Below are 72,089 nucleotides of genomic sequence, written 5' to 3' on the forward strand. Positions count from 1 at the left end.
GGAAAGGGCCCCTGCCTTCAGCACGGAGGAGTTGGAGAAACTAGTGGATGGGGACCTCCCCCAGTACACGCTACTCTACTGTCCTCCAGACAAACAGGTAAGTACACTGTGAACATGCTGTATGGGCAATGCCTGTGTGGAGTGATGTGGATGAAAGATGGGGGGGTGAGAATGAGGCGTGCATGAAACGACGGTGAGTGCATGTGCCTCATGGCAAGGGTAGGGATGCGGGCCAATGACTGGCGGTGCGGACGGTAATATATTCTCCTTTTCCCCTGTACTATTCCTGTAGGTCAGCGCCCACCAGAAGAAGGACATTTGGCGTGCCATCACCAAGGAAGTCCGGACCCTGGGGGTCAACCACAGACGGATCACCCACTGCCGGAAAAGATGGGAGGACATTTGCCGCTGGCGCAAGAAGACGGCAGAGGACCAGCTGGGGATGGCCTCCCAACGTGGGAGGGGTGCCCGTCTCACCATGACCCCCCTGATGTTCAGGATCCTGGCGGTGGCATTCCCGGATTTGGATGGGCACTTGAGGGCATCACAGAAGCCACAAGGGGGTGAGTACACTCTCATTCTGCTGATTCAGTGCGCATTGGAGGTGTCTGGGTGGGGGAGGTGGGCTGTGGGTTCTCCTAGGTCAGGGCGAGTTTAGTAGGCAAAGCCCCTTCTTAAGTCCTCTACCAGTGTGTCTGTGAGCCCTCCTCCCACACTACACAAACGAAGCCACACACCCACCTAACAGCCATCCACCTCACTACAGCCTCCAGCCCATGCACCTTCACCCAAAGTCAGCAAACGTACACCTCCTACAACCACTACCTCTTCCTCCACTCCCAAACCCCCTCCATCTACCCATCCCAGTGTTCCCAAAAAACTTTTCCTGTCCAACCTTGACCTCTTCCCCTCACCTCCCCCACCCTTTCAGTCTCCTAGGGCCCGCCTCTCCAGGTCCCAACCCAGCACCTCAGCGACAACATCTGCGGAACCAGTGGTGCCAGTAGTAACCGGCTTCTGGAGTGCGCCGGGCAGCCAGTGTGGCAAGGAGTCAGACCAAGGACAGTCCCCCACCTGTAAAACACAAAAAGTTGGCCAGTGCCTGGCGGGAGAGAGGAAAGAAATCAGCCACTAAAGCCGCTCTCAGGGGTACAGTTGGGAGTGTGGAGACAGCTGTGCCACCATCCAAGGTGGGGAAGGGGCACAGTAAAATGGGCAAGTCTGGGAAAATCTGCACGGCGGACAAGATCGCCACCAGCACCGCTGTCCAGGACACCGCCGCCACCAGCACCGCTGCCCAGGACACTGCCGCCACCAGCACCGCTGCCCAGGAAACCGTCGCCACCAGCACTGCAGGCCAGTGAGCGCCAAAGATTCCGATGCTACTGAGGCCGCCACGAGCTGGATGAAGCACCCAGGGCACAAGGCCCCCCTCCGAACCAGTGGAGATTAACACCCACTACCTCAGTCCTTGGCAGGATGAGCACTCTGGGCACAAAGCCCCCTCCAGAACCAGTGGAGAAAGACATCCACTACCTCACTCCTTGGCAGGATGAAGCACTATGGGCACAAAGCCCCCTCCAGAACCAGTGGAGAAAGACATCCACTACCTCAGTCCTTGGCAGGGTGAAGAACTCTGGGCACAAAGCCCCCTCCAGAAACCAGTGGAGAATGTTATCCACTTGAGAGACTGTGGCTTTGCACTCCCCAGGATTTAACAGTGGGCAACCCACTCACTGTAGAGACTTGAGAGACTTTGGCTTTGCACTCCCCAGTATTTAACAATGGGCAACCCACCCACTGTAGAGACTTGAGAGACTGTGGCTTTACATTCCCCAGGATTGAACAGTGGGCAACCCACCCATTGTAGAGACTTGAGAGACTGTGGCTTTGCACTCTCCAGGATTGAACAGTGGGCATGGAGCCCCCTCGTGGATCTGGTGTTGTGCACTCATCCGGCTGAGGTGCCCCCCCATCCTTCCCCCTGAGGTGCCTGTTTTTTTTTCTATCTGATGCCCCAGCAGTGTTCTCTCTGTCTTGTTCGGGTATTGAGTGTGGGCCTCGCCCATGCCTTTTGGGCTCTGTGGTCCACGGAATATGATAGTGGAATACCTTGGACTTAAATTTTTGGTGTAAATATTTGTTTATAGTCTGAATATCTTTATATATGTATATATTTTTGATTACTGTCTTTGGATATATTACAATCATTTGACTCATTTCCTTTTGTCCTTGCATTCTTCCAGGGGGGTTTCGGGGTTGTAAATGTGATGTATCTACATGTATTTGTGTATGTGTTGTCATGGGTGAGGGTGGGGGTGGGAGTGTTTGGTGTTGCGTGTGTGTGTCACTGTTTTTTCCCTTCCCCCTCCCCTGTGTCGTAGGTTCAGTACTCACCGTGGTCTTCGCCACCGGCGTTCGTGCTCCTGGTAGAGGAGCAGGAAGATAAAGGCTGGAAGAATCTGAAGTTCCATGGCATCCTGGTTCCTCGTGGGATGTGTAGAGGTGAGCGTTTCCCCTTCCAAGTCCTTTTTCCGCTGTGTTTTTGTTTGCGGTGAATCCGCCCCGGAAAAGGTGGCGGATTGGCCTGTTGTAATTCCATGGGCGGTACATTGTCCTCCGCCTGTTGGTGGTTACCACTGTGGTTTGTTTGTACCACCTTGGCGGTCGGTGTGTTAAAGTGGCTCTCTATGTTGGCGGATTCCGCCACGGTCGTAATTTCCATTTTTTTTTCAGCCACCCTGTTTGCGGATTTACCGCCGCTTTAACACCGACCGCCAGGGTTGTAATGACCCCCTATATTCGCAAGGCTGCACATTAATTATTCACTGCTCCTTCCTGGGAGGGCCCCATAATGCCCTTCATGGGCTATTTATTTTTTAATATTTCAGTTGTCTTGATTCTACAAAGAGGGGTAGGGGCAGTACTAATTCCAAATTTAAATGTTGTGGGGCTACAGGGAGCACAGAAGCCACCCACAATCATATTAAAAAACACAGTAAGTTCTGCTGGACCACTGAATGAATGACCCAAGGAGAGGTTACTATTTTAGGCAAATCACTCTGAGTTGGAGCTGCAGGCGTTACAGCTTCATTGCAGCAACCTCTTCTGGTTAGTCTTATGGTTGCATTTTGTCAGCTGAAAGCGTTAAAAAAAGATTTAAGCATATTTTTTTATGGTTCTTTTAAATATAAAAAATGATTCCAAATGTTTTTGTATCATTTTTTGTTTTGTATCAATATGTGTGTTTTATAAGGAATACATTATGTTATGGTTATTGATAAAATATTGTAGTGCCTTTCTGAGAAAGCCAATAGGTTTGCTTTATATATGGTGGTGTGCTGGCTGATCTCCTGATAAATCCAAATAGGCCTCCCTTTTACATTTGTTGTTCTGACCTGTTTATAAAGCCAGTGGGACTGCCTTATTTAAAATGACACCACTTTACAAAGATGCCAAAACTAACAGTGGTGAAATCAGTAGTCAATGTATTCCCTAGAAATGCCCAACTCATTCCAAAGTTAGAGAAAAAACAAGAATGGTCTTGACTCCCACAAGCCTCAGACCCTAGTTGGTCCTTGTGTTCAAAAAGCTCTGCAAGAGCAAGATCATATCTATATATGCTTTTGGAATGTTCACAGCTTTGAAAAAATGCCTTACAACAATGATAGAATGATATTTCAATGATTTCTGACATTATCCTTTAACAAGAAACATGGAATCTAAACCCAATGTCTATATTAGGTTACATGGAACACCAGCTCCCGTTGTAATGACCTTAAGATATGGACATCCAAACTGGGGACTTTCCACATACATCTCAACAAAATATAACTGGTCTTAGGGAAAGATTGACTTAGAAATTGAGTTGCTACATGCGACCAAAATTGAAATAATAGCCCAAGTAAAACCTCTAAAGGCACTATCCCTCCTGAATGTCAGCATTCACACATATAAAGCCAAGAAGGCCAAAGGTTTCACAACTCTTTGTAGAACTAATATAATCATTACAAAAACTGCATCACAATTCACACCAAATACTTTACTCAATATTTACATCCAATGAACATACCATTTAAAATTCTGAGTAACCAAGACATTGCCGTAAACTTACGTCAAAAACTGGAAGCTCAGTGCTTAATCATTTTGAATGGCACCTCAAAAGAAGACCCAGCGGCAGAAATAACTTTTCTTAGTGGCAGGATTCAATCGACCATCAATTACATGCTAATAAATGGCAAAACATCCTCTTGGGTAAACTCTTTCCAAATAATTCATTGTCCAGGAACACAACCAAGTCAAACTGAGTCTGTCAAATCCCCTACTCATATTGCCTACCAGCTACACCATAAAAAGACTCAACTGGTGTGTATCGGACATGGAACAAATAATGGCAGTGGTTTGCAACAACATAGAAAAATCAAAAGTGACACACACAGGAGTTGGATACGTTGAAAAGTCTTAGGTAGGGTCAATAAGGACTTTTCTTTTAAAGTTGCCAACCAAACCAGTTGCCTACACAAAATGTGAGGAGTGTCAGGCCAATTGGGGATTAGAAAAACAGAGTTGTTACACTAGAGAACTGCAGGAAGGTAAAATACAAATACCAAAAGAAGAACTGCAACAAATGCCAAAAAAGGAAAAGGTTCTAAAAAAAACTCACTCTGACATTTGAGGCAAATATATCATAAAGCGTGTTGGAATGCAAAGAAACAGCATCTAGAAGAAGTATGAAAGCTACCAAACAGCAAAGTTCTAGGGTGTGATAAACAGACATGTCTTAGGACAGGCATGTCACCAGAATAAAGGGATAGAGGAGGAGACTTACGAGGCCCACATCAATGCAAGGTATTCCATACCAACTAGTAGACCGATAAGTGAGAAGAGCCAAAATAACCAAAGGATGGCAACATCACAGTCGAAGGCAGATGGGGGGACATAGGAAGCAAAACAGTGCACCACAATTCACAGCAATAATGCTGGCAATTCAGAAAAAAAGCTTAACTGTCCTGGATTTAGACCATGAGGAGTTCCTAACTGACGTTAACCGCCTGGAGAGAATATTAAAGTCACTGAAGACAGAAGGGACAGCAGGCCCAAATAATCTACCAAATGCACTTTTCAAGTATTATGTCAACTTTTAAGCCAGTTATATAATGCCCCTTTTTAAATAAATCTATAGCATGAGTATTTCCCATCCCATTTACAAGAATGGCTTTACTCATCACCACTCAATTGCAAGCTAATAGTACTAATAGACGTTGAAGCCTAACAATATGCTTCCTGCATACTTCAAGATGTCAAAGCCTGGGATCATGAAATGTTCTTATACCACAAACAGGCTTCAGGACAGGTAAGGGGACAACTACAATTCAGTACGAACCATTTTAGCAGAAAAAACAATACAGCAAAAAACATGCTCATTTCCATGTTTCATCAATCTAAATTCTGCTTTTGGCAGAGCCCCACGTGGCTGCCTCTGGGTGAAACTCACAGAACGAGGTATTCAAGGAAACTTTTTAAATGCAATTATATCACCGTACAGCGATACATGGGCTCAGGTCAAAGTTGGAAACAGCAGCATTCACATCTAAAATCCTGGCAAATAATGACTTGAAACCTATTTCTGGCCGAGTTGGATAGCTGCCAACACAAGCGGGCAGTATTCTCCTGAAATTAGTAACAGAGAAACGTGTGCTTGCAATACGCTGACGATATGGTCATCTTGAGTCAAACACCAACAGGGCTCCAAGGGTAAATCAATGCATTAGAAGGATACATTGAGTAAAACAAAAATTACCTGCTTTGTTGGCTCAAATTCTAAGTCACATACTTGACACAATAAGGGAAAACATGTAGAGGTTGTATCCTCATATAAGAACCTGAGCATACACATAAACACGGATGCACATGGAACGACATCTCACCTATAAGCAACGTCTCGCCTCTCTGCAGGAGAAAGCACATTTGCATTCAAACTGTTGCAAAAGAAACTCAGTTGCCCTTTGCATGAACATCTGTTAGCAATCATGGAAGCCCAAATGGTTCCCACAGTAGCATATGGCCTGGAAATCCTGAACGGAAAGGGATTGGGCACACTGAATTTATTGCAAATGAACGTCTATAAAGCTGTCCTTAGTCTGCCAGTCAAAATCAACCTCTCCCACTCAGGTTCGATTGGAATTCAGCTTTAAAAAAATCAGGAACTGCAAAGCAAAAATGCTTTTGTGGAGTTATGTTCGACCTTCTGGGTTTCAGTAAGTGGCTAACTGAATAGTGAGAAAATTAAATAGTTTTGGGGAGACTACTTAGTATTGGCAATAGGAGATCTTGGTATTAAAGAAGCATAGGCAAATCCCATGGAAGGAGCAGCTTTCTTTCGAATAGGTAATTTCTCAGCAAAGTTCTTCTCTCTATTGCAGGTCAAGAAAACATTTGCAAAGAGAAGTCATGCTTGGACAGTTGTTAACACATATCATAGCTTGAAGCCCCAATCGTACTAGACAACTCACTTTTCACCAGTTCTCATATGCTTGTGTATGTTATATCAATCTGGTCAATTTGAAACGAGACCTAACATCGACTTGGAACAATTCCTCATCGCACCCAAGCTGTCATCTATGTGGATATAAAATAGAAACAATTACCCACATTATTTGCACTTGTCCAGCAATCGTGGGACAAAGAAGAAAGCTACTCAAACCTCTTTTTCTGCAGCTCGGTATCTGCTCTTGCAAGCAAGGTGTCATTGGCTGGTTGAGTGGATCCTAAATAGCTCTAGATTGTCAGGGAACAACATTTTCAACCTTTGTAAAGAATCAGCTTGGCAACATCTAGGATTAAAGTGGCTATGCACGACTGGCTCAAGAGAAAATAGGTTATTGTAAGCCTGCAATGCACTTGCAATTTATTAGAGCATTGGAATATTGGAAGCTCCATTGAAGACAATAGATTGCCCCTGGATTCTAACAGCCGGTAAAAACCCAAAACATCAGCATTCTAATGACTGTCATTCACAGCTGTTGCTGTCAACAAAGGCCTTGCGGAGCCCGAGGGACTTTCCAAACTCCTCACGGTCTGCGAGGCCTTTGTTTTGATTAATTAGAACTTTCTGCCCTCATTGTGGGGAATGTTCTAATAGCCTTGTAGCTGTCGTAGCTGGGCTATACTGGCAGTTAAAATCTTGCTCCCTTGTTAAAGGCCCTTGCAGTCAGCTTTAACTCTGGCACAGGCCTTTTACGGCAGGTATAGCCTGCTACAGCGGTATGTAAAGCTGTGCTAAAAACTCAAAAATAACAAGGATGTGATGGCTCCATCGTGTACTAATCTGAAACAATGGTGAGGCAGAGACTTAACTGCTGTTTAAAAGTAAAAGGATAATATTTACTGGTACAATGCGCTTCATACAGTACTCTGGAGCAGGCCAATAAGCAAAAAGATACTGTCATACCAGAGTCAGCATAGACAAAGCACTTTAAGTAAAATCTGATTTTTATGCTTGCTTTTATTGCACATTTTCGGCTAAGGCCCACAGACAACAGACTCATTTTACTTATCTACATATTTTATAAAAGAGTATTATCAGAATGTTTTCATATTATTATGGTATGAGCCAATTGCACTTTTGGTACTTTTCATGTAATGGTCTTATGAACTATACAATAAAAAATGTACTTACTTACTCACCTTACATTGTTACATTAAGTTAAAAAACTCAGAAGTTAACTAAAATGGTAAAACTTGCACTATAGCTAAGCATGGTAATATCTAAAGTTACATGTAAAAAAACCTTAGAAATTCCCTAAAAACAAAGGTTAAGTTGATTTTTATAATTAGGTGAATATGTCACTTAAAAAATGCAATTTTAAACTAAAAAACACTGCAATTTAGCAGCTATAATTAACTGAATTTGCATGTGCTGTTGCTATGCTCTACTTACTGCTTCACATATTATATCACTTTGTGACATGTCCTATGAGATCATTGAAAACATCTCTAATGACATCTAAGATGACATAATTGATGACAACACTGCCCATGGTGTGGGTGGGAGCTAAATAAAGATACATTTATGCATAACCCTCGAGGGAAAATTTAATATAGAATTCATTTGTAATTAATATTGGAAGAAACAAAGCAATATTATTAAAATAATCATTTCGGCATTAAATAATCACATAAGTGTTTTTCGTGCCTTTAATGAAGGACTGCGTAAGAACAGTTTAAAAAAACAGAACAAATATTTAAACATTTAGCTAAACATTACATTTCAGAATGAGTTTCATTGCTTTGCTGCACCTCCAAATTCCATTGTGTAAAAATATTGGATTTCGGAGCTTTACAACCTCATTACAATGCTGGTGTTCCTAGGACCCCCAGCCTCAAGGTGGCAGTCTGACTACTGTGACTTTAGTCATCTCACCGCCAGGTTACAACTTAGGCAGGAGGACCCGCCTAAAGACTGCCGTCTGTGCCAGGATCTCAGATCCTGATGGGGTGACGGCAGTCTTGGTTGTAGTCAACCTGGCTGATTACAACCTTGTTCTCCACCAGACTTTTCATGGTGGGGACTCCGCCATGAAAAGGCTGACGGAGAACAAGTGCTGGAGACCACATGCAGGGGCCCCCCTGCCCTGCCCCTGGCATGGGCCGTGCAGGGTCTACCCTGCCCAGCACCATCAGTATGTACTCTGTCTGCTTTGCAGACAGTGCACCTTCCAAGGGTGCTGGTCAGCCCCTTCTGTTAGGAGGTAGCACATGGCTCCTTTAAGGGAAGAAGTGCTATCTCATAGCACTGTTCCTGCTGGTCTAACCAGCAGGAACGCTGTACTGCAATGGTCCTGCTGGTCAGACCGGCAGGTATATTGCATAAGGGAGAGGGAATGCCACCACCATGGCAGTGGCATCCTTCCCAAACGTTTGGCAGTCCTGTGGTGGGACCACCAAACTCCTAATGAGGCTCTTAGTCTTTTAGCCTTCACCTCTGGGCAGCAGCATAAAAGATTCAATAATGATTGATATAGTTGCATTGTCCACCGTGCTTCAGCTCACCAGAATATATGTGTCATGTGAATCTGAAATTTTTGATGAAAATAACATACATCTCATTTTGATGATATGGTGTTTGCATGCCTTGTTCAGTGGTTCTTTTATATAGTATTGTTTGGAAAGAGTAGACTACGAGTCGTTGGTTAAAGTGGCAAGTTTGAATTTAATATATTTTTCAAGGTCAGCAATATGGGAGGAGAAGAAAGTATGGTTTTCCATGGCTGCCTTTAAGATGGGTTTTGATAGCTTGTTTTCCCAGATTGTCCTTAAGATCTCTAATGGCAAGATCTAAATACTTGTCACAGAGGTTTCAGAGGACTCGCTGCCTTACTGAATGAGTTGTAAAAAGATTTTCAGAAAACCTGGTTTTGTGTGTTTATTACGGTAACATAACTTGATGGCTAAATCTTGACTGAGTAGCCCATATTCCAGACATATAGGTAGGTGGAAGATTTTCTTGCAGGCAGTCCATTGTAGCTGATTTAAAACAGGTCCTAAAGTCAAGGGGAATGTGCGTTGGGCATAAGATAATGATTGCAGGAATTTTGCTATGGTGACCTTTAAAATAGCATCAGCATAGTGACTGTGCATGTTTATTCTCTGTAATAAGATGATAGGGAAGCTTTCTTCTTGATTTTAAATAGGTGGGTAACAGGTAGCATCTTGAGCAACAACAGTCACTTAGCCAGACATCTAGATAATTACATGGTGATGAAGTGTAACTCAAAGAGGAAGATTTAAGATTCTCAATATTTTTGGCTTGTTTTTTAGCTTCTGAATACCATATGCTTGGTTTTGAACTTGTTTGCCTCAATGATTTGTCTGAAATTCAATTAAGGCTCTCAGAATAAGGTCAGGAATCACATTGCCATCTTTGTATTGAAAAATTTGTATTTTTCCAAGGCTGATTCTAGCTCTCAAAAGGGTGGTATCAATGTAGGTCATATGGAGACTGAGTAATGAGGCAGGAACTCACCCTATTTAAGAATTTTATACTTATTGGCTGTGAGAACCACTATTAACCCTGACCACCAATTGATACTATAAAGTGATGATTGCTTCCAGCAAGGTTAGTACTGTGACCCAAATGGAAAGTTCTTTTCCGCCAGAATGATCTAGTCTACCTCGTCAAATATGGCAGTGCTGTTGATGAAACAGGTAAACAGAGGAGCACCATGTGGATGTATATTGTGATATGCTGTGGTTATGAGGGCTACTAAATAATCTTTTGTGCTACCATTGTGCATGAATCTGGTTTGGAAAAAAGAGAATATTTGCTTTGCTGTCCATTGTTGCAGTCCTCCTAAAAAGAACCTTGCTTAGACCTTGTCCTCAACATCTGTTAGACCTAGCATAGCATCTTTGGCGTTGCTTTCCCTAACTTTTTTGCCTTCTGACCTCCTGTCGGCTGACCTTGTTTTATGTTGGCATTATGACTCTGGGCACTCTACCTCTGCTAACCAGTGCTAAGGTGCATGTGCTCTCTGCTTAAAACATGGTAACAGAAACAATGACTTATGCACAACTGGCAGGCTTAATGTACTTAAAGGTCCCTGGTAAAGTGCACTATATGTATGTGCCTGGGGCCTGTAAATTAAATGCTACTGGTAGGCCTGTAGCACTGATTGTGCCACCCACTTCAGTAGCACTTTGAACATGACTTCAGCCCTGCCATTTCAGAATCTGTGAGTGCAGTTTTAAACTGCCGTGTCGGCCTGGCAAGTTAACCCTGTTTCTAGGCCCAAACCTTTGTTTTTAATACACAGAACCCACCCCTAAGGTAGACCCTGGACAGCCCCAAGGGCAGGGTGCAGTGTTTCTAAAATGTTGGACATGTAGTTTTAGGTTTTACATGTCCAGGTAGTGAAACACTCAAAAATTCATTTTTCACTACTACCAGGCCTATCTCTTCCATAGGTTAACATGGGGCCCCAAGTTTGGTGTCTCGGGAATCACAATTTAAAATCATAACTTATATGGTGAATTGTAATTGTAATTCTGAAAATGCCACTTTTAGGAAGTTGTCATTTTCTTACTTTAACCATCTTGTGCCTTCTGCCTATCTCTGAATACATGTCTGGGAGGGTGACTGCTTGGGTCTTGTGCATTCCATCCAGACAGCCACACACAAAAGGAGCTTAGGTATGACTGATGGACCATTAGCATCCTGATGGCCCATCCTGAATGAGCTGTATCCTGATCCACCACAAAGGGGTACAACACCACTTGCAGCAACTCTGGAGCCGGAAAAGGAAGGGCAGGGACTCTGTGCACTTATAAGGCCTCTTCTTGAAATCTTCCCACTTCAAAGGCACCACTTTGTATAAGAACTAGGCATCTTACCCCACCAAATCAGTACATTTCTGGACCTGAGACATTCTGCCAGGAAGAAGGACTGCTGAGCTGCTGAGCTGCTGAAGTGACTGTCATTCTGCTTGTCTCTGCTGGACATTGCTGGACTGCCCTGCTGCCCTCCCTGCCTGGGAATGAGAAGTCTATCTCCTGCATCACTACATCCCCAGAACCAATGTGACTCCAGGGTCTTGCTGGCTTGCCTCCTGTTCTGGAGTCTCAGGGACATCAAAGACTTCACTTCATCCTGCAACAGCACCTGGATTTTGCTTGCTGCAAGTCTTACCCTGTCAAGTGGTGCCAGTCCAGCCCTGAGCCCTTGGAAGTTGGTAAAAGGGCTGTAACTGTCAGAACCTGAGCATTGCTGATTGCACTAGTCAGAACTGACAGATCTCCCCTTGAGGCTGATGCATTGCTGCTGCAGAGAATGAGGACAATGCATCACTGGATGCATGGCTCAATGACGACGCATCACTTATGAAACCTGAAGGATTGGAGCTGACACATCAGACCCCTGCTCTCTACATCTTGCCCCTCTACAGCCAACAAGTACTGTTTCAGAGGGGCAAGCTTGGTCCCTCTAGCCGTCCCGCACTCCATTGGTGTCAGCCTGAACGTTTCGATTTACCCTAGTCAAGAGTGACCAGATAGTCCCAATTGGACCTTTATACTTTTAAGCACTCTATTTGAAGATATTCTTTAAAAATTAATATCTTAACTTTTGTCATTTTGGTCTTGTTTTCTTCATGAAATTAAGTGTTATTCTTCTAACCAGGTATGGTATCTTTTTGTCTAGTGTTTTCACTGGTTTACTGTTTTAAGTGTTGCAGAAATACTTTACATATTGCTCTTAAGTTAGGCCTGCATACTGTGTGCCAACCTCCCAGACAGTGAGCACAGGTTAATTTATGGTGTGTATCTGACTTACCCTGACTAGCATAGTTGTTCCTAATTGGACAGGGTGCATACCTCTATCAACTAGACACCCAATTTCTATTAACATCCAAAAGTGTGATTGATCAATAATTGGAAGGCTCTGGTCTATCTTCCTTCTAATACAGTGGCTGCAGGATAGATCCTCCCCAAGAGTCTGATGCCTGTCCCCATTAGACGTGTAGGTATATACTGGCTGAAGTCAATTGTCTCAATGGTCTATGTTCAATTTGAATAGTGAGCCTGGAATTCCATTGGGCCCGGGGCGCCTCACTGGATATGCATTTCTTTAATTCCTACTTTGCTCTGATGATTGTCATTATTTTGCTGAGAGAGGTGAAATTATCAGCAGTGATTACAGATGTACTTCTGGTGTATGTTCAGTTGCCTAAATCCACCCCTCCATTAATGATATTATAATTTGAAAAGCTGTGGCATGATAAAGTTGTATTATGTGTTTTACCCATTTTACATCTTCTACAATGGAAAGTTGAGGACAAGGTTGAAGAATGACTAGCATGCAGTTTCCACAGGATTTCATGGAACCTTCATCCTCGGAGCTACATTAACCTTATCAGGTTATACATCTGAGGACAGGTCAATATTAATACCCAACCTCAAAGAGCCCTTCATAGTTACAGCTTCCATCTTTGTAATATTGATGTTTTTTACCTCAAACGTTCACCCCACTGACACTCATTTGGCATCAGCTGTCAAGAGCTAGAGCTCAGTTATAACTCATGTCAAACCTATTGCCTCCCTCCCATAGCTTAACATTCAAATTTATTATACAAGGGCTTGTCCCACTGCATTTTGAAAGATAACCTAAAAAACACCTGCATACCACAGGTATGCATTTTTTCAAGTATTCCCCTTTGAGTGTGGGGAGACCTGGCACATGCTGTATCACTTTTCAAAAAGCACATGTGTTCATGGTGTTTGGTAGATATGTGCATATTTTAGTAATGTAGACAATGTACCATCAGGTAAAGGTACACCCTATTTACAGTGAGCCGCATTGCCATTTTTAGGCCAGAGATAATACATCCCTGTCATTGTCAGGTTGTGGCATTTCCATTATGTGAGTGCTTCATGAAAATAAATTAAACAGCAAGGTCAATTTCACTTAACTTTATTGAGCAAACTTAGTGAAAAGCCATCTTGTAAATGTCATAAAATAATAATAAACAATATCCTACATCATCCTTCTTCACAATTATATGCCTCAATAAAATTATTGAATAATTCTTCCCAAGGAACTAAACTGGACAACCATGTAGGTCTGAACTACCCACTTTAAATCGTTTTGATCAGTGTAAATTCTACAAAATACATTCAGGTTGTCATATCTAGTATATTTGTGGGTGATTGACTGAACATTATTTCTCACCATATGTGGGTTTCTACCTTTCTGTGTATACATAACTGGATTGCATTTTTATATTGAATTGAGACAGGTTTCAGGTCTGTACAGGCCATGGACAGTATATCCTAAAATCCAGATAACAAAATGTGAAATCAGGGAATACTAATTTTAACATTATTTTGAACAGCCCTGCCTGTTTTTTCTACACTTATTGGCAAAATGTGATAGTCAGCCTAGCATTTTAATAAATACATTTATTTCACACTGAATTAATATCTCTCATCAAGCCTTTCGTGGGCTGAGGAAACATTGTCCCTCTACTTCCCCTATTTTTATGTCACCTTGTGTAAAAAGATTCCTGATAAATTGTCTTACTTTTTTCATGTATTACTTTGTCATCTTAAGTTTCCTTGTGATTCCACTCACAAAGATTAAGAGCCTCACAGTCTGGGGGGGGGGGGGCTTCTAATCTATATGGACCTTGGAGATAAATTGACTTTCTGTGACCCCTTTGAAGAGTCAACCCTGAGAGAATAGTAAACATTTGCTCTGCCCACCTTTTTGTCCCAAACCTTTGTTCCCTTAATACCCCCAATTTAGTTCCAACTGGTTGCAGCTCATGTGTAGTTTAAGAGAACATAGTTGCACATACTAGTCTTCCCATGTCACTTAAATTCCCAGAGTGATAGGGAGAGTCACAGTCTAGGGACATAGATTTTTTTAATTATATATGATGGTTGCAAACATTAAGTGCAGTTGTGACTGACATATGAATCCGTCTACGAAGGCAGGAAAAGCTCAGAGTGGGAAAACTCCAGAGTTCACACCTAGGACGCCTTTACTATCAAGTGGACGCTGCTTTGCTTCGGGCCTACTGAAGATTTCTACCTTCAGACTTTGATGCTTTTCCAGAAGTCAGATTTCTCCAGAGGGAAAAGACTGCAGGCTGCAGGTGAAGAGGGTTTGATGTTGCCAGATGCCAGTTGGGGTTGGGCCTACTGAAAAGGATTTAGTGATGCAGGGAAGAATGTAGAAGTAGGTACATTTAAGTCAGGCACACCGGAAATGCACCCTTGGCAGACTGGCTTGGCAGATTGGTCCTGGTCTTCTGTAGACTCTGGATTCAAACTTACACGTCATCAAGGGTGATATTTGGGAAGCTCATGCAAATGGGCTTCCAGAGTCTTTAGGGATGCAAAAAATTTTTTTAGTAGCAGATAACAATTTGTAAAATATTTAGTACAAATCTGACTTTACCAATTACCTGGATCTGTAATAAATAGTTTAAAATGTCAAAGAATTACATTTTTAGCTGGTTCCTAGGTAGAGATAACTATTTATTTTGAATATTACCTTTGAATGCTTTCCTATTGAACCTGATACAGTGAAAATAGCATTTGGGGCCTTGTCACTGTAAGTACATGTTTTACACTGACAATATCATGCACCTTGCTTTACTGGATATTAAGGCTTACTTAGGTTGACTTATTAACATTTACAAGGAAGGTTTAGGCCTGTAAAGAATTGTAATTTTGATAGGTCAAATATGCAGTTTAAACCTGCACAGCTAGGTTACTGGTGGCAGGCCATCAATTATGTTTTGCGCTGTAACTTATGTGGTAGCATACTTTGAGATACATTGTACAATATACTAAGGAGTTTTAGATAAGGTAAGTATGCAGATTAGTAGTACAGCCACATTTAAGGGGACAGAACACACGCACTGTGGCCTGGTTAGCAGAGAACCAGTGTGCCACCAACTCGAAAACCCAGCAGCATTGTTGCATAGGTTCTCATTACCCTAATGAGACTACTGGATTCGAGCGGCAGAATCACTTGTATTGCAGGGAACTGAGTCTGCTCCCGCACCATGTGACACATGTCAGCCTAATCCGGGTTATGTTCTGGCTAACTAGCAGTGCCTCATCTCCACCCAAGAGCAGGGATGATTGGGCAAACGGGCGCATGACATAAATGACTACTCAGGTGAATTGTGGTCACTCAGATCTCATCCATTTCTCTCAGTTACTTTAGACTCACATATGCAAGGATAATCAGAGGTAGAGTATAGTTCAATAAGGTTTTATGGAAGTGACTGCATCTTAGATAATAAAGCATGTATTGCAATGACTAGAACGATGAAGCACAACAAGATTAAAATTGTAACAAGGATAGTAAAACACAAAAATAACGCTACCATGTTGTCACTACGGTTTTTAAGGACAGTTCCTACCTAGGCTATGTTAGAGCACAGCATGTTAAGCTCTAATTCTGCCCTTCAGATTCCTCCTGGTTAGACATCATCCCTCATACCTAAGCAAGAGGCCTGTAGTCTACATAAGCAAGAGGCCTGTAGTCTACATAAGCAACTGCAGAGAAGTACTAACGCACATGGGTTAAAGTGGTGTTTTTGTAATAAAACAGCTGATGTTCCAAGAAAGGATCCCCATGTAAGAGTGTATATGTTTCTGTGAACATTGGAAACAAAGAGTACCACTTTTGCCAACAACCTATCTTACTGCAGCCTTGCAACCTTAAGAAAAGCACAGAGTGAAAGAAATGTCTTGTTTAAGAACGCAGTGCTGACCTACGCGGAGAACAGCTAGATAGAGAAAACAAAACACCGTAAATGTGGCTATTGTGAAAATAATATAACGAAGCTAGAATAAAACATATCTAGGTTAAAGTGCACAGCAGCAGGCCTAGTTTGTTAAAATAACATGTCTAAAACCATAGATAAAATGGCTACACAACAGCATAAGTCCAAAAAATTGGGGATGGTAATTCAAAAAGATGCATTTTCTGAAAATAATGATGAGGGATGACAAAGATAATCAGTATTCCTAAATTTGAGTTACCTATAACTGCTTGTAGATATATTGTATAGTGAGAGAAAGGTGTATATAAGATAAGGGATGAGTGCTGCACGTAGAGGACACGCCCATGCCCCACTTTGATCTGCACTTCCCTCTTGTAAGAAATTGGGTTATTAGTTGAGAGGGCTGAAACCCCACTCAAATAATAAACATGAAAGTCATTAAATAAACCAGTTTTTAACCTTCTGGTAGCTTGTCACAAATGCAGGCTGGTTTAATTCAGAGACAATATGTAAAGTATTTATGCAGCACCCAAACAGTAATAAAGTGAAAACACTAACCAAGAAAACAACCCACACCAATTTATAAAACTAGAGTAAATGACACCAAAACAACAAAAATCAAATCAGTAAAACTTGAGATAGGAGACTTAAAGGTTTTAGGTGACAATTGTGCCAAAAAACACAAAGCACCACTTGCAGTTATGTGGTCGCGGTGGACCAGGACAAAGCTGTAAGTTCAGACTGACTGCAATGGAGCAGGGGTCAGATTGAGGGATCATGTTTGTCCCACTGAGGAGTTCCCTTCTCAAGTCTATACATGAGCTGCTGTTGGTGTTGGCGGGGGTCACAAGGAGGTCTTTTTCAGTGTGAGGAGCAGGTCAGGTATCACAGGGAGTCACTGTTATAACTCAAAGAGCCAGTCATTGCTGGAGATTAGCATTGGCGGTCAACATGGGGTGTTGCTGTCAGCAAGAAGAGCAGGTCCCATTGGAGATTTGTGTTGGCTGTCGTAACAAACAGTAGAAGTCAGTGCACAGTGCAGGTTCCACTGGAGCTTTGCATTGGTGGTCATTTCAGGGGGTCATTTATCCACCCAAAGGGGTCACTTTGTGTTCACAAGGAGCCCAAAACATCTGTATCTTCACCTTTTGTTCTGAGGAGTACATTCTGATGCCAGCCAGGCCTCCAGGACCTGGTACACCACCTCTTGGGGATGAAGACTCACTCCAGCAGAGGCCAGCCATAGGCACACAGACAGGTCTAGTTGGTGCTGGTCAGCTGGGCAGTTGCAGGAAGGCCTCTGAAAGGAAAGCTTGTGTTCCTGTAGCTCAAAGAGGAGGTCAGCTATCTGATCCCTCGAGTCACTTCTGAGGAGCCTGTGTTTAAAGCAAGCAGGTCCAAACTTCCTTCTTCAGACAGTATAGCAGTCCTTCTCTGAATCTTTCACAGGTCAAGATGTGTTCTGATGAGAGTTTCTAAAGGTGCCTATTTTATATCTTGTGACATCCTTTATGTGGGGGAATTCCCTGACCTACCCCCAAAGCTAGTTCTTGTCAGTTCTTTGACTTCCTCTGGTCTGGCTCTAAATTGTCTAGGGTGACAACGGCAAGGGCAGGTTTGGTGTCAGGTTACTTTGAGTGTACTGCAAGCATGGCCCTTTGGAGTGCATTTGGGCAGAGCACCACTCCTACCCAGCCATTGTGTCAGAAAGACCCTCTTTCCTGACACCTAGGCCTCTTTCACTCCAGTACCTGGAAAGAGTATACAACCAAAAAGAGAGGAGGAATTCACAGTCATGTGACCCAGGGCACTGTCAGAAATGCATAGTTGGTTTAGACAAAAAATTGCCAACTTACTAAAAGTGGAATTTTCAAAATTGGATCCTAAACCCTGACTTTCCCATTAAGAGGTATTTTAAATCACATTAAATTACAATTCAGTTATTTAACCATCCGGTCCCAAACTGAAGTTATAATTTCTTAAGTTTAACAGGTAATCCAGTGTTACTCTATGAAAGAGATAACTTTACAATACTGAAAAACGATTTTAGGAGTTTCTCATTGCTAGGACATGTAAAATGTAAGTACCGATGTCCTATGTTTAAATACTATGGGTTCTGCGCTATGAGCCTTGAGGGCCTACATTAAGGAAGACTTATAAGTATTAAAAAAGAACATTTATGCTCAGTGACAGTTTTTTTTGCCAGGTTGAAAATGCAGTTTAAAATTGCACTTCAGGCTGCAGTGAGATACCTGAGACATGTTTTACAGAGTTGCTTTAGTGGGTGGCACAATGTGTGCTGCAGTCATCTTGTAGCATTTAAGTTACTGCCCATGGGTACTTGTAGTACCATTTACTAGGGACTTATAAATACATTGATGGTGCCAATCAGGTGTATGCCAGTGTTACCATGTTTAGAGGAGAGAATATAAGCACTTTACTACTGGTTAGCAGGAGGAAAGTGCACAGAAATCCAACAAAAATGTGTTCAGCAAAAAACAGGGAGCAATGGCAAAGGTTCTTGGGAAATAACACACCAAAGATGTCAGGTCTAACACCTCTACCTCAACTATTCTAGAATGAATAAACATAATTTCCCACCAGTGAAGCCCATTTGAGGTTCAACAGAAGATAGGGTAGGGCTTCAGATATCATAAACATCTTTTTGAGAAGTGAAAAAACTCAGGCTGAATGCCTGTTTGCTACACCTGACAGCCTTATTGTGGTCTTTCCCCAAACTTTTTGCCCGCTTGCCTCACATTTTTGTTGACTCCTTTTTGTTGGCCTTAGGACTCTGAGCACTTCACCACTGCTGACCAGTACTGAAGGGCATGTGCTCTCTCCCACAAACATAGTTTGATTGGTTTACACCCTATTGGCATATCTAACTTACTTAAAAGTCCCTAGTAAATTCCACAACATGTGCCCAGGCCCTGTAAATTAAATGCTTCTTGTGCCACCCACTTAAGTAGCACTTCAAAACATGTCCCAGGCCTGCCATTGAAGCCTGAATGCAGTGTTGCACTGCCATGTTGACTTAACACTTAAACCCCCTGCCAAGCATCCAACTCCCCTTTTATTACATGTAATGTAAGTATGCCTGGGTGGAGTTAGTGGAGTTCCGCTATGTGGCTGAGTGTGTTAGGTTGCGCCATTTGTGCTGATTTTTAGCATTGGGTGTTTGTCCCACACTGTAAAATCAGCACGAATAGTGCCACATGCAGTGCAAGAGGGCTCTGCTTCTTTTCCGCCACTTGAGTAGATTTTCTACTCGAGCAGCAGCTTCCTCAATGCAAATGGAAAGTTTCTCAATGCAAGTGGCAGCGACTATCCTTGACCGCCCGCATTGAGAAATCTCACAGGGAGGTGGTCTGGAGTAAGATTTTCCTCACTCGCGTTCACCAACTTAATGCTGGCGAGCACGAATGAGGAGAAAACTCTGCTATGTGGAGTTTTTTGCAACTCCACGCTATAACCGCAAACTACGAAAGCGAAGCAAAGTCCACCGCCCACCCCTACATATATGTCTCCAATGAGTAAGGTGTAAGGTAGTCCATAGGGCAAGGGGCAGTATAAATAAAAGGCATGATATATACTTTCAAGTTTTACATGTCCTAGTAGTGAAAAACTCTCAAACTTTTTTTTTCACTACTGTGAGGCCGCTCCTTCTCATAGGATAACATCAGGCATTCCTTATAATATTTAATAAGCAGTAATTCCTAATTGGGAAGAGGTAGACCTCTCATGTTGAGTACCTATGGCATTCTAATGATGAATACTATTTCATGGTTAAGTTGGATTTATTGCAACAATTTTGAACATGCCATTTCTCTAAAGTTAGCATTTTCCTGCTCATAGCCATGTGTGCCTGCAGCCTATTTCCAATATATGTCTGGAGTGGGGTGACAGCTGGGCTTGTGGATTTCCTCCAGACAGCCACATACAAAGGTTGCCTATCTGTGACTAATGCACCATCAAATCCTGATCAGCCATCCTGGGCAGGATGAGAGGGAGGAGTTGGCCACAGCCTCACACTTACACCTGAATAGACTTTGTCCTGACCCCAAATAACGGCCTGTTTAACCCCTCGTAGGGGGTTTAGAAACAGGGCAGAAAGGGTGGACCTCTGTGAATTTCAAAGCCCTTCTTTGATGCCCCCCACTTCAAAGTCACCTATGGGTATAACAACTGTACTTCTAACCCAACCAACCCAGTACAATTCTGAACCTGTGGAAACTCTGCCAGGAAGGAGGACTGCTGTGTTGTTACAAGGAGTGCTACTCTGCTGGACTGCTGCTGTGGAAGAGCTGATTTCTTGCTTTGCCAGGGGCTTGCTGGCTTGCCTCCAGTTCTTCTGAAGTCTCAGCGGCAGAAAAGACTTCCAACTCATCACCTACAGCACCTGAACTCTGCCATCTGAGAATCTTGCCCTGCCAACTGGTGCCAATCCAGTCCTGGGCCCTTGTACTAGGTATAATGTGTGGCTACTGCCAAAATCCATGTATCAATGCCATTGCACCACTCAGAACAGACGCATCTCTATATATGCAAACCATCACCACTGCTGTGAAGATTGGGGACATTGCATTGCTGTGGCCCATCACCTACAGTCCTAACACATCTTCAACTTTCCATGGCTCAGAACCAAATCATCGCCTGCATCCCAAGGATCGACGATGACGCATCGCCTCTTTTGCTCCTCACATCTTGTTCTCAAAGTCGACGCAATCTTGAACCTAGCTACTGTTTCAGCAAATCTAGGCTGGGCCATGTGTGCAGCCCGGGCTCTATCGATGTTGACCTGACTTTTCATTTTTCACCTGGTCCAGCGTAACCAGATAGCCCTGGTTGGCTCATTATGCTTCTGAGCACTACAATTAAGTTTATTCTTTAAAAATTCATATCTCAAAATCTACATATGAGTTTTTTGTCATTTTGGTCTTGTTTTAAATTAAGCTGTACTGTTCTAACCAGGTGTGATATCTTCTTGTGTGTTTTTTTTTTTCTACAGTTTGAAGTGTTATACAACTACTTAACACATTGTATAAGTTAAGCCTGACTTCTCTGTGCCAAACTACCAGGGGGTGAGCACAGGATAATTTAGTTTTTTTTTGTGACTTACCCTGACTAGGTTTGTGGTTTCTACTTGAACAGGGTGCATAAGTCTGCCAACCAAAAGCCCAATTTCTAACACTGGAGGCAGTAGTAAGATAGAATTTGCATTTGTGCAGTGTCATACAGTAACTTGGTGTACAGTTTCATTCCATACCTAATACCAGATGGAGCCAAATCTCCCTGATTGAAATTCTTGATTTATTTTCAAACATTTTCTCTCCTTACCTGCCCTTGGATCTGTGATTGCACCTGCAACAATGGAGTTTGAGCTGGCCAACCTTTAGAGCTACACTGGGACACAGCTGAGGAAGTTTAGACAGGATAAGGGGTTGCCTGCCAAGAGGAGCATCAACAAGGCAATGCTTCCAAAGCCTATAAGGGCGTGGACAGAAGTCTTTCAAACCCGATAGACAATGAGGAGGAGGAGCTGGACAATGAAGAGGAATTGGACTAAGACTCACAGGAGGGTCTTGGACTGCTACCTGCAGAGGATGGAAGCAACATGTTTCTGGGATGGTGGGGAAGGGAGCAGTGTGTCATCCAAAAGCCTATCCCCAGAGGAAATGGATGACAGACGAGAGGAGAGAAAACTTAAGGTGAAGCTTGCTAACTTAGAGAAGGAGCAAGTCCTGGATGAGAGGAGACTGGTCATGGAGGAAAAGTGAATGGCCTATAAGCTGAGCCTCAGACAGGTGGACTTCAAAGCCATGCAATTTGAATCCTGTGGTAATGGTGGCAGCATACAGACAGTGTCCAGGTATGTGGTTGGGAATGACATTGATAAATGGTTTTCAGCATCTGACATAGCTCCACTGGTGTGCAAGGTTCCTGAGGAGTACGGAGGGGTAGCTTGTGAAGGTATATGCCCAAGATGGAGTGGGGCACACTCCTAACACTAGAGGTAGAGGACCAGACACACTACAACCCTATGTAGGACATACTGAGCAATAAGTTTGGGTTAATCCCTGAGAGTTATGGACAGAGAATCAGGAGCAGCCACAAACTCCCCACATAGACCTGGGTGGGCCTCATCGATTATTCCAGCAAGGCACTGAAGGGCTGGGTGAGAGGCAGCTATGTAGATGATTTCACTGGGCTATACAAACTCATTCTGAGAAAGCATGTTTTTCAGAGTTGCACCAACACCTAGTTGATCGCAAACTGACTGACCCCAGGAAACTTGCTGAAGAGATGGCCCAGTGATTAAGCACAAAGTGTCCTAGAAGGCATCTGGGGAGGACTCCCTGGGTGGTCAGGGTTGCCACCAGAAGGAGGGCTAGATAAAAAGAAGGAGTTCTTTTGAGGCCCCCAAAATAGTTCTAAAGGGAAATGGTCCCATTCACAATCTGGCCACCAGAGAAAGAGCTTCCCTGACAGAAGTCAGAACAAAACTCCCAAGTGCTATGATTGCTATGAGTGCGGGTATTACAAGGGGGGTGCCATGTGTCCTACTAGGGCACAGCCTCCCACTACAGGAAAGACATCAGGGAGAGCACAGGTTAATTTAGGTTGTGTCGTGGCTTACCCTGACTAGGATTGTGGTTCCTGGTTGGACAGTGTACATACCTCTGTCAACCAGAAACCCCAGTTTCTAACACTCGTCCTTTAAAATAGTGGAATGCGGTGTCCACTGAATGGGTATTGTCTTGCTGCCAACTGCCCATTTTAATAGAACCTGGTATTTTCAATTATTTTCTTTGCACTTTTCCGGAGACTGAAAAGAAAAATGTTATGACATAATTGTACTGCATATTTTACAGGAACTTTTGCTTTTACAGAATATTTGTAAAGATTTTTTTGGATGACCTGCCAGCTTGCAGCATTTCAGCTCCTGAGTTTTTCAAAATGTCTGGCAACACCAGGGCCTATTCAGAAATGTGAACTTATATGTGAGTAAAACTACTTATGGAGAGCCCTGCATGGTAGGAAATAGGAGAAATATATTTACTTGAAACATGATATACTGCCCACATCATAGGATCTGTTTTGTTCCTCTTTAGCTTTCTGATCCTGTAGCCACCACCTTCTGCTGAAGGATGCAGGTCATACTTCTGAAGAGGAAGACAAATGTTACTATTTAGGAGCAGCCCTGGAAGCAATATTTGTGGTAAAACATTACAAACAAACTACACGGGCTGCCTCTATTCACCCTTAGGTAGCCTAACTTCAAGAGATGACAGACAGTTTTCCAGTATTCAGTTGACTTGATCCCTTCTCCCTCTCACTCCTATCAAGGAGGTTGTCCTCTCCACAATGCATCTCCACCTGCTATATGGACTACATCTTTCTGACAATACTAATGTAGTAATAGATAAAATTTAAACCCCCTTCTCTCTCTCTCTCTCTCTCTCTCTCTCGCTCTCTCTCTCTCTCTCATTCTCACTCTCTTTCTCTTTCTTTCTCTCTTTTGTTCACTAAAAACAAACCTGCAAACACTCACCCATATCCGTCCCTCCCTCATAACTGCATTGTTTGGAGATAAATCTCATATATATAAACACCCTCTAAAACAGGCTCAAAAGATTCCTACATGTTGTATTATTAATTTATATACTCTTTTCATACAGCCACTCTTTTGATTAGATCGGTTGTGTCAGCTGAGGCATGACTCAGCGTGTATGCAACAGGGCAACTCACAGGGTAGGTCTTGCAGCAAACCCATCTACACTCAGACACAGGCACCTCCCTATGCTAATCACTGGTTTTTATTAAACTCTAATCCCAAACTTAACAATGTCTTTTGGAAGGTGTTTAATTTAAAGTATTTATACTGTTGCACTGTTAAATACTCGTACTTTTATTTTGAACTTTTTAAGGCCCTGTGTTCTTCCATCCACCACCTGCAACATCAAAGTCTGCTCCTACCAGCACCGGCTCTGAACTTTGTGCCACTATGTCTTGTGGAAGAGTGCACATTCAAAGGATAAATGGGTGATGAGGGTTATGATGTCAAAATGTATAGTTAAAAAGTCTGTATTAAAGATGAAGTTGTGAAATAAGAAATGTGCAGAATTGTTAAACTGTGTTATGAACTCTTTTCTTGAAATCCATCTCTAATATAGGAATTTGCTTTATGCGGAGGATTCACAATCTATAGGTTGCGCGGTGCTCCCCCAAACTGCTTAATGGGTAGGCTCACATTTGCCATGTTCCCCGGTGATCCCTCCAGACTGCTGAGGGATCGGGTGGCGTACGGTTCGTAGATTTCCTCTTGCTCCGTCCAGTGTACTGAGTCATCAGGCAGGGCTCAACCATGAAAACCAGATCTACCCTAGCACACATGCTCACTAGTCAGGACATCTGGATGAGCCACTGTGGCATATTTACAAGAAGTGACACTTTGTGCATTGTGGCAGCGATGCGTCAAAACAACTTGCACAGGGGTACAACAGTTTCCTGCACCGTAGATGTGGTGTATTTGCAACATGGTACACCCTGGCGTACAGTCCCATGATGCCTCTAAAGAAATGACACATCCGTGGGAGGAATGTCATAAGGTAACCTGTCATGTGCTGCAGAAAGCGATGCATGGCTGTTTTGTGGTATGTAAAGCAAGGCAAATCAACCTTTTGTCACTTTTGAGTGCATAATGCATCTGAAATCCTTCAAAAAATGCGCATGTCAAAATAAATGTTTTCCCTATTCACAGAGAGGAAAATATGGAGCAGGCTGCAGCAGCCAGGGTAACAGCCCAAACAACCTCAGCACCTGCTTGGATGTCCAGGCAGAGTCTCAGGAGAAGAGGAAGAGTAATTTTAGTGAGGAGGAGAATCAAATACTCATAACAGAGGTGACTAAGCATGAACATCTACTCTTTGGCACCTCAAAATTGCATTTGGGAACAAAGAGGCTATATGGAAGTCCATAGTAGATAAAATCAATAGTGTGGGGCAAGGCAACAGGACAGTGATAGACTGCAAGAAGTGCTCGGCACGACTACAAGTGCAGGACCAAGTAGAAACTGGCAAGTAACTTGAAGGCTGCCATGCGCACCAGAGGAGGAGGACCTAAGGTCCAGAGACAGCTGACGTCCTTGGAGGAGCAGGTGGCATCAGTCATCCCAGCTGAGTTGGTGGCAGGAGTCAAAGGACATGACAGTGCAGCCTATGAGGACGAACAACTCACACAGGCTAAGTAGCAACAATGGACAATATCACCAAATATGTCAGGTTCAGCAGTGCAGCATGCTATGTTTATACACTGCACTGCACTGCGCTGAGTGTAAGGGAAAGGGATGGAAATGGCCATATGTCCAGTCACACATCATAGAATTGAAAGTTAAGAAAAAGGAGGAGGACCTAAGGTCCAGAGACAGCTGACGTCCTTGGAGGAGCAGGTGGCATCAGTCATCCCAGCTGAGTTGGTGGCAGGAGTCAAAGGACATGACAGTGCAGCCTATGAGGACGAACAACTCACACAGGCTAAGTAGCAACAATGGACAATATCACCAAATATGTCAGGTTCAGCAGTGCAGCATGCTATGTTTATACACTGCACTGCACTGCGCTGAGTGTAAGGGAAAGGGATGGAAATGGCCATATGTCCAGTCACACATCATAGAATTGAAAGTTAAGAAAAACACTCAGATGTTGCACAGCCCAGTCCATATCTGTTGTGTTTTCAGTTCATGTGCGATGTACTGCACCAGTCTATCATCACCAATAGAGTTTGGGAAATTTTGGGCACTGTATAGCAGCAGTGTCCAGTACTTCAATTTCCACAATACCAAGCAAAAGATCTGGACTTGAGCACCACAACATGGCAGAACACAGAAATCATGAACACCCTGACATGAATAATGCATGCCCCCTTGCACCATGAGGCTAGTGAGTTTCTTGTGGACCATTGCAGCCTAATTTGGACTGCAAAGCAATGGAATGGAATCTGGGTGTCAGAGGATCAATTTCTTACCTGAGAGGAGAATCAGGTGTTTGGCATGTGAAGTACTACCACATAGGACCATGTGCAAAGCTATGTCCAGAGGGACATAAGTACAAAAATAGTGGCCCAGGGAAGCACAGCAAGTGACAATGCTATGCTGCTCTGTGTCACAGTGAAAGGGCACAAATTCAATGTATTTTCAAAACATGGTGCATTCCTGTTCCTTACCCCAGCGCTGGCACCATTATGGCTGCCTACCGTCAATGCAGGCACACTTGCAACATGTTTCAGGAGTGCCTGCATTGCATTCAGGATTGTCTTTGCGGAGGAAGACATACCTTCCTGCACAATAACCATCCGTGGCAGCATTTACCTCTTCCCATCTGTGCAGAAGAATGAAGCACATGTGAAATGAGGAAAAAAGAGGGGGAATAAAGTTATTTCTCCTTGTTATGCCTACCCTGTGTAGGTATATATATTTTACACATTTCCAGATTTACCCGTCCTTGAAAATTTGTCAATGAGTCAAAAGCCATGGGGGTTTTATTGAAATAACCTTTGTGTGGCCTCATACTTATGCGTTTGCCATCTGCTCCGCTGCTGTGTCAACACAAGTGTTGCACGGGTGGTGCATGGGACCCATGAATACGCCCCTAGTCCCTAGCATTAAACTACATTGCACACAGCTGCACTAATGTGCGGGGTGTAAGCACACAGGTGTAGCCTGCCATGGTAGCCAATACCCTAAACCCAGGTATATAAGAAATCTCGGGGGGGGTGAAGCAAGTGATCATAAAATAGTGAGCTTTGTGTTTTGTCAAACAATAGATGGTGTAGGGGACAGGTTGTCCCCTGGTAGTGCTGTTTAATATAAGTGTGGCTGAGGACATTGAACTGTCACCATGTATGAATAGGGACACATTGTATAGCAAGGAGGTTAGACGTGGTGTGTGTACTGCAAGGTAGCCTGAGCTATACACACACATTGCTGTGTTTGATAGTGTCACTCGTCTGTTGTAGCTGGGAAGGGATGACATAGAAGAGGGTATAGGTGTACCGCATCATGCATGTGATGTGCACCAGGAGGAAGATTTAGCATGTGTCAGGAGGGAGATGGCAGAATAAAACTTGTACCGGGATACATATGTGAAAGCAGGAGGATGACAAACAGTGAATTCACAAGTGACAGAATGAGTTAGTTTGCCATAACAATGCCATGAATATGTGATGGTTAGAGGCTGAGAAGTATAGGTAAAGTTGTTTGGCAAACAATGGTAGGTACATGTCGTTCATTAGCAAAACTACTAGCATGTGTGTGTCCAGCCTGATATACAGCTCACAAATACATGCAGCCATGTTAGGTATTTAGAAGTGGTGAATGTAAATGTATGCTTAGGTGTCACATGTGAGTCAATGCATGACCAGGCTTCCATCTGTGTGTGACAGTAATTGGAGTCACTGAGCCCAAATGAGTATTGCCAGAGAAGTAATGTACATGTTCAAGTGAGTGGGGCCGAGTCTAACAATATGTGATACTCAGCAGATAACCCACTCTGGCAATGATGAAATGGGGTGACCATCAGTGCTAGCTGTCTACCTACTAGCCACTGTTTAGAAAGATAGTACACCCATGGTAAGTACAGGTACTAACACATTCCCGCACTATAGCAGTTTGCTAGCTGTGTAGAGTAGTGGATGCATGTCCAACATGAACTTTGGCCACATGCATGCACAATGTGCAGGCCAGATAGCACAACAAGGCAGACTGCCATGCTGTAGCGTGCGTTAGGCTGACAGCAGGATCAAATTGAATATATCAACAATCCTTGTTCACTTTCACTGAAGCTGTGGCCTAAGTAGTGGCCACAGGAAATGCAATGTACACTGTTGACTTGGGACGATGTTGGTGCAATGTGCACAGTACTACTGTAAATTCCTGAAAAAATGTTAGGCATAGCCATCATGAAAGAAGTGTGAATCACCAAGCTGGATGTTTACCTTACCCCAACATATCTGCACTGGCAGGGTAGGCCAGCAAGCTGTGTAACTGTGGTGCAATGTGTGGCATGACACAAACAAGCATCCTTGTCATATAGTGGCATGTGAATAATTCACAGATAGTGCCATCGGGAAGGCAACTGCATTGCAACTTCCCCTCAATTCTTATAAGTCACATAGGTACCATGTTAATTTGTAAGTGAATGAGAATAAATACTGGGCCAGATATTTAAAGCCCTTACGTCACAGGAGCGTCACTTTTTGTGACGCTCTAGTAGCACTGTGAAGTGCACTACATTAAGGCCACCTTGTAAATATGGGCCGCTCCAGCGCAGTTTTCTGTGACAGATTGGTGTGCAATGGGTGTTGCTGTGGAAGTTCCACTGCAACACCCATTGTTTTTAATGCTGCAGCAGATTTACAACAAGTCTGAAATCTGTGGCAGCACCAAAAACTAAGGCTACCTCAGGGGTGGCGTTATCATGGCACAACAAGTGCAATGGTACATTTATTTCTCCTCGTTTTTGCTTTTCCCATGTGTGCTGCATTCTGCAGCACATAGAGAAAAAGCAAAAGGTCATGAATGACTGTTTATGTGTAGGAAGGGACATCAACAATCATTCAAAAATGGCAATTTGGTACCTCTATGTGTGCTGCATTCTGCAGCACACATAGAAGTGTCAAATCACCATTGTAGATTGTTTATGTGTAGGAAGGGACACCTTCCTGCACATAAACAATTAATCCCCTCAAGGCAGACAACCTTGTACTATTGTGCAAAAGTGCCTGCGTTGGCCCTATGTTGTGGGTACACAAGCACATCCAAGAGCTTGGTTACAACAAGATGCTGTTGCTTGCAACATTCAGACTTAGTTGGGTATATTCATTGTATCCTTGAATATCAAGTTTGCAATAAACAATGCTTGTTAAATGACTCATTTATTATAACCAATGCCTTTTGATTATGCACATTGTACTCCACCTGTTCCAAATGTAACTGCCAAAACATGTGCTCTTACCAATGTGATCTGCATTGAACACGTGCCACAATCAGGAGGATAATTGCTAATTTCCTTAACAAGCAATCAACTGCCAATAGGCACATGTGCATATTTTATTATTTAAGGATGCTTGTGAGTCTGAGGCCTTCCTTGGCCTTGTACCGATTGCTCTGCTCACCTGTTTACAGTCAAGTCGATTTCCTTGTCCTCCAGCCTGCCTCAAGTCGAGTCCCAGTGAGGGTCAAGTTCCTTGTTCTACAGCCTGCCTCCAGTCGAGTTCCAGTGTTCCTCATTGTCTGACCAGCTTGCAGTCGAGCTCCAGCATTTCTCACCCTCCGGTTGGCTTCCTGCAGGGTCCCAGCTTTTCTCTTCTATCTTTTGTTGATGATCCCGTATTTCCTGTAAAAGAGAGAAAATAAGGAAGGTAAAAAAAACAGTTTGAGTTCTTCTGAAATTTTCAAGGAAGTAAATTAATTCCAAGGTAAAGAAAGATCAATCATTTAAATAAAACAAAACAGAGCTCTGTCTTTTAAATAATTTTTGACATTAAGAACTAGTGTGATTTAGGGGGTCATTCTGACCCCTGCGGTCAGAGACCGCCGGGGCCAGGGTCGGCAGGAGCACCGCCGACAGACCGGCGGTGCCCCGCAGGGCATTCTGACCGCGGCGGTTCGGCCGCGGTCAGATGCGGGAAACCCGCTGCCCTGCAGAATCCTCCATGGCGGCAGAGCGCGCTCCGCCGCCATGGGGATTCTGACACCCCCTACCGCCATCCTGTTCCTGGCGGGTCTCCCGCCAGGAACAGGATGGCGGTAGGGGGTGCCGCGGGGCCCCTGGGGGCCCCTGCAGTGCCCATGCCAATGGCATGGGCACTGAAGGGGCCCCCGTAAGAGGGCCCCACAAAGTATTTCAGTGTCTGCTATGCAGACACTGAAATACGCGACAGGTGCCACTGCACCCGTCGCACCTTCCCACTACGCCGGCTCAATTCTGAGCCGGCGTCCTCGTGGGAAGGTTGATTTGCCCTGGGCTGGCGGGCGGCCTTTTGGCGGCCGCCCGCCAGCCCAGGGCAAATCCCAAAATACCCTCAGCGGTCTTTCGACCGCGGAGCGGTATTTTGGTGGGGGAACTTTGGCGGGCGGCCTCCGCCGCCCGCCGAAGTTAGAATCACCCCCTTAGTTTGGACATTGCTTCAGAGACTCTGAAAATATAGTAAAAAGAAGAAGAGATTTGTTCAGCCTTATAGAAACGTTTGCACAATATATCAACAATAACTGACATTATTCAATGTACAATAGTTTATGGAAGTTCAACTTATTAATGAAGTCATTCTTTTGCAGCCCAGAGTCCTAAAAAAACAAGAACCCAGTATTTTGAGAAATCAGAAGTCCTGACGCCCAACACAACACAAGTCCAGGGTCCATCAGTCTGATTCTGCAGTCCACACAGCAGAAGCTGGTATTTTCTTTCTTTCTCTTCCAAAAACTCCCTTCCCCTTGAGGACTTGCAAGTGGGCTATGTACTCTTCATCGCAGACTTGTCAGTCCTCACTGGGATTGGGGAATTGTCATTGCTCCATCAGAACGCCTGGAATTCAGATGAGTGGCTCACGCAAAACAGAAAGTCAAGCCACAACATTAAAGTTCCCATGGGGAGAAGTCATCATGGATCATGAGTCTGCAAGATCATTTAACCCCTACTGAGCAGCTGGAAGTTCTAATACAAACTTTACAGGAACAAGTCCTGAAATTACGAACTGAGAATAAAGAGCTCAGAGAGACTCTATCACATTCCACATCCTTCATGCAATGGAGGGATCCCTCAGGTCCAAGGCCCATTATTAATCCTCCAAAATCTGATACTCATCCCCCCACTTCCACTCCTGCTAATCTCTCTGACCACAACCTACATGTAACAGTGACCACTCCAACATCTGTCCCATTGATTATCCCCGAAAAATTCACTGGGAATAGTTCTCTCTTTGCTGCTTTCATGAGCCAATGCCAATTGCATTTTTGTACAAATCTTAAATATTTACAACTGATGCGGCGAAGGTGGCTTTTGTAGTTTCCTATCTTGGTGGTGTTGCCACTAATTGGTCTATTCCACTTATTGAAAACAATGATCCCGTCCTATATAATTTTGCCACCTTTAAGGCAGACCTAATGCAATTGCTTGCAAAACATGTTTTTATCCAATCTTGTGATAACAAATTATTAAACTTATGGCAAGGGTCCAAGGACAACCTCACTTACATTACTACTTTTAACTGGTTAATTACTGAGACTAGATATCATGAAGAAAAACGCACCTCACTGTTTTACAGAGACCTGAAAGATGATTTAAATGATAGTTTAACCCAGATCATTGACTTACAGAAGATTGCACTGAATTAATTCATTTGGTAGTGAGACTAGATCATCAGTTAAGAGAAAGAAAATCTGAATGTCCTCGGAGTGAACCCAGGGTAGTTGTTTTAAAAACAGATAAAAAAGAATTTGAAGAAAAAGCACAGGAACCAGAACCCATGCAAATTGGGGGAGTTAGAGGTCCTTCATCTATTGAAGAAAAGGAACAGTGCCGTAAGGCAAGTCTGTGCCTATATTGTGGTAAATCTAGTCACTTCGCACAATACTGCACAGTTAAACCTAAAAAGAAAAAAGCTGTAGCTAGTTTGAGTGTTCCCTAATTGCAGCAGGAAAACTAATGCTCACCGAGAGAACTTAGGTCGTCTCTCTGAGAAGATCCCCTTATCAGATCTCCAAATACTTGACTAATGTCCTAAACCGTGTACCTAGACACCTGATTATTAGAGTAACCCTCATTCTACCCCCTCAAAATAGAGAAAGTCTGTCATTTCACATAGACTCATGTGCTACAGGTAACTTCCTTGATCTGGCCTTAGCAGCCAAGCTGGAAGTGTGACATGTTACCAAGGCAGTACCCAAACCAGTTAGGGCAGTTGATGGCTCAACCTTGCCCTCTGGCCTTATTCGTTTTCACACTTATTCGTTAACCATAGTATGTGACAATGGTCATACATGAGATACAACCCTTGACTTAATTGATACCCCCACCTTTGGCATTATTTTTGGTATTCACTGCTGGAACGCCATAATCCTAAAATTGACTGGGTTTCTCAAACAGTCACCTTGGATTTCCCCTTCTGCATGAACATGCTATCTAGAAGTCCTCTGTCCTGTGACACCCCTACATTCTGCCACAACCAATGACTCTTCTCCCACTATTCTACCAGGAGAATATCAGGATTTCTAAGACGTTTTTGACCCAGTCAAAGCGACTCAGTTGCCACCCCATAGGGTTTATGATTGTCAAATAGGCCTAATTCCTGGAGTACTCCTTCTTTGTAGTAGAATATATCCATTAACAGAAACCAAGAATCAATATCTGCACATGTATGTGGATGAGTTGTTGGATTTGGGGTTTATAAGACATTTTATCTCTCCCATTTCATTGCCTCTTTTCTTGGTGGAAAAAATCTGGAGATTTGCAGGCTTTTCTTGATTACAGAATGGTTAATAAAGCAGCCATAAAAAATTATTACCCCTTGTCTCTGAGACCAGTCCTGTTGGACCAAGTCTGGGGGTCCAGCATTTACACCAAGCTAGACTTGCGCGGTGCATATTACTTGACCTCTGTCAAGGAAGGAGACGAATGGAAGACTGCCTTTTGGACAAAGTTTAGTTTGTTCAAATGCAATGTGATGCCCTTTGGACTTTTCATCACTCCAGTGGCATTCCAATACTTTATCAATGATGTATTACATGAGTTCCTAGATGTCTGTGCTATCATCTGTATAGATGGTGTTAGAAATGGGGTCTCTAGTTGGCAGAGATGTACGCCCACTCGTAGCTTGGCACTGAGCAGTCAGGTTTAACTTAGAAGGCAACGTGTAAGTATTTGTGCAATAAACCATCCAGTAGCACAGTGAAAACACCACAAAAATACACCACACAGGTTTAGAAATATCAAGGATATGTATCTGGTTAAATTAAGGTAAAAATTATAAAGATTCAATAAGCACAAGTTGAGATATCACTTTTGCAATATTAATGTGAGTCTTAAATCTTAGAAATCAGCATTTGTCTCTTGTTTACACAAAGTACCTGGTTTGCCTCAAAATCACCATGAACGGAGACCGCAGAGGAGGAGATGCACAGAAAAATAAGGTGTGCGTCAGATTTTTTGACATGACACAGATGATGCATTGTTTTGTTCCACGCTGCAAGGGGCTTTATGTCGACTTCCGATGCTCACTCTTGGTTCCTCAATGCGATGGGAAGATCTTTGGATGGTAAGGCATGGTGCTGGGAAAATTCTGGGTGTGCAGGAAGAAGTCACAGACGTTGCGCTGATCTGGTAGGCAATGCGTAAAACAAATTGTTACACAGCAGGCGCTGCGTTGATTCTTCACTCAGGAAGTCTGACTGCATTGTTCTAGCTCGGCTGTGAGTCGGACTGGTAGGGCTGTGCGTCAAACTTCTGGTTGCAAAGCAAGCGCTGTGTCGTTCTTCGCTCGGGACGTTGGGCTGCATCGCTTTGCTTTGGCTGTGCATCGATTTACAGTCGCAGGGCAGGCTGTGAGTAGTTTCCAGCAGGATGCGAGCCGATTTTAGGTGCACAGAAGTTTCCTTGAAGAGATTAAGGGGGTCATTCTGACCCTGGTGGTCATTGACCGCCAGGGCCAACGACCACGGAAGCACCGCCAACAGGCTGGCGGTGCTTCCTGGCCAATTCTGACCGCGGCGGTAAAGCCGCGGTCAGAAAAGGGAGACCGGCGGTTTCCCGCCGGTTTTCCCCTGGCCAAAGGAATCCTCCATGGCGGCGCTGCAAGCAGCGCCGCCATGGGGATTCCGACCCCTTTCCCGCCAGCCTGTCTGGCGGGAACGGGTGTCGTGGGGCCCCTGGGGGCCCCTGCACTGCCCATGCCACTGGCATGGGCAGTGCAGGGGCCCCCTAACAGGGCCCCAGCAACATTTTCATGTCTTCTTGGCAGACACTGAAAATCGCGACGGTGCCACTGCACCCGTCGCACCTCAGCAAATCCGCCGGCTCCATTCGGAGCCGGCTTCATCTTTGCTGGGGCTTTCCCGCTGGGCCGGCGGGCGATCTTTTGCAGATCGCCCGCCGGCCCAGCGGGAAAGTCGGAATGCCCCCCGCGGTCGTCTGACCGCGGGGCGGTGTTTGGGCGGTTTCCGCCCACCGGGCGGCACCCGCCGCCCGCCGGGGTCGGAATGACCCCCTAAGTCTTTTTGGTGCTGAGACTTCAGAAAACAGGAAGAATGCTCAATCCAAGCCATTGGAGAGCATTTCTTAGCAAATTCAGAGGCCAGCAAGGCAGCAGGGCAACAGTCCTTCACAGCAAAGCAGTCCAGATGATTCCTTAGGGCAGCCAGGCAGTTCCTCTTGACAGGTTGAAGGTTCAGGTCCAGAAGTGTCTGATTTGGTGGGGTTAGAGACCTAGGGGCATATTTATACTCCGTTTGCGCCGAATTTGCGTCTTTTTTTCGACGCAAATTAGACGCAAAACTAACTCCATATTTATACTTTGGCGTTAGACGCGTCTAGCGCCAAAGTTCATGGAGTTAGCGTCATTTTTTTGCGTGAACACCTTCCTTGCGTTAATGATATGCAAGGTAGGCGTTCCCGTCTTGAAAAATGACTCCGATGCATATGCGTTGGATTTATACTCCCGGGCAAAAATGACGCCCGGGAGTGGGCGGGTCAAAAAAACCTGCATTAGCGCCGGATTTTAGTGCCTGGGTCAGGGCAGGCGTTAAGGGACCTGTGGGCTCAGAATGAGCCCAGAGGTGCCCTCCCCTGCCCCCAGGGACACCCCCTGCCACCCTTGCCCACCCCAGGAGGACACCCAAGGATGGAGGGACCCACCCCAGGGACATTAAGGTAAGTCCAGGTAGGTATTTTTTGTTAAAAAAAATTGTGGCATAGGGGGGCCTGATTTGTGCCCGCCTACATGCCACTATGCCCAATGACCATGCCCAGGGGACAGAAGTCCCCTGGGCATGGCCATTGGGCAAGGGGGCATGACTCCTGTCTTTGGTAAGACAGGAGTCATTTCAATGGGGGATGGGCGTCGTAAAAAAATGGCGCAAATCGGGTTGTGGCGATTTTTTTGCCTCAGCCTGACTTGCACCATTTGTGGACGCCCATACGCCATTTTCCCCCTACGCCGGCGCTGCCTGGTGTACGTCGTTTTTTTTAACGCACACCAGACAGCGCCGGCGGCTAACGCCGGCTAATGTCATTCAATAAATACGGCGCCTGCATGGCGCTTCAGAATGGCGTTAGCCGGCGCTAATTTTTTGGACGCAAAACTGCGTTGGCGCAATTTTGCGTCAAAAAGTATAAATATGGGCCCTAGTTTATATAACCAAAAATGTCTTTGAAGTGGGGGAGAATTTAAAGAGTGGTTTTGAAGTGCACAACGTCCCCTTTCACAACAGGTCTGTCTGCCAGAGTCCCAGTAGGGAGTTTGGCAGTCCATTGTGTAAGGGCAGGCCACCAGCCTTTGAAATGTAAGTGTCAGGCCATCCATCCTTGCAGCCCAGGAAGCCCTATTCACTCTGCAGATGAATGCAGATGTGTCTGGGAGTTCTATGTTTGTTGTTTGGGTGGAATGCACAAGGTAGCTGTCAACCAGCCCACCTCAGACGTTGATTGGAGACAGGCTGTAAGGCACATATGGATTTGAATGCAGAGAAATGCTCACTTTCCAAAAGTGGCATTTCTAAAATAGCAATATAAAATCACCAATAAGCAGGATTTTCTATTACCATTCTGGCCATACTAAACAAGACCTGTTTAACCCTTTCTGATCAGAATCTACCACTCAAACAGTATGTGAGAAAAAACCTAATGCTAGCCTATGAAAGGAGCAGGCCTCACAGTAGTGGAAAACAAGTTTAGGGGTTTTCTAATACCAGGACATACACAACACCCCTGTATATGTCATGCCTTTTACCTACATAGCACCCTTCCCTATGAGTTACCTAGGGCCTACCTTAGATGTGACTTGTATCTAGAAAAAGGGGAGTTTAAGGCTTGGCAACTACTTTTAATTGCCAAGTTGAAGTGGCAGTGAAACTGCACACACAGGCCTTGCAATGACAATTTTGAGACATGGTTAAGGGACTACATATGTGGGTGGCACAATCAGGGCTGCAGGCCCACTAGCAGCATTTAATTTGCAGGCCCTGGGCACATGTAGTGCACTTTTCTAGGGACTTACAAGTAAATTAAACATGTCAGTTGGGTATGAGCCAATGTTACCATGTTTTTAGGGAGAGAGCACATGAACTTCAGCACTGGTTAGCAGTGGTAAAGTGTCCGAAGTCCTAAAGCCAGCAAAAATGAGGTCAGAAAATGAAGAGGAGGAAGACAAAAAGTTTGGGGGTGACCATGCAGAGGGGCCATTTCCAACAGATGGCATCTTGGTATTCTCTAAAACTAAGCAGGAACACACTCAACGTGTGAGGGCCATTCTACAATGTCTACATGAACAGTCCCCTCATGCCAAATTAGAAAAATGAACATTTAACACTGACTCAGTAGAGTTTCTTGGATATCACGTATCACTCAGCAGCATTACCGTGGACCCTGAAAAGGTAGACACTATTCTTTCATGGCCAACCCCTATGATAGACCTGACAAAAAATATTTATCCTTTCCATACACACCAAAAAAACTACACAAAAAGTAGGACATTTTAGTTATACCTTAAATTTATGATTTATGAACCACCTTCAAATTACTATAACTTTCACACCTCCTAACACAGTATTGGCAACTCACTAGCCATACTACAGAAACTATTCCTTGTGTGTTTATGATGCAATGCTCATTCCCTTTTATATTATGTCACTTTTACTATGTAAAATCATAGCTTTCATGACAACACTTATGACATATCGATTGGGATTGTTTGTGAGAAGACTATGCATGGTAGAGTGGTGCATTATAGTTAATGTGTTGTGGTAAGTAAGTTGACAAAATTATGTTTAGAGGTGAGTGAACTACAGTAATTTGAAGGTGGTGCATAGATTATAAATTTAAGGTATAGCTCTATCTTTAGAAGTTCTAATGTTTGTAGATTTAATTTTTCTTTTGTACATAAAGATAAATAAAGTTTTCTTAACTATAACTTAGTTTTAACTTTAGTTTTTTTAATTGAATTGCAGGGGTTTGTATTTCTTAATAAAAATGAGCTTCAAATCGTAGTGTGTAGTGTTGTGGAATGGAGTGTTGTTGAGTGGAGTGGTACAGAGCACAGTAGAGGACAGTGTTGTACTGTGTGGTGTTCTGCAGTGGAGTGTTATAGAACACAGTTGACGTAAAGCCCCTAAGGTCTGTTTCCATCTTAGCTGAGGGCTGATTCCATCTTATCTCATGGATGTTGCCATCTCCTCCGTCCTGGGCACTGGACATGCCATGTTCCTTGTTTTTGCAGAAACATGTCATGTCTGTCTGCTAACACCAGTGGCGCCTGACCTTATCTTTCTAAGAAATGTGATATTGTCCAGTTCTTTGATCAGTGACATTGAGACAACATCTAAGGCGCCATTCCTGTGGATCAAATGTTGATTCTCCATTATGTCAAGGAGAGATAACAACCAATATAGATATTTAATCAAAGCAGTGTATTCTAAATTGAGGTCTTTCTCCCCTATATGTCCATAGAGACAATGTTAGAAATGTATACTTTGATGCTCATAAGATGTTCATAATCTAGGTCAGACATTCCAGTCTCCGATAGGATTTAGGATCTAAAGCCTGTCAATCTGTCACTTGGTAGAGAGGTCCTTCACCCAGATTACACACATTACACTTTGTAGTTTACATATCTTGCCTGACTGTTAGACCTGATAGCATTAGGGTGGTCATCCCCCAACTTTTTGTCTGTCTCCCTTCCTTTTTATGACCCTGTTTTTGCTGGTTTTATGACTCTGCACACTTTACCACTGCTGACCAGTGCTAAGGTGCATATGATCTCTAAACATGATAATGTTGGTTCCTACACAATTAGTATATTTAATTTATCTATAAATCCCCAGTAAAGTGCACTACATGTGCCCAGGGCCTATAAATGAATTGCTACTAGTGGGCTTGCAGCAGTGGTTGTGCCACCCACATAAGTAGCCACTTCGACTTGGCATTTAAAACTGCTTGCCAAGCCTTAAACTCCCCTTTTTCTACATATGTCACCCCAAAGGTAGGCCCTAGGTAACCCATAGGGCAGGGTGCTATGTAGGTAAAAGGCACGACATGTACTCATGTGGTTTACATGTCCTGGTAGTGGAATCTCATAAAGTCATTTTCTACTACTGTGAGGCCTGCTCCTCTCAAGTACAGGCATTATAACTGCCCTCATATACTTTTGAGTGGTAGATTCTATGAGAGGCCCTGTCATGTTTATTATTGTTAGAATGGTAATAGAAAACCCTGTTTACTGGTGAAGTTGGATTTAATATTACTATTTTAGAAATACCACGTTTAGAAAGCAGGCATTTCTCTGCACTGATTGGCATCTGTGCCCAAAAGCCTGTCTCCAGTCCACTTCTGGTCTGTGATGTTTGACAGGTACCCTTGTGCGTTCCACGCAGACAGTCATAAATACAGGACACTCAGTTGCATCTGCATTGATCTGCATACTGAGGCCCATATTTATACTTTTTGGTGCAAACCTGCGCTAGCACAGATTTGCGTCAAAAAGTTTAAGGCGGGCTACCGCCATTCCAAAGCGCCAGTCGGGCACCTTATTTATGGAATTACGATAGCCGGCGCTGCAGCCTGGTTAGTGTCAAAATAAATTACAGTAACCAGGCAGCAGGGGCGAAGGGAAGACTGGGGGTTGTGTGCCAAAGAATGGTGCAAGTCAGGTTAGAGTCAAAAATATTGGCTCTAACCTGACTAGTGTAATTTTTTTACACACAACCCCCATGGAAATGACTCCTGTCTTAGCAAAGACAAGAGTCATGCCCCTTGCCCAATGGCCATGCCCAGGGGACTTCTGTCCCCTGGGCATGGCCATTGGGCACAGTGGCATGTAGGATGGCCCAAGTTAGGCTCCCCTATGCCACTTCTACGTATAAAAAAACAAATACTTACCTCTACTTACAGTAGATGGGTCCCCCATCCATGGGTGTCCTCCAGGGGTGGGCGATGGTGGCAGGGGGTGTCCCTGGGGGCAGGGAAGGGCACCTGTGGACTGCTTCCATGGTCAGAGACCATTGAAATTAGCCCACAGGTCCCTTAACGCCTGCCCTTACCCAGGCGTTAAAAAATGTCGCTAAACCGGTTTAGAGTAATTTTTTAAGGCCCTCCCATGTATCATTTTTGCATGGGACTATAAATAAGGTGCAAATGCCTTTGAGTCATTTTTTGCCCGGGAACGCCTACCTTGCATGTCATTAACGCAAGGTAGGTTTCCACTGTAAAAAATTACTCTCACTCCATTAATTTGGGGCTAAACAGGTCTAGCGCCAATGTATAAATATGGAGTTAAGTTTGTGCCGAATTTGCGTAAAAAAATGATGCAAGGTTGGAGGAGCTCTTACATTTCAAAGACCAGTGGCCTGCACTCACACAAAGGACCGATAAAGCCCCCACAGGGATCCTGGCAGACAGGACTGGGCTGAAAAGGTAACTTGTGCACTTCAAAACAACTCTTTGAAGTTTCCCCCACTTCAAAGATATGTTTGGGTATATAAAGTGGGTTTCTGATTCCACCAAATCAGACACTTCTGGATCTACATCTGCACTCTGTCAGAGTAACTGTCGGGCTGCCAAAAAGACTAATCTGGACTGCCTTGCTGAGAAGGACGGCTTCCCTGGTTGTTGACCTGCCGCACTGCTGGCCTCTGACTTTGCTGGATGGACTCTGCCTTCCCCCAAAAGTGCTCTCCAAGGATTGGATAGAGCTTACCTTCTGTTCTGAAGTCTCAAGACAACAAAGACTGTATCTAATAGCTTTTAGTTAGTTTTCTGACTTCAGCAATGCCAAGAATTACTTCAGCAATGCCAGCCCCATTTCCACAGCCTGTTACATACTGTGATGCACTTCTCACCTCTGGATACCGGGTTGGCGAATACACCAAGGGGGTTATTCTAACTTTGGAGGAGTGTTAATCTGTCCCAAAAGTGACGGTAAAGTGACGGATATACCACCAGCCGTATTACGAGTTCCATAGGATATAATGGACTCGTAATACGGTTGGTGGTAAATCCGTCACTTTTCCGTCACTTTTGGGACGGATTAACACCTCCTCCAAAGTTAGAATAACCCCCCAAGTCTTCTACAGGTTTTGGATACTCCCAGATAAGGGCGACCCCTTCTAGTAGCCACGGTGCCGCTTGACAGGCTACGCCAAAACAGACCGTACCCTCCAGAAGGAGTCCCAGAGGGAAAAAACCCCAACACTGGGGGGAAAACCTCAAACAGGAACTCCTGAAGAAAAACAAGAAAAAACAGGACTAAACAACAGGAAACAAAAATAGGCAAAAATATCCCAGGGCAAAAGCAGGAACAAAGAACAGGCAAAAATCTCCCAAGGCAAAAAGCAGGAACAAAGAACAGGCAAAAATCTCCCAGGGCAAAAAGCAGGAACAAAGAACAGGAGCGAACAGCACAACCAGAAGGAAGTGTTTGCAACGCCCCCACAGGGATCCTGGCAGACAGGACTGGGCTGAAAGGGAAACTTGTGCACTTCAAAACAACTCTTTGAAGTTTCCCCCACTTCAAAGGTATGTTTGGGTATATAAAGTGGGTTTCTGGTCCCACCAAATCAGACACTTCTGGATCTACATCTGCACTCTGTCAGAGTAACTGTCGGGCTGCCAAAAAGACTAATCTGGACTGCCTTGCTGAGAAGGACTGCTTCCCTGGTTGTTGACCTGCCGCACTGCTGGCCTCTGACTTTGCTGGATGGACTCTGCCTTCCCCCAAAAGAGCTCTCCAAGGATTGGATAGAGCTTACCTTCTGTTCTGAAGTCTCAAGACAACAAAGATTGTATCTACTAGCTTTTAGTTAGTTTTCTGACTTCAGCAATGCCAGGAATGACTTCAGCAATGCCAGCCCCATTGCCACAGCCTGTTAAGTTCTGCGCTGGACTTCTCACCTCTGGATACCGGGTTGGCGAATACACCAAGTCTTCAACAGGTTCTGGATACTCCCAGATAAGGGCGACCCCTTCTAGTAGCCACGGTGCCGCATGACAGTCTGCGCCAAAGCAGACCGTACCCTCCAGAAGGAGTCCCAGAGGGAAAAAAACCCAACACTGAGGAAAAAACCTCCAACAGGAACTCCTGAAGAAAAACAAGAAAAAACAGGACTAAACAACAGGAAACAAAAATAGGCAAAAATATCCCAAGGCAAAAGCAGGAACAAAGAACAGGCAAAAATCTCCCAAGGCAAAAAGCAGGAACAAAGAACAGGCAAAAATCTCCCAGGGCAAAAAGCAGGAACAAAGAACAGGAGCGGAAAGCACAACCAGAAGGAAGTGTTTGCAACGCAAGGTGAAACAAGACTGACTGACTTATATACTGAGAAAAGGGAAGTGACATCACAGGAAAAGGAAAGGACACCATCTTGAATTGGGAAGAGCCCATAGATCAGTATAGGAAAAAGAAAGTAGTATAAAAGAAAAACAGAGCATGCTGGGACAAAAACACGAAGAAGACAAGATGGACACAACATAGACAGAGACAGGTAAAAAGACCAGACAAAACCACCAAAAACAAAAAGAAGAACAAAGGGCTACAAGTAAGTGTAGCGCGACCGGGAGTGAAATATATGCTTCCCAGAATGTGTAGTCAAAAAACGCGGGGAACGGCGCTCCGAGTATCGGTAGCGCGTTCCATCTGCGAGGACAGAAAGAGACGCCGCATTACACAGCCTGCTCCCACTCTGTGGACATCACTGCATGCAATAATTGCAGCCTGCAACCCAAGTCCGACGTTGCTGCAACACCTCTGAAGTCACGCAGTGTAATTGCAACACTGCGAAGTTTACTCATCACATCTTGACCGACTGGATTCATCGACTGCCGGGTCAAGTGGAACCGACGCCTCTCCACTGATGCCACACCAGCTCACCCTGCAAATGGACGGAAACGACACCTCACCTCCACTGCCTCACAGTAGAGAACCGACGCCTTACCTTCCCGGACACCGTGAGGTACTGATGATGCACCGGCTCCAGCGACGCTTCATTCCTACGACTCCGTACAACATCTTTGTTTCTTTGTTTTCAAAGGTACTGTACCTGGGGGTCCACGTGACTGGAGCACCCGGTATCGGATTATTGAAACAACTCCGTCAACGACACCTTGATAGACCCTGTTGGAGCTATTGACTTTCGACGTGCTTTAGTGGGACCCAATCTTTAAAAATTCATAACTTTGCATGTGTACATTGGAGTTTCATCGTTCCAACCTTATTTTATTTAGATACATGTTATCTATTTTTTTAAACCTGTGTGGTGGATTTTTTTGTGTTTTCACTGTGTTACTGTATGAGTTATTGGGCAAATACTTTACACATTGCCTTCTAAGTTAAGCCTGAATAATCAGTGGCAAGCTACCAGAGGGTGGGCACAGGATAATTTGGATTGTGTTGTGACTTACCCTGAATAGGATTGTGGTCCCTACTTGGACAAGGGTGTGTATCTCTGCCAATTAGAGACCCAATTTCTAACACCCTACGTCTGGTAAGGATGTCCAAAAGATTCTTGGTTTTGTCAATTTTTATAGGTGATTCATCCTACAATTCTCACAAATAATGGTCTCTATAGCCACCTTATTAAAGATGGGACAATCGTTTATCTAGTCTCGAGCCGTGGAACAGGCCTTCACAACTCTCAAAGGAAGTTTTACCTCTGCTCCCATTTTACGCCAGCCTGATCCTGAGCAGCCATTTTATGTTGAAGCTGGTGCTTCTTAATTCGCTCTGGGAGGTGTGTTATCGCAAAAAGATTCACAAACAGGGCATCTCCATCAGGTAGTCTTTTATTCGAACAAATTCTTTCTGGCTGAATATAATTATACCATTGCTGAAAGAGAACTATTAACTATTAAAACAGCATTTAATGAGTGGCGACATCATTTGCTGGGAGCAAAGCACACTGTCACCATCTACACCGACCATAGAAATTTCCAGTTCTATCACTTGTTAAGGCTTTGACCCCTCGACAAATGTATTGGCTTCACTTCTTCAGTGATTTTGATTTTATTATCACATACAGACGAGGGATCAAACAACCTTAGTCAGATATCTTGCCACATAGAGGGTACCCAGAGGATGCTAGTTCTTGTAAACCCTCCCAGTATAATACCTGCAGACAAAGTGTTAGCTCTAACTCACGTAGCCATTATCCTGCTTGATCTAAGTGCAGCTTTCAACACAGTCGATCACGATCTTCTCTGCTGGAGACTATCAGATATAGGGGTAGGAGGCTCCGCCCTTTCCTGGTTTTCCTCCTTACTTAAAGGTAGATCCTTCCAAGTTCCGGACCGTACCTTTTTCTCTGGCCTCTTCCCCCTGGCATGTGGAGTCCCCCAGGGCTCGTCCCTTAGCCCCACTCTTTTTAATGTTTATCTGTCACCATTAGCTAAAGTGATCGCCCCTCATAATCTGTCACTGGTCACCTATGCAGACGACACTCAGTTGGTGGTGTCCCTCTCCAGCTCTGGAGACTCGTCTGTGGGTAACCTCTCCCGCTGTATGAGCGACATCGCCAACTGGATGACTGAGTCCAAACTCAAATTCAACGATGGGAAATCAGAAGTTTTGGTCCTGGGCAATGGTTCCCCTGCTCTTCCTCTCCCATCGCTTTCAGACACCTAGTTAAGTTAAGACTCTAGGTGTGCTGCTTGACCCTCGGCTTACTATGGACTCCCAAGCCAATAAAGTCTCCTCTACTTGTTTTGGTCTCCTATGCATGTTTAGGAAGATTCTCACCCTTCTCCCTCCTACGGCCAGAAGAATCCTCATTCAAGCCTTAATCCTTTCCCGGCTGGACTATGGATCTCCCTGTTCCTCAGCTCACCGCTTTATGTTATAAAGAAGCTGCAGAGAGTGCAAAATGCAGCTGCTAGGCTTCTTACTCACTCCTCAAAATATTCTTCCGCCAAATCGGCTATCTCTACTCATCACTGGCTCCCCATCAAAGAACGGATCCATTTTAAATCTCTCTGCATTGTCCACAGGGCCCTACATGGTAAGGGTCCCATCTCCCTGAGAAAACAAATTTTCCTGCATATTCCATCTAGGAATCTACAATCCTCCTCTCTCAAGTATGCACACATTTCTCGGTCTAAGAGAGCTTGGGGCAACAACTCCTTCACCAGCAAGGCTGCCCATCTTTGGAACGCCCTTCCCATGGAGCTCCGCTATGAATCCTCGGAGCGACTCTTCAGGAAAAAGCTCAAAACTATTCTATTCCGTAATTAACATTGATCCCCCTACCTACTCGTGTCTTTCGTTGCTTTAGCACTGGGATGCCCTTGGGTCGCTAAGCGCTCTATAAATTCTAAAAACTAAACTAAACTAAACTAAACCACAAAAGGTACCGTCATGGATAATGTCAAGACGGCAACTAATGACCTCCCCCCTTAACAGTGGCTCAGAAAACTATATAATACGATCGAACAGGACAAATAATCACATGCAGGGAAATTGTACATTCCAACCCAGGAATACCAACATCAGGTACTAGTCTGGGGTCATGATTCCGATGTGGGTGGACACACAGGTATACAAAACACTTTAGAAAACTGTTTACAAAAATGTGGGTGGAAAACAATGCGCCAAGATGTTTATGATCATGTAAATTCATGCCCAACCTGTGCTTTGAAAAAATCCTGAAACCTCGCTAACGCTGGTCTTCTACAACCCTTGCAAATTTCCCCCAAACTATGGCACACTGTCAGCATGGTTTGTATTACAGACTTACAAGAATCTAACAAACATAGTACTGTGTTAGTTGTAGTAGACCTCTTGTCAAAAATGGCATATTTTGTGCCACTCAAGAAATTAACAATGGCTGCTGCGCTTAGTTCCTACACCATAAAGTCAAACTCCATGTCTTGCCTTTGAAAACTATCTCCAATCATGGAATTCAATTCACATAAAAATTCTGGAAGGCCATTTGTTCTTCACTTGGCAGAGAAGTAGCCCTCTCTACCACTTACCACCCTCAAATGGTTGGTCAAACAGAGAAAGTTAACCAGACATTAGAAAAACACTCCAGACTCTTGTCCTCACTAAAAGTGACTTGGGACCAAGCCCTACCAATGGCAGAATTAAAATATAATACATTGATCCACTCAGGGTTAGGCTGTTCACCATTTAACTTTTCACTGGTACCCTTCCCCACAATCTCCCGGTAACCCTTCCAGTCTTAATCCCTCCAGTCCCCTCCATCACTGAACGATTGAAGATTTGATAGGATATCCAATGGAAAGTGAAAAACAAGTTAGCTAAACACAAGACCCACATGAAATTACAAGCTGACAAACACAGAAGCCCTGCACACACGTACTAAATTGGAGACCTACGCCCTCATTACAACCCTGGTGGTATATCCCATTTTCCGCAGTGCAGAAGACCGCCAACACACCGATGCAGCCGTGGAATTCCGCCACATGTATTACGACCCACAGCTCGGAATCCGCCACAATACAGACACCCACACAAGTCCGCCACACCAAAGGTCAGTGATAAACTGGCGATAGCAAAGCCGACACCGTCACGCCAACAGGAATACGCCCACACTATCATGAGCCACAAATCAACATGGCGGTCTTTCAACCTTGGTAATCCATTGGCGGTACACAGCGCCGTGCTCAAAATACACACACATTTACAAAACACAACCACATTGGACAATTTGAAATACACACATCTGATACACATAAACACCACTCCCACACACCTAATCTAATATAAAGCACACACCCACATCACCCACAAACCCTTACAACCAACATTTTTAAAGAAGGCAAGAGAGAGAGAGACTACCTAAAACAACACCAGCATACACAGACACACAACACCATAATTTACACAACATCCACACACCTCAAACAACACACACCAACACATCCCGTCACACATCACAACAGACACCACCTCACATATCACCCACACCACATCATGGCACCTCAGAGACACCCCAGGTTCTCTGAGGAGGAGCTCAGGGTCATGGTGGAGGAAATCCTCCGGGTAGAGCCACAGCTATTCGGATCACAGGTGAAGTAGAACATCCATTGCAAGGAAGATGGAGCTATGGCGCTGAATTGTCGACAGGGTTAACGCAGTGGGACAGCATACAAGAACATGGGATGACATCAGGAAGAGGTGGAACGAAGTATGGGGGAAGGTACATTCCATGGTATCCAGACACCAGATTGCTGTACAGAGGACTGGCAGTGGGCCCTCACCTCCTCCCCCACAACTAACAACATGGGAGGAGCAAGTCTTGGCAATTATGCATCCGGAGGGCCTCGCAGGAGTAGCAGGAGGACTGGACTCTGGCAAGTCAAATCTTTACTACCTAATCCCCGACACCCCACCTGCATGCTATCACATCCTGCCACCCTTACCCTCACACCCATCACCCCAACAACCCACAGATACCCCACTGACACAACACACACATCCCAAAATCAAGGCCTGCATGTAACACCAATGCATGGACACCCATCACCAAAGCATGTCCACTACAGAGACTCACTCATGCCCCAAAATCACAGGTGCAGCAGACATCCATTACAAGGAAGATGGAGCTGTGGCACAGAATTGTCGACAGGGTTAACGCAGTGGGACAGCATCTAAGAACATGGGATGACATCAGGAAGAGGTGGAACGAAGTATGGGGGAAGGTACGTTCCATGGTATCCAGACACCAGATTGCTGTACAGAGGACTGGCAGTGGACCCCCATCTCCTCCCCCACAACTAGCAACATGGGAGGAGCAAGTCTTGGCAATTATGCATCCTGAGGGCCTTGCAGGAGTAGCAGGAGGACTGGACTTTGGCAAGTCAAATCTTTACTACCTAATCCCGACACCCCACCTGCATGCCATCACATCCCACCACCCTTACCCTCATACCCATCACCCCAACAACCCACAGATACCCCACTGACACAACACACACATCCCAAAATCAAGGCCTGCATGTAACACCAATGCATGGACACCCATCACCAAAGCATGTCCACTACAGAGACTCACTCATGCCCCAAAATCACAGGTGCAGCAGACATCCATTGCAAGGAAGATGGAGCTGTGGCACAGAATTGTCGACAGGGTTAACGCAGTGGGACAACATCTAAGAACATGGGATGACATCAGGAAGAGGTGGAACGAAGTATGGGGGAAGGTACGTTCCATGGTATCCAGACACCAGATTGCTGTACAGAGGACTGGCAGTGGACCCCCATCTCCTCCCCCACAACTAGCAACATGGGAGGAGCAAGTCTTGGCAATTATGCATCCTGAGGGCCTCGCAGGAGTAGCAGGAGGACTGGACTTTGGCAAGTCAAATCTTTACTACCTAATCCCGACACCCCACCTGCATGCCATCACATCCCACCACCCTTACCCTCATACCCATCACCCCAACAACCCACAGATACCCCACTGACACAACACACACATCCCAAAATCAAGGCCTGCATGTAACACCAATGCATGGACACCCATCACCAAAGCATGTCCACTACAGAGACTCACTCATGCCCCAAAATCACAGGTGCAGCAGACATCCATTGCAAGGAAGATGGAGCTGTGGCACAGAATTGTCGACAGGGTTAACGCAGTGGGACAGCATCTAAGAACATGGGATGACATCAGGAAGAGGTGGAACGAAGTATGGGGGAAGGTACGTTCCATGGTATCCAGACACCAGATTGCTGTACAGAGGACTGGCAGTGGACCCCCATCTCCTCCCCCACAACTAGCAACATGGGAGGAGCAAGTCTTGGCAATTATGCATCCTGAGGGCCTCGCAGGAGTAGCAGGAGGACTGGACTTTGGCAAGTCAAATCTTTACTACCTAATCCCGACACCCCACCTGCATGCCATCACATCCCACCACCCTTACCCTCATACCCATCACCCCAACAACCCACAGATACCCCACTGACACAACACACACATCCCAAAATCAAGGCCTGCATGTAACACCAATGCATGGACACCCATCACCAAAGCATGTCCACTACAGAGACTCACTCATGCCCCAAAATCACAGGTGCAGCAGACATCCATTGCAAGGAAGATGGAGCTGTGGCACAGAATTGTCGACATGGTTAACGCAGTGGGACAGCATCTAAGAACATGGGATGACATCAGGAAGAGGTGGAACGAAGTATGGGGGAAGGTACGTTCCATGGTATCCAGACACCAGATTGCTGTACAGAGGACTGGCAGTGGACCCCCATCTCCTCCCCCACAACTAGCAACATGGGAGGAGCAAGTCTTGGCAATTATGCATCCTGAGGGCCTCGCAGGAGTAGCAGGAGGACTGGACTTTGGCAAGTCAAATCTTTACTACCTAATCCCGACACCCCACCTGTATGCCATCACATCCCACCACCCTTACCCTCATACCCATCACCCCAACAACCCACAGATACCCCACTGACACAACACACACATCCCAAAATCAAGGCCTGCATGTAACACCAATGCATGGACACCCATCACCAAAGCATGTCCACTACAGAGACTCACTCATGCCCCAAAATCACCAATCACACAAGGACCGAGCTAATAATGCTAGCACAGGAGTAGAGGGTCACCCACCCATTGCACAAGATGGCACACACTGATACAATAACTATGCATTTACACCCCAACAGGACCCATACCCAATGTCAACGGACAGGAGGTGCCAGACATATCCAGTCCCCCCACAGAAGAGACCTACAGTGATGACAGCAGCTCTGCATGCCTGGATCAAGATGACCAGCCCGGCCCATCAGGGACCTCCGGACAGTCGGTTCCACTGACACAGTCACAAACCACCACTGAACCTCCCCCCTCAGGAAATACCACCACAGCACCCACCCAGCGCGCCCATCCCTCTGTCCCCAGGACATGTCAATCAGCAGTGTGCCCACCACTACAGGGAACCCAGGCAACCCCACTAACACAGGACGATCAGGGACCTGGGGGCAGTGGCAGTGGGCACACGGTTCAGGGGACAGAGGCACAAGATAACAGGGAAGCTGGGAGGACTGCTGTGTGACAGGAGGAGGACAGGCCCAGGGAACCCACTCTCCAGGAGGCACTCTCCAACATCATGGGAGCTTACCACCATTCCAGGAGACCTCGGGCACGGTACTGGCCAAGTTTCAGGAGACCCAGCGGCTGCAGGAGGAACACTACCTCGGGATCAGGGAGGACTTGAAGTACATCAACAGCACCCTGATCACCATTGAAGGGGTGCTGGCAGACCTTCTCAACACCAGGAGGGACACAGTGGCACACCAACGGGCCCCTGACACTAGCCTGGATGATGAACAGCCCTCCACCTCCGCTGGCACTAGTGGACAGGAGGCACCGCCACAGGAACAACAGGACACCAGCACCCCACCCCCTGCAGATGGAGAACCACCCCGCAAACGGTCCTTGAGATCCAGGAACAAGACAGAAAACATTGCCAAGACCCCCACCAGGAAATAAGAACCCCGTGAATGTCACCCTTCTGTCCCACTATGTCACACTGTCCATCCTTAAACTGCCATTGCTCCACTTCCTATGCCCCTTTGGACAATGCACCTGTGAAACAAATGGACTGGACTCTGCCATGGACATACCTCCACCATCACCCCAGCCCATTTTACAACCCCCTCCACTTATTTGCACAGGAATAAACACACTTCAATCACAAAATAATCTAGAGTAAGTCAGTGCTTTCACAAATGTGTAATTGCAATATCTATGGAATATAGCAATGTCAATGTACTTGTCCACATACCAATGTAACACAGCTGTAGGCAAGGAGTAAAGATAGCAGAGGGCACAAAGTGGGACCCAGATCTGTGAAATGGAAAGCCAAAGCGTCAAGTCACTGTCCATGCACTGAGTGAAAAATACAGACTTATGCTAGCTCCAACAATAGTATGAGATGTGGGAAGCAGTTACATATTCTTACCTGTGTCTCACTGGAAATATTGCATGATGATGTTGTTTCGGTTGTCGATATCCTCTTCTTCTGCCTCCTCTTCTTCACTGTCCACAGGGTCCACAGCTGCCACAAGACCACCATCTGGCCCATCCTCCTGCAGAAAAGGCACCTGGCGTCGCAAAGCCAGGTTGTACAGCACACAGCAGGCCACGATGATCTGGCACACCTTCTTCGGTGAGTAGTATAGGGAACCACCTGTCATATGGAGGCACCGGAATCTGGCCTTCAGGAGGCCGAAGGTGCGTTCGATTATCCTCCTAGTTCGCCCATGTGCCTCATTGTACCGTTCCTCTCCCCTTGTCCTGGGATTCCTCACTGGGGTCAGTAGCCATGACAGGTTGGGGTAACCAGAGTCACCTGCAAATGTCGAGGGACAGCTGTTAGACACACACTAACCCTTAGGGACAACCCCACACCCTCACACCTATGTCAACTGTATTGGGACCTTGGCCTCACATATTAGCCACACACGGTGCCTCAGGAGTTGCCTCATCACATAAGGGATGCTGCTATTCCTCAAAATGTAAGCGTAATGCACTGAGCCAGGATACTTGGCATTCACATGGGAGATGTACTGGTCTGCCAAACACACCATCTGCACATTCATTGAATGGTAGCCTTTCCAGTTTCTGTAAACCTGTTCATTCCTGTGGGGTGGGTTTACAAATGCCAAATGTGTCCCATCAATGGCACCAATGATGTTGGGGATATGTCCCAGGGCATAGAAGTCACCTTTCACTGTGGGCAAATCCTCCACCTGAGGGAAAAACGATGTAGCAGCGCATGTGTTTCAGCAGGGCAGACAACTCTCTGGACAACACGTTAGAGAACATTGGCAGGGGCATCCCTGATGCCATGGCCACTGTTGTTTGAAAAGACCCACTGGCCAGGAAATGGAGTACAGACAGGACCTGCACTAGAGGGGGGGATTCCTGGGGGATGGCAGATAGCTGGAATCAGGTCTGGCTCCAACTGGGCCCACAGTTCCTGGACTTTTGCACAATCAAGTCTGTATGTGATTATGATGTGTCTCTCTTCCATTGTCGGCAGGTCCACCAGGGGTCTGTACACTGGAGGATGCCGCCATCTCATCACCTGCCCCAGCGGACGTGCCCTATGGAGGACAACAGCGAGCAGAGAGTCATCCAACACTGAGATATCACAATGTGTTATTTGCAGAACCGTTATTAATCCGCAATGTGCTGGTATCTGTCTGTATTCCCGGCCTAGATAGGTGTGACACAGTTTTTATCCATCCCATGTGGCCCCCTAAAATGGCGGCAGCCTGACAAGGGGATATGAGGTAACTGTGCTGGCGTTGTACACCGTCGCGGTGGGCGGTCGAACACCGCGGCGCAATTCAGCATTGGTTAACATTGGGCCCTATGGGTCCTAGGAACCAATGACGATGTACGCCGGTGGTGACGGTATGCACCGCTGTGGACGTGACCACCATTTTCTGTCTGTTCACTTACTTGATACCTGACCTTCAACAGGAGAGGACCTACACTGCAAGTGCTGCTGTGACCTGTGTCTGGAAGCGACGATGGCTCATGTGGCTGGGGAAAGGGCCCCTGCCTTCACTTCGGAGTTGGAGAAACTAGTGGATGGGGTCCTCCACCCCCCGTACACGCAACTGTACGGTCCTCCAGACAAACAGGTGAGTACACTGTGAGCATTCTGCGTGGGCAATGCCTGCTTTGAGTGGTGTGGATGAAAGATACATGGGAGGGGGCTGAGGCCTGCATGTGCGGATAATGAGTGTATGTGAGTCATGGCATGGGTGGGAACTGGTGGGCAATGACGGTCCGGACGGGTGAGTAATTTCCTTTCCCCCTGTACCAATTCCTCTAGGTCAGCACCCACCAGAAGAAGGGTATTTGGCTTGCCATCACCAAGGACGTCCGGACCGTCGGGGTCTACCACAGACGGAGCACCCACTGCCGTAAAAGATGGGAGGACCTGCGCCGCTGGAGCAAGAAGACGGCGGAGGCCCAGCTGGGTATGGCCTCCCAACGTGGAAGGGGTGCCCGTCGCACCATGACCCCTCTGATGTCCCGGATCCTGGTGGTGGGGTATCCAGAGTTGGATGGGCGCTTGGGGGCATCACAGCAGCCACAAGGGGGTGAGTACAGTCTTATTCAGCAGACTCTGTGCACATAACGAGGTGTCTGGGTGGGGGAGGTGGGCAGTGGGTTCCCCTAGACCAGGACGCAGTTGGTAGGCAAGGTCCCTTGTGAGGCAGGCAATGTGGCACCCCAACCCCACTAGTGGTAATAGCCATCTACACCTAGTCAGGCTCCTGTGACTTCCAGGTGTGCAGCAATAGGGCTTATGCCTCGTACCCCTTGGTCAGGTGAAATTTCTAGGAACTGTTAGTGCATGGCGTAGTGCAGGGGGCTGCTCCATGTGTTTTGTGTCTGCCAACGGTAGAGGTGTTGCATGCACTGAACATGTTTTTCTACTGTCTACCCCCACCCTTTTTGTGGTCTCCCTGTTCTTGTGTGCAATAGCATCATCGGGCAGAGGAGCATTGGCACCGGAACAGGAGGGAGATGCAACCCACTTGGCCCTTGAGGGTGAAGCAACGGAGTCTAAAGCCACCAGTGGGACAGAGGGCGAGGGGAGCTCCACGATGGGGACAGCTGCATACACAAGTGACAGCAATTCCTCCTCTGATGGGATCTGCCTTGCTGTGCACCGCATCAACAGGTACTGACGCCACCCCCCCACAACACCTCCCTCCCAGCAGCCCCTCAGCGTGTGTCCCGTGCCCGCTCACCCAGGAGGGTGGGCATCTCCTCGCCCCAGGCACCTCAGGCCCTGCCCCAGTCAGCCCTGCTGCCCTCAGTGAGGAGGCTATTGACCTCCTGAGGTCCCTTACTGTTGGGCAATCTACCATTGTGAATGCCATCCAGGGTGTTGAGAGGCATTTGCAACAAACAAATGCATACCTGGAGGGCATTCATTCTGGGCAGGCGGCCCAACAGAAAGCATTTCAGGCTCTGGCCTCAGCACTGATGGCAGCCATTGTACCTGTGTCCAGCCTCCCCCCTCCAACTTCCTCCACCCAGATCCAATCCCCTGTACCTCAGCCTATCCCAAGCACACCATCAGACCAGCATGCACACACATCAACACACAAGAGTGGGTCAGGCAAACATAAGCACCACACATCCCGCAGGCACCCACACAAGCACCATCCCCATGCAGACACAGCAACATCCACAGCCTCCACTGTGTCCCCTCTTCCAAGTCCTCCTCCTCCCTCCCTGTCTCGTTTCCACTCACACCTGCATGCACTACATCATCATCCACTACCTCCATCACCAGCACGCTCACGTGCACTCACCACCCCAATACCCTTCACACATCCCCTGGGTCCTCTCCCAGTGTGTCTGTGAGCCCTCCTCCCAAAGTACACAAAGGCAGGCACATACCCACCCAACAGCCATCCACCTCACAACAGCCTCCGGCCCATGCACCTTCACCCAAATTCAGCAAACATACACCTCCTACAACCACTACCTCTTCCTCCACTTCCAAACCCCCTCCATCTTCCCGTCCGAGTGTGTCTAAAAAACATTTCCTGCCAAACATTGTCCTCTTCCCTTCACCTCCCCCCCCCTTCCTTCCCCAGGACCAGGCTTTCCAAGTCCCAGCCCAGCACCTCAGCAACCAAATCCCCAGGCACAGTGGTACGAACAATTGCGGGGTCATCGAGTGCGCCACCCATCAGGGCTGCCACTGTGCCACGTAGTGAGGGCTAGGACATTCCGCCAACTGCCAAGGTGAAAATGGTGCCGACATCCCAGAGAGAGAAGCCGAAACTACCAGCCACCAAGGGCTCTGCAAAAATCAAAGGGGATAGTGGCAAGACTACTGCGGCACCATCAAAGGTGAGGAAGGGCCAGAAGCAGAAGAGCAGGTCAGGAGAGGGTATGGTGGCACCAACTGAGGGACCAGTGTCACAACTTCTGTCCACGATCACACCAACCGGTACAGCGGCGAACACCACCGCCTGCAACGCCACCGGCACGTCTACCGCCTCAGCGACAGTCCCCAGCCTCTTCCCCAGTGGGCAGCCGTCCGAGGCTGCAGGAGACGTCCTGCTGTGTCCCTCAGCAGGTGCTGACCCTGGCACCGCCGCCACAGACACCGCCACCACAGACACTGCCGCCAGGACCGCCACAACAGACACCGCCGCAAGCACCGCTGCAACAGACACCGCCGCAAGCACCACCACCGGCCCTGTGACATACTCGGACAGTGGCACCACTACTGACATGTCTACCATCCCCAGTGGTCAGTCGTCCAAGGCTGGAGGAGAGTTCCTGCACCCTGGGCAGCTTCCATGAGGCATGACTTCCATCACTGTTTGCACCTGCAGGTGGAATGCGAAGCCGCAGCAGTGTGGGGTATGTCTCTGCCTCCATGGCGTATCATGCTATCTGTACCTCGCCAATCCCATGGCACACACACCCAGGTGAGGGAATTGTCCTGGCCAAACTGCACGTGGAGCACTCTGGGCACAAAGCCCCCTCCAGAACCAGTGGAGAGATACATCCCCTACCTCAGTCCTTGGCAGGATGAAGCACTCTGGGCACAAAGCCCCCTCCAGAACCAGTCGAGAAAGGCATCCACTACCTCAGTCCTTGGCAGGATGAAGCACTCTGGGCACAAAGCCCCCTCCAGAACCAGTGGAGAGATACATCCACTACCTCAGTCCTTGGCAGGATGAAGCACTCTGGGCACAAAGCCCCCTCCAGAAGCAGTCGAGAAAGGCATCCACTACCTCAGTCCTTGGCAGGATGAAGCACTCTGGGCACCATGCCCCCTCCAGAACCAGTGGAGAGATACATCCACTACCTCAGTCCTTGGCAGGATGAAACACTCTGGGCACAAAGCCCCCTCCAGAACCAGTGGAGAGATACATCCACTACCTCAGTCCTTGGCAGGATGAAGCACTCTGGTCACAAAGCACCCTCCAGAACCAGTGGAGAAAGGCATCTACTACCTCAGTCCCTGGCAGTATGAAGCACTCTGGGCACAAAGCCCCCTCCAAAACCAGTGGAGAGATACGTCCTCTACCTCAGTCCTTGGCAGGATGAAGCATTCTGCACACCATGCCCCCCCCCAGAACCAGTGGAGAGATACATCCACTACCTCAGTCCTTGGCAGGATAAAGCACTCTGGGCACAAAGCCCCCTCCAGAACCAGTCGAGAAAGGCATCCACTACCTCAGTCCTTGGCAGGATGAAGCACTCTGGGCACAAAGCCCCCTCCAGAACCAGTGGAGAGATACATCCACTACCTCAGTCCTTGGCAGGATGAAGCACTCTGGGCACAAAGCCCCCTCCAGAAGCAGTCGAGAAAGGCATCCACTACCTCAGTCCTTGGCAGGATGAAGCACTCTGGGCACCATGCCCCCTCCAGAACCAGTGGAGAGATACATCCACTACCTCAGTCCTTGGCAGGATGAAACACTCTGGGCACAAAGCCCCCTCCAGAACCAGTGGAGAGATACATCCACTACCTCAGTCCTTGGCAGGATGAAGCACTCTGGTCACAAAGCACCCTCCAGAACCAGTGGAGAAAGGCATCTACTACCTCAGTCCCTGGCAGTATGAAGCACTCTGGGCACAAAGCCCCCTCCAAAACCAGTGGAGAGATACGTCCTCTACCTCAGTCCTTGGCAGGATGAAGCATTCTGCACACCATGCCCCCCCCCAGAACCAGTGGAGAGATACATCCACTACCTCAGTCCTTGGCAGGATAAAGCACTCTGGGCACAAAGCCCCCTCCAGAACCAGTGGAGAAAGGCATCCACTACCTCAGTCCTTGGCAGGATGAAGCACTCTTGGCACAAAGCATGCTCCAGAACCAGTGGAGAGATACATCCACTACCTCAGTCCTTGGCAGGATGAAGCACTCTGGGCACAAAGCCCCCTCCAGAACCAGTGGAGAAAGGCATCCACTACCTCAGTCCTTGGCAGGATGAAGAACTCTGGGCAAAAAAAAAAAACCTCCAGAACCAGTGGAGAAAGGCATCCACTACCTCAGTCCTTGGCAGGATGAAGCACTCTGGGCACAAAGCCCCCTCCAGAACCAGTGGAGAAAGGCATCCACTTGAGACACTGTGGCTTTGCACTCCCCAGGATACAGCAATGGCCATGGAGCTCCCTTGTGCAGCAGTGGCGTCGCGCGTTCATTTGGCTGAGGTGCCACCTCTCCCCCTAAGGAGCCTGTATATTTTCGAACTGATGCCCCAGCAGTGTTCTCTCCGTTTCGAGTCAGGTATCTAGTGTGGGCTTCGCCCATGCATTTTAGGCCCAGTGGTCCACAAACAATGATGTCATTCATATCCGGACTTGTGTAGTTGGCGTACATATTTGTATATACTGAATTTTGATTTTTGACTATCAGCTTTTTCATGATTACACTGGTTACAATCATTTCCTTTTGTCCTTGTGTTCTTCCAGGGGGTGAGGGAGTGTATATGTATTGTTGCTGCATGTATTTGTGTGTATGTTGCTGTGGGTGAGGGTGGGGGTGGGGTGTTGCGTGTTGCATGTGTGTGTCACTCTCTTCCCCCCCTCCCCTTGTTGTAGGTGCAGTACTCACTGTGGTCGTCGTCACCGCCGTTCGTACTCCTGGTAGATGAGAAGATACACCAGCATGGGCAGGACATGTAGTTCGGGCTCCATGGCGTCCTGGTTCCTCGTTGGGTGTCGAAAGGTGAGTGTTTTCCCTTCTGTATACTGTTTTTGCCGTGCTTTTGATCGCGTTGGTTCTGCCCCGGAAAAGGTGGCAGATAGACATCTTGAAATACAGTGGGCGGTACTTTGTCTTCCGTCTGTCTGTTGGCGGTGACTGCCGCAGTGTTTGATTCTACCGCTGTGGCGGTCGGAGTGTTAAAGTGCCTGTCTATGTTGGAGGTTTCCACCATGGTTGCGATTCCATTTTTTTCGGCCGGCCTGTTGCCGGTATTACCGCCTCTTTAACACCGACCGCCAGGGTTGTAATGAGGGCCCTAGTATGGCTCTCTGCTCGTATCATTACCCTAGCAGGTCCCAGAAAACTGCAACCACGTTATCTAGGACCATTCAAGATCTCACAAGTCTTATGACCAGTTACGATGAAGCTGCAACTACCTCCTGAATATACGATACACCTAGCATTTTATGTATCCCTGTTAAAACCCTACCACCCAAACACCAGACCTGACTCACAACCTCCTCCAGTCATTGTCAATGGGCATCAGGAATATGAGGTACATAGCATTTTAGACGCTAAGCGAATCCATGGTAAATTCCATTATCTGAGACTGCAGAGGATATGATCCTTCTGAGCATTCTTGGGAACCCGCATCTTTTGTTCATGTCCCTCATTTGGTGCAACAATTTCATTTGTTAAATCCCATGAGATCAAGCCAAACACGACGGCTTTGGTGGGGAGAACAGCTGTGAGTACATTAGCTCATCCAAGATCCGAATATAATAAGTTGCTGTTGCTTACAACATTCAGACTTATTTGGGATATTCATTAAATCCTTGAATATCAGGCGTGCAATAAACAATGCTTGTTAAATGTCTCATTTATTATAACTAATGCTCATTGATTATACACATTGTAATCCACCTGCTCCAACTGTAGCTACCAAAACATGTGTTCTTCACAATGTGATCTGTATTGAACATGTGCCACAATCAGGAGGAACATTGCTCATTTCCTTAGCAAGCAATCAACTGCCAAAAGGCACATGTGCACATTTTATTATTTAAGGATGCTTGTGCGTTTGAGGCCTTGCTTAACTTTGTACCTATTGGTCTGCTCACCTGTTTCCAGTCAAGTCAAGTTCCTTTTCCTCCAGCCTGCCTCCAGTCAAGTTCCAGTGCAAGTCAGGTTTCTTGTTCCCCAGCTTGCCTCCAGTCGAGTTCCAATGTTCCTCATTCTCCGACCGGCTTCCGATTGAGTTCCAGCATTTGTTGTGCTCCGTAAAGCCTCCAGTCAAGTTCCAGCAATTTTCACCCTCCCCTCGGCTTCCTGCAGAGTCCCGGATCTCCTCTTCCATCTTCTGCTGATGATCGCATATTTCCTGTAAAAGAGCAAAAATATGAATGGTTAAAAAACCCAGTTTGGGTTCTTCTGAAATTTTCAAGCAAGTATCTTCATTTCAAGGTAAAGAAAGATTAATTGCTTAAATGGAACAAAACAAAGCTCTGTCTTTTAAATAATTTATGACACTAAGCACTAGCGTGATTTATTGTTTGGGTGGGAATCCGAGATACAGCTAAACAGACATTAAGGAAAGATGTATTTCCTGTATTAGCGCTCCCCTGAGAATTAGGAGATTGGAAATAGAGCAAATATATTAGAACTATTATTGGCAAGATATTACACCAGAACACAAAGAAGCCCATTAGTCAAGTTGTTTGTTTTTGAGTTTGGACATTGCTTCAGAGACTCTGAAAGTATTGTAAAAAGAGGAAGAAACTTGTTCAGCCTTGTAGAAACGTGTGCACAATGTGCCTACAATAACTGACATTATGCAATGTATAATAGTTAATGCCAGTTCAATGTATTAATGACGCAATTCTTTTGCAGCCCAGAATCTTAAAAAACCAAGAACCCAGTATTTTGAAAAATCTGAAGTCCTGACACCCAACACAACATGCAGTACAGTGTCCAGCAGTCTGATTCTGCAGTCCATAAAGCAGAAGCTGGTATTTTCTGTTCTTCTCTTCCCAAAAAACCTCTTCCCCTTTAGAACTTGTGAGAGGGCAATGTACTCTTCATCTCAGTCATGTTAGTCCTCACTGGAATTGGGGAATTGTCATCGCCCCATCGGAATACCTGGAATTCAGGTGAGTGGCTAGCACAGAAAAGTGTTGCTATTGTAGGTGTATGAAATTGCATTGTATGCCCAAATGAACGTAGAGCCATGTTAATAATGAGACTGATTCGGAACTATGCTGTTGTGTACACATGCAATGGTACATATGGTCCACTTAGGGACTCCCTGGGGTTTATTATGCATCATGCAGTGGAGAATATTCTCTGGCCAATAACCTATGTGAAATGATTAATGTCTAGCAAATAAAGGTATTGAGCCCCAGCATTGCATAACTGGTATCACAAATACACAAGGTCACACACATTGCTACACAGACTGACTCTGTGTCAGGTAGCATAAACATGGATGGAGAATGGCTAGCTACCTCACATCAAACAGACCTGTTGGACACTTCTCCTGTATTGACTAATGGAAATACCAAGCAATACCATGTGGCCCTTTACATATCTTAGTGTATGTCCGTACCTGTCAGCAAGGAATGTCACCTTGATGTTTATCACCTCAAATCATATCCATGTGATGACTGTGTGCATGCATGCTCTAGATCTCATATATACAAGTATCTTGTGATGTATCTTGCAGGTCTTTGCCACAATTGAATCAAGGGTGGCAGCTTTTTTGAGAGCCAGTTTGGGTAATGCGCCAGCAGGTAGACTGTGTTATGGGCTGTATGCTGACATCACAGTGCAGACGTTCATGTGGTCCTTTACACATTGGACTTTTTCTGAACAAATACCACAAAGGTAAGAGCATGTGTCAAATATTGGACATTGGGTATATGATGGCATGAGTCAGGCCTTTAACTGCATTACCTTGTGTGGACTACTGACATGTGACCCATCTAGGAATCCTCACATCCTGTCTGGAGTTCCCAAACAAAATGTCAAGACATTGCTATGTGGACAACTAGACTAGCAATGCGCATCCGACAGGCAGATTGAAGCTGAACCATCCAAAACCATGTACACATAGATTTCCTCTCTTACATACTTAAAACCACCATGGCATTTTGCTAATTGCTCCACTGTCATCCCATCTCACATGTCACATATGACTGTATGCGGGACTCTGAGGGCTGCTTAGTTACCCATGTTGCTGGATGACAGTTGTCATACATCAGGATAAATGTGGGATAAGTGGTGAAGCCAAGTAAGATGATTGCTAGAGACAATGCACTTACACACTCACAGCAACACACAGGGATATGCCATTTGTCCACTAATAAATTATACATTTTACATCTGCCACCTCACATGTACATATGTAGCATAGATTCCAGGACGAAATGTTGTTTCATGAGGCATAGCCTGCTCACATGGTCACATAAGTTCGTTGATTCCCAAGTTTGGCTAGACGCCTAGATACTGGTACAAGTTTGGATCACAAAACATTTTCCTGTTTGAATGGCATTAATGTCTGCACATGCCTTCATACTCTATCAATTGTAGTAGTGATGAACAATACATTCTGCATAGATGGGCATAGTATGATGTGAACACACAATAGTAGGACTATGAAATTTATATAGATTTTCACTATATATAGTTTACCATACACTTGTAATGTTGACTATTGTTCATGCTGTCTGGGATATGTCTTACACCCAAACCACACCTGTGTCCTGCTCACATTTGGACTTGGGGAAACATGTGTCTTGAAACTCTTGGCCTAGCTCAACATTTTTTCTGCCACATACTTTTAGAATATATTTGTTAATTTTGGTCCATGGTATGGCTGATAGACATTTGAACGTATGACCATCTATTGGTATTGGGGCTCATGTTGGTACATGCTCCATAAAAATCAACACAATTGTTTGGCAAACATTACCACAGAGGATTCAGAGGCATCCCATCATGTGGGCCTGTATGGATTGGCAATACATAAACATTGACATTTGTCCCTATCTATTGCACATGCAAATTTGCCCTACTCATTCCTGACTTAACATATATGGAAGAAACAAAATTCTGGTGAATGAGGATACCCCTTACACATGTCATTGCAATCAATATCAATCAGAGATCACACACAATCCTTACAGAACACAGAAAAAATTCTGGTGACACTCACTGGTAGATTTGGGATCCCTGAAGTTGTCTAATGCAGCGTTAGTCTAGAGTGCAGGTCCACCTACTAGATGAAAACATTGTACATTGCTCTGTGAATATTGAACATGTACACTGTGTACATATGAAGCACAGTAGGTCTGGTATTGTCTGCACATCGGACATGAAGCATATGACAAGGTTGATATGGATGAACATCTGTATGTCATGTTGCACTGTTTACGGATAATATCAGACAAATCACATCACAAGTGCATAGAGTACAGACAATGTACAAAACCACCCTTCCTTGCTACATGGTGCAAGGGTGCCTAGTTTAGATGTCTATGTGAACAGAATAATTTGACAAACAACACTATGCAAGTCTGAGAGGGCCTTCTCAACTCAATATGTGTTGTGAACAATGCTATACACCTCAGACAGTAAACATGCATATTTTACTCTTCAATTAGCTCCTTACATGCTACTGTGTTGGTAAATAAACATTGTCCATTCATGCCCTGCTACAGGCTCATTTAGTGAGGGTAACCAAGGTTAAAGATACATTTATTTATATTTTTTGGGGGGAAACAAACACCTTGTCCAACTCGTGGCATTATGAAATGTGCTTGTGCTCCCCTGCAACATGCATGGTGGGTGGCTTTCACAGTATGTACTTATTTATGACCTTGAATGCCAGGAGACAAGACTCCTTTCTCATTTCTGGATGGGTCAGCTAGCACTTCTGGGCCTCCCGTGCAATGCATGGTATGCTTGGTCTATTGTTAAGCCACTGTGAACATGCCCCTGTGGCATGTTTTTTTTATTAAGTGAGTTAGCTGGTATCATAGAATGCTACCCCAAAAACATATCTAACCCTTGCAATCGAAAAAACATTTACAGTTTTTGGCAAAAGACACATAGCTGCAAGCTTGTGGGATAAAGATACTTACCAACTGGCTCACCAACTTCCATTCTGAGATGATCAAGATCAGCTGCCCGGCTAACCCCATCTGCCCACGTGTTCTTCAGTTGGTAGTCAGTGCATTGGACACCAACGATCCGGGCCATATGGAAGCAAACCTTCTCCCACTGCTATAAGTGACAGTATGTTGTCCACAAAATGTCGATTGTTTTGTACGTAGTAGGCTCTACTAGTCCTAACCATTTTCACACTCACAAAAACATGTGTCCCTGTGGACCCACTGATGATGTGGCTGCAATACCTGCAAAGAACGGAGCCTTTGAATTGTTCACTTCCTTTTGAGAGTGATAGCTGGTTAGTATGTGTAGTGCATTCTACACAGGTTCCGTGGATAGTTGTATAATTTATTGTCAGACTTCAGCTGCTGTTTTTCATTACTCAATATGTCATGGTGCACTGAAATTGCCACATAGGTATGCAATGTGGGGGCATATTTAGGTAGGACATACTGATGTTGTAACATATGTACTTACCTAAGACCTGTACACAATACATTGGTCTTCACACTTATGCGTTGTACTGTAACTTGATGTGAATTTTGTGCCTATCCACAATGGTTCTACAATCCTTGCTGTGCCAAAGTAATGTTGAGATTGGTATCCATAGTATACTGTGGTACCCTGTCCAGGTTGCATTAAAAACTAGGTTGATGTTTGTTGAATGCCCTATTTGACTGCGTTTTTTTAGTGTTTGTGACTTGCACATTGCTGATTTACTATGATTTTCCCTTGGTCAATTTACCACCAGAATAGGTGTACCAAAACATTATTTGAATCTGTCATGTTGGCTGAATACATGAGTGTATGTCTGTATGTGTACTTTCAGTATGGCTGGGAGATATGTTCTTTTTGGACTGTCGATGTCACTTTGTGAACATGTATAGACATTTACCAATGGCTGGGAATTACACTGACATTGGATGGCACACATGGCCTTTCCAAATTACTATTCCAGACACTTTGAAAAATATACATGTATAGTAGCATGTGCGACACACTGATTTACAAAAATACGTTTTTCACACTAGCCGGAGAATGATGAGTCTTGATGACAGAAAGAGTAGGTATACCATTGAAGCGACTCTTATCTCACAATTCTCTATTGTGCTGGTGTCAAGCTCATATTGGCTTTTTTCTGTCCTACAACATGTCTTGATTTACACCCATTACCTAGTTCAGATGATGTTGTTCGATTCATTCACAGAAATTGAAATGTGCAGTAGTAGTCACTGATGTTCGGTAGCTGCTACCTTTGATAGAGTAGTGAGTGCTTTTCAATTTGGAACATCATTGTCTACATGTTGCAGTGCATTGGGGCAGATTTGCGGACAGGAGACAAGGGCCCAGATATATAGAATTGTGACACTGTACAGTGCATCAAGTAAATTATCAGCAATGCACTGCTTCACTGAGAAAGGACAGTGTGGGACATAATTGAGGCCATACAGCACAGTCCTGAGTTTTCAAGCAGCAATGGAGGGGCCACCGTCATGCACCACATGAACCCTTGAAGGAGTGATTGTGTATGCCTGTGTGCCATGGACTGCACCACACATAGATGGCTAGAGTGTGTTAGATGATTCAAGTATTATTTTTGTGTGACACATGACCCGGGAAAGGCAATTGACTGGCTATATTTCACAGTTTATCTGGTGTGGGAAACATGAAATGCCTCATGAACCATTGAAGTTACATGTGGACACACAGACAACAGCCATGGAAGCCCTTCCTTGCACACAGAGATGTACACATTTTTCTTTGCGTTGCATTGCTCAGGTTCTTATCACTATTGATAGGCACACACAGGGGCATATTTACTAGAAACTGGCATAGAGCAGCACCACAAGCCTTTGTGCTGCTCTGCTCTACCCCAATTTGAAAGGGCAGAAATGCACAGTATTTGAGGCTCAACTTGCTGGCTGCCCCGAATGCAGTCACCCTTGCCTTGCACCATGGTGAAAGCATGTGTTGTTGGCAGGATTGCTTTTGTGCAAGAGGGGACAACTTCCTACACAAATTCAATCCTGAGGGGCATTTTCTTCTTTCTATGTGTGCAACAGAATGCAGCACATGTAACAAGAAGAAACAAGGAAAAATAAAGATATTTCCCTATGTTACAGCTGCCCTGGGGAGGGGGCAGAGTGTGTACAGTTTTGCCGCTTTGCCAGATTTACAGATTTGGGACATTTGGGTATGTGTCAAAACACCCCCTGCAATGCCCATAGTATGCCCATAGTAGGCCTCCCTGACACAGTATATGGCAACGCAGCAACTTCTGAAACGTTGCCTTATACCATATCTAAGAGGCCATGAAAACCAAAAGTGACTTTGCGTGGCCTTGTAGATATGGCTCTGCACTGTGCGCCACCAGTGCATCACTAAAAGTTAATCACCAGTGCACCTGGGCTTGTAATTATGCCCCAGGGAGGCTTAGCATGTCTTAAAATGTGTGTTTTGTGGGTGTGCATTGCACATGTGCCATGATGTATGGTTCCAGTATGAGGCAAACTCTTCCAACACATGCACTGTCTCAGGTAGGAAACACAGAGATGGTGTTGGAAAGTGGATTATTGATAAGGGCAGGTAAGTACATCCACTTAGCAATAGGCCACAAACTCCGACTAGGTCCAGTCAAGGTCTCAATAAATTAATCATGGCTCAACCCTTGGTTACTTTGCAATGAGCAGTTAGGCTTAACTTAGGAGACAGGTGTGTAAATTGTTTAATATCAACAAAACAGCAGTAAATAAGTAAAACACAAAATGCAACAAAAATCCCAAAATTTATTATATTTTTATGTTTAAAATTACAGTAAAATGACAAAAATCCAATAAAGGGAACCGGAGACATCAATATTTCAATGATTAAGGAACTGATTTAAGAGCCGCTAGCGCCTCTTTGTGCCACATTAGCGGCATTTGTTTTTACGCTAATGTGGCCCAACGAGGCCAAAATAGCTGCGCCAAATTTAGGAAGTGGTGCAATGCATGCATACAGCCACTTTGGAACCCTTTGCGCTACATTATGGCTGCGCCATTAGAGGGGTCAAAAAAATGGCACAAAGAAATCTAGGGGATTTCGTTGCATCATTTTTTTTCAGCACTTTCAAAGGAGGCACACCATTGATTACAATTGGCCTCAATGGGGTTTGCAGGATTAGTCAAAATCCTGCATAGCTCTGAACTAGAGTCTGCTGCCATATCTTAGATACAACACACATAGTGGCATTAGGGGGGGCTAAGGGGAACAAAAAAAGTGGCGCTGCAGTGGGTGCAGCTCCACTTTTCTCAAATCAGGTCTTAAATGTTTTCTAGCACTTATAAAACAAAAGCACCAATCTGGACATCTAGTCGCACTTGGCCGGGGCAAAGTCAAAAGTTGAGGCCAACTGCAATGGAGCCCTGCTCAGCTTCACTAAGCAGAAGGCCTCTCTCAAAGTTGTACCTACGAATTTTTGAAGATCTCTCACCGACTGAGATGAAGTTGAGCCGACCTTGCTAGAGCCCTCTTCAGATACGTGTTGCAGAAGGCCTCAGTCAAGAGTTCCACGTACAGACTTAAATGATTTTTCGGGATTGAAATTTTCATCAGGGACAAAGTCGAAGTTCAAGCCGACCTGGCTGGAGCTCTCCTCGGATACCCTGCTTGGGAGGCATCGGTCAAACTTTTACCTTCTGACTTAGAAACGTTTTCTTACCTGATGCCAGATGACCCTCCTCAGCAAGCTGATTTGGATGCGATGTCATCGGGTTTCCTCTCCACGAGCCCCCGGTGAAATTCCTAGAAGAAATTCTGGGGCTCCGGAGCATTTCAGTGGGGCTAACCTGCAAGTCAGGCCAGGCCATTGCCGACGTTGGCCAGCTTTGCTCACGACGTCAGGTAGGTCCACTTTTGGAGCTTTTTCCCAAAGTTGCTCCAAACTTCTAGATCTTCTTCCATAAGTACTTTAAGGTTCCTTGGATGTCCACAACTCACCCCAAGGTTTCAGAAGCTCTGAGTTACTCCTTGGTGGTTAGGACTCCAACTCCCAGAATGCATCTGATTTGAATCCAAAAATGACCACTGGCCAGCTGGTCACTTTCTACAGGGCTTGATGCAGGGGACTCTGTCAGCTCTTTCCTACCTGTAGCCTATAGGGAGTTCCTTCTTGGAGTAGGAAAACCCAGGCAAAGTCCTTTTCATGCTGAAGCCCAAGTGTGCAGCTGGTTCAGTCCTTCTGAGTGCAGTGTCCAGGTGTAAGCCAGGGCCCAGCAGGGCAGTCCTTCTTCTTCTTGTCTTTTTCTAGTAGGGATATCAAGTGTGGTGCAGCTTTGACATATATATCCTTGCTCTTAGGGTAACAAGTGGGGGGAGAGGGGTCTGTCCAATCACATGCAGGCGACCACCCTCTTGAGTGACCACTACCTGGGAAGTGTGGCAAAAATCAGTCCTAGGGAGCAATATTCCTCCAAAATCCAAGATGGTAAAAATATAATCTTAGAGTTTAGATCTGGCTGAGTCCACCCACTGGTGTGGCTACATTTCCCTTAACACACCCCTTTCTAGCCCTCACTTAATCTAATCAAGGGACCCCTGGTTGTCTAGGTTTGCTGGAAATGGAGGAGGTAGAGTTGCTGTCCCAAATGTCCTTCCTTTCTTTGAAGTCTAGCTTGGCTTCTCTCCTCCCATCCTGTTCCACCATCTGCTGAGGCATATCTCTTTCCACCGGATGCTTCCTTTGTTACAGCCCAGGACACTTCACATTTCATCAAGGCAGCCTGGCTCAGGCTACCAGAGGCTGACCAATCTGAGAAGGGCACTACAGGGCTGAAGTTGGTAACTTTCAGCAAGAGTTCTAAAACTCTTTCAGGTACGATGTATATTAAATTGTGGAAATGCAATTAATTCATTATAAAATTTTATTTGATACTAAACTTGCCATATTTAGCTCTTTCCGATGGAAAATAAGACGTTATTATTTTTAAACAAATGTGGCTATTTTTCCTTCACCAAAGCTTATAAAACATATTTTATAAATTCCCGCTTAGAGTTACACTACACCCAAACCTGGGGGCACATAGGGCATACTTTAGGGGATATGTAAAAATAAGGTAGCTTAGGACTTTGGAATTACTTTTAATTCCAAAGTCGAAAATGGGGATAACTTTAACTTAAAAACAGTCAGCAAGGCAGGCCTGCATTGAAAAGGACACTAAGCACCACAGCAGAGCACCTGCGGGTGTACTATCTATGCTGGGGTTCCTAAACTTCCATGCCGTACCATATAATTGGGCCTTATAGGTAGGTTGTTACAGCCAATTATAACTAGCCAAATTTGCATATTCCATTTTGCACAGAGCACTGGCCCTGTGAATGGTTAGCAGTACTCAGGGCACAGAGTCAGAAACCATCAATATCAGTCAAAATGATTGCGGGTGACCAGGGCCAAAAGGAGGACTTTCCTACAGATGGCAATTTTGTCATACATTATTTATTGCTCTTAGGAATGTCATGTCCTTCAAATGTACTTACCAAACAGTAGGCCATTAGCATAGCTCTCATTCTGGAAGGGCTTGTTGATTGGAGTGCCTGAGGATGTAGGTATCAAAAGCACACACAGGTTACTTTGCCAGCACATAGATGAACATCCCCAGATGAGCCACTATTCCCTGTACATTTATTGAGTAGGTGTGCATCCTATTGTGGTACAGGTAGGATGTTGCATCAGGAGGCACCAGTTGCACATGTACATTGCCCCCAAGATGTGGGAAGTCAACTATGGCAGAAAAGCCTTCCTTGGTGTCCAGTTGTTGCTGCTGTGTCTTGAGAAACATGAGGTACTGGGGTATCAAGCTGATGATAACATATAGGATGGAGAGGAGGAATGCCAAAAAAAGAAAGCTGTGAGACTCCTGTCACTCTGGCTATGGTAGTCTGGAATGACCCAGGTGCCAGTAGGTGGAGGACTGACCTCAGCTTGACCTGCGGAGGGATGTTGGTGCACCTCTTTGATGTTGGCTGCAGCCTTGGTGCAATCTGGTTCAGGAGTTGGATGATGGACTCCATCCTGAGCCTTTGGTGATGCCCTCCTCCTTCCTGAGGTCAAAGAGTCCTTTGACTGCATTTATGCTCCCTTCTCCTGTGCTGCCTTTGTGGTGGTGGTAGAAGAGGTGGTGGTGGTGGTGGTGGTAGCCTTTTCGTTGCTCCTAGCTGAAGTATTAACACCTCCATGGTGTAGTTCAGCTAGCCAAAGTGCTTTAAGTATGTTCTGTTTATATATCATTGCAAATCTGTCATTTCTTACGCCCATGATTGCCGATGAGCAGGAATGTTTATGCATTTCAGGCTCTGCGCACCACTTGCCGATGATGCATCACTTTTCCATGAACTCGTAAATATCACTGCGTTGGTTTGGCGTTCGATTTTACTAAGGAACATCTACCTTGCATATATTTATGGTTGTGTGACGCAGCCAGTTCATGCATAAGGAATCTCTGACTCAGCCTTCCAAAAAGTGATGCATTGCCCTAAATGCGTCACCTTGTAAATATGGAGTACTGATAGCGCCACTGATGCATCAAAAAAATGATGCAAAGGTGGGGTATGCTCCTTTTAAAAATGCACCCCCGTCTTCTGATCCTGTGTTCCTTGGTCTTTTGGCTAAGGAGTGCCTCCAAGGCAAATTCACCCAGGAGGCCTTTGCTCTTGACCTCTTCTGTCAAACCTTCAGTGACATCCATCTGGATTCTGCAAACCAAAGCAGTTTCCAATACGTTTGGCCCTTCATTTATTTTCAAAATACCAATTGCAGTGTAAACAATGTGATAAAAACTCAATGAAACTTTGAAAAGAAAGTCTTCAAGGTGTTTCAGGAATAAACAAACTGTGAACTCAAAGGTAAACTTAAAATAAAGGTAAAGAGGAAAGTGATTTAATACTACAAGAAATTATGATTTCCTTGGTGTGAAAGTAGTTTGTGTCTGCACATTGTCTCTCTAGAGCCAGGGTGACAGACTCATGTCCTGCTGCCTAATCTCTGGAGACCGACAAACAGAGCCAAAGTCCTACTTAGTGGTATGTTCTTGTTATAAAAAGCTTAAAGACTGAGGTTACATGTTTAAAAAGTAGTGTTTTGAAGAAGAAGAAGAATTCACAAGGTTTGTTTTGTGATAACAGCAGCTACTCTGAAGAGACTGTGAATTCGCCTCACTCCAGTCTACGCTATTCCACTCTACCTTACTTCACTCTACGCTACTCCATTCTATGCCATTCCACGGTATACTACTCCATTGTATGCCCCTCTATGCCATGATATTCCACTCTATGTCACTTCAGTCTACACCACTCTGCTATTAGCCACTCCAGTCTAAGCCACTTCACTCTACGTTATGCCAGTCTATGCCACTAGACTTTATGCCACTCTATGCCACTCTACTCTCCACTATTCCACTCTATATGACTTTACTCTACGGCACTCCTTCCTATGGCACTCCACTCTATGCCACTCCACTGTACACCACTCCAGTCTACACAACACCAATCCACGCTATTCCACTCTATGCCACTCCATGCCTCACCATTCTATGCCACTTCACACTGTACTATTCCACACTATGTCACTCTATTCAGGCCACTCCAATGTACATCACACCACTGTAGGAAAATCTACTGTACAACACTTTACTCTACTCTATTCCACTCCGCTCCATGCCACTCCAGTCTATGCTATTCTACTTTATGCTACTCCACTTTAGGCCTATCTACTGCACGCCACTCCACCGTTCGCCGCTATACTCTATGCCACTCCACTCTATGCTATTCCACTGTGTGGCACTTGACTCTAGGCCACTCCACTCTGTGATATTTCCTTCTACGCCACTCGACTGTACACCACTCCACTCTAAGCCATTCCACTGTATGCCACTTCACTGTACACCACTCACTTCTACACCACTCAACTTTACGCCACTCTACTCTATGCCTCTCCACTCTATACTATACCAATGTATGCCACTTCACTTTACACCACTCTACACCACTCTATTCCACTCTACACCACTCCACTCTACTCCTTTCCATTCTATTCCACTCTATGGCACTTAGGTCAATTCCGCTCCATGCCATTCCACTCTATGCTAGTATACTCTTCCCCACTTTATTGTGTTGTGTATGTTACAGCACTGGCATAACTCTACAAGCGGTGCCCACCCATGTGTGACACTAGTGAACATAGTTCAATACACAAGCTCCAAGTGTGAAAGACAAGTCATTGTAGCCCATAAGACACTATTCAATGTGTAATTCACTCACAAGTATTGCTTTTCGGTTACTAACAGTCCCATTAAGGGATCAGGGGCAATGTGGAAATAGTAGTAACCTCATTTTGTTATTTACAGTATCATACTCACCGCACTAAGAAGAATGAACACTTTTATGTTAAAAGGATTTATCAACACAGAAAGAATCTGTTTCTTAGCACATCTAAAACAACTACATAGATTATTATTAAAAAAACAGCCATGTGACACATTAGGAGTAATAAGAATAAAATTAGCATTTCTAGCACTGTTAAAATGTCATATAAGAAATATTGTCTAGAACCTAGCAACCTATTTCCTATTTCTATGCACTATATGCTGAGTGCCTGCCAGACAAAGGAACTTGCAGTCTGGGTTTTCTTAGTAAGAAGGAATGCATTGTATACCTTGTTGAGAGCAAAAGCTGTCTATATCAGCAAAAGTATGAAGAAAGTGTTTCCCAAAAAGGGCAACCACCCACTGTGGTAGTGGTCAAATGGTGTTCCTTCAAGGCTGGGTTCTATCAGTGTTAGAAATTGGGTCTCTAGTTGGTAGAGGTATTCACCCTTGTCCAAGTATGGGCCACAATCTGAATCAGGCTAAGTCACAACACAATCCAAATTATCTTTTGCCCACCCTTTGGTAGCTTGGTACTGAGTATCAGGCTTAACTTAGAAGGCAATGTGTAAAGAGTTTGTGCAATAAATCATACAGTAACACAGTGAAAAGACCACAAAAATACACCATACAGGTTTAGAAAAGTTTACCATATTTATCTGAATAAAATAAGGTCAAAACTAAAAAGATCCAATAAGCACAAGTTGAAATGTCACTTTCAAAAGGTTTAAGAGTCTCAATCGTTAAAAATAAACAGTTATCTCTTTGTTACACACAGTAACTGGTATGCGTCAAAATAGCGACGCACAGAGATCGCAGAGGAGGAGATGCATGGAAAAATAAGGTGTTGTGTCTGATTTTCGGACGCAGCACAGACGATGCATCATTTCTTTCCACACTGCAAGGGGTTTGTGTCATTTTTCGGCACGCAGTCTATGTTCCTCACTGTGATGAGGGGATATTTTGATGCCCAGGGATGATACATTGAAAATCCTTGATGCGCTGGAAGAAGGCACAGGTGCTGTGTCGATCTGGTATCAAATTTTCCATTGGAAGGTAGGCGCTGCGTTAAATTTCCAGTCGGGGTTGTGTCATTCTGGTCGGCTGTGCTGCGATTTCTCACTGCAGTGCAGGTTCCGTGGTGATTTCTGCAGGCGTTGCATAGATTTTTTGATGCACGAGGAATTTCTTAAAGAGGTAAAGTCTTTGTTGGCCCTGAGACTTCAGAAACAGGAGGAAAGTACAATCCAAGCCCTTAGAGAGCACTTTTGGGGAAGGCA

The sequence above is a fragment of the Pleurodeles waltl genome, chromosome 4_2 (assembly GCF_031143425.1).
Source record: "Pleurodeles waltl isolate 20211129_DDA chromosome 4_2, aPleWal1.hap1.20221129, whole genome shotgun sequence".
Taxonomy (NCBI): domain Eukaryota; kingdom Metazoa; phylum Chordata; class Amphibia; order Caudata; family Salamandridae; genus Pleurodeles; species Pleurodeles waltl.